This window comes from Punica granatum, chromosome 7 (assembly GCF_007655135.1).
Source record: "Punica granatum isolate Tunisia-2019 chromosome 7, ASM765513v2, whole genome shotgun sequence".
Lineage (NCBI taxonomy): Eukaryota > Viridiplantae > Streptophyta > Magnoliopsida > Myrtales > Lythraceae > Punica > Punica granatum.
Window position 1 is genome coordinate 2,573,106 of NC_045133.1, and position 66,366 is coordinate 2,639,471.

General features: G+C 39.6%; 12 protein-coding genes across 17 annotated transcripts; 7 read left to right on the forward strand and 5 right to left on the reverse strand.

Moving 5' to 3' along the window:
* Positions 1–319: 319 nt before the first annotated feature.
* LOC116213869 (putative phospholipid-transporting ATPase 9) lies at positions 320–5,861 on the reverse strand. 2 transcript variants are annotated; one of them, XM_031548979.1, is made up of 11 exons: positions 5,258–5,861; positions 3,509–4,848; positions 3,223–3,297; positions 2,858–3,134; positions 2,680–2,768; positions 2,479–2,587; positions 2,080–2,289; positions 1,807–1,932; positions 1,617–1,715; positions 1,344–1,535; positions 320–1,230 (listed from the first exon to the last, which is right to left on the reverse strand). In XM_031548979.1, the coding sequence occupies exons 1-11, from the start codon at positions 5,651–5,653 to the stop codon at positions 574–576; spliced, it is 3,570 nt and encodes a 1,189-aa protein (XP_031404839.1). In that variant the 5' UTR covers positions 5,654–5,861; the 3' UTR covers positions 320–573. The 2 variants fall into 2 exon arrangements, with proteins under 2 accessions (XP_031404839.1, XP_031404838.1); XM_031548978.1 differs by having other exon boundaries at positions 3,223–3,333; positions 5,258–5,859.
* Positions 5,862–8,043: 2,182 nt separating this feature from the next.
* LOC116214308 (protein Dr1 homolog) lies at positions 8,044–11,325 on the forward strand. Of its 2 annotated transcripts, none has more exons than XM_031549717.1 (6): positions 8,044–8,295; positions 8,415–8,477; positions 9,558–9,647; positions 10,280–10,374; positions 10,713–10,781; positions 10,928–11,325. In XM_031549717.1, exons 2-6 carry the CDS (start codon positions 8,423–8,425, stop codon positions 11,087–11,089), a joined length of 471 nt encoding a protein of 156 aa, XP_031405577.1. In that variant the 5' UTR covers positions 8,044–8,295; positions 8,415–8,422; the 3' UTR covers positions 11,090–11,325. The 2 variants fall into 2 exon arrangements, with proteins under 2 accessions (XP_031405577.1, XP_031405576.1); XM_031549716.1 differs by having other exon boundaries at positions 8,045–8,295; positions 10,925–11,325.
* Positions 11,326–11,476: 151 nt separating this feature from the next.
* LOC116214306 (kinesin-like protein KIN-8A) lies at positions 11,477–14,872 on the reverse strand. The gene is made up of 7 exons (XM_031549715.1): positions 13,844–14,872; positions 13,432–13,705; positions 13,286–13,336; positions 13,098–13,190; positions 12,645–13,010; positions 11,836–12,513; positions 11,477–11,722 (listed from the first exon to the last, which is right to left on the reverse strand). The coding sequence occupies exons 1-7, from the start codon at positions 14,665–14,667 to the stop codon at positions 11,696–11,698; spliced, it is 2,313 nt and encodes a 770-aa protein (XP_031405575.1). The 5' UTR covers positions 14,668–14,872; the 3' UTR covers positions 11,477–11,695.
* A 3,216-nt stretch (positions 14,873–18,088) lies between these two features.
* Positions 18,089–22,929, forward strand: LOC116214723 (DEAD-box ATP-dependent RNA helicase 51). Its single transcript, XM_031550159.1, has 13 exons — positions 18,089–18,247; positions 18,346–18,845; positions 19,177–19,362; positions 19,817–20,002; positions 20,243–20,326; positions 20,747–20,788; positions 20,990–21,061; positions 21,185–21,484; positions 21,681–21,719; positions 21,805–21,909; positions 22,060–22,128; positions 22,216–22,341; positions 22,521–22,929. Exons 2-13 carry the CDS (start codon positions 18,375–18,377, stop codon positions 22,701–22,703), a joined length of 1,863 nt encoding a protein of 620 aa, XP_031406019.1. The 5' UTR covers positions 18,089–18,247; positions 18,346–18,374; the 3' UTR covers positions 22,704–22,929.
* On the reverse strand, positions 22,772–25,082 carry LOC116214724 (piriformospora indica-insensitive protein 2-like). Its single transcript, XM_031550160.1, has 2 exons — positions 24,677–25,082; positions 22,772–24,205 (listed from the first exon to the last, which is right to left on the reverse strand). Exons 1-2 carry the CDS (start codon positions 24,947–24,949, stop codon positions 23,000–23,002), a joined length of 1,479 nt encoding a protein of 492 aa, XP_031406020.1. The 5' UTR covers positions 24,950–25,082; the 3' UTR covers positions 22,772–22,999.
* Positions 25,083–32,043: 6,961 nt separating this feature from the next.
* On the reverse strand, positions 32,044–34,036 carry LOC116212692 (single-stranded DNA-binding protein, mitochondrial). Its single transcript, XM_031547335.1, has 4 exons — positions 33,708–34,036; positions 33,181–33,407; positions 32,599–32,699; positions 32,044–32,435 (listed from the first exon to the last, which is right to left on the reverse strand). Exons 1-4 carry the CDS (start codon positions 33,945–33,947, stop codon positions 32,356–32,358), a joined length of 648 nt encoding a protein of 215 aa, XP_031403195.1. The 5' UTR covers positions 33,948–34,036; the 3' UTR covers positions 32,044–32,355.
* A 1,396-nt stretch (positions 34,037–35,432) lies between these two features.
* On the forward strand, positions 35,433–40,509 carry LOC116215351 (protein LSM14 homolog B-B-like). The gene is made up of 13 exons (XM_031551032.1): positions 35,433–36,077; positions 36,674–36,774; positions 36,861–36,932; positions 37,049–37,948; positions 38,367–38,423; positions 38,531–38,596; positions 38,691–38,756; positions 38,849–38,914; positions 39,003–39,086; positions 39,198–39,266; positions 39,490–39,678; positions 39,797–39,886; positions 40,041–40,509. Exons 1-13 carry the CDS (start codon positions 35,927–35,929, stop codon positions 40,191–40,193), a joined length of 2,064 nt encoding a protein of 687 aa, XP_031406892.1. The 5' UTR covers positions 35,433–35,926; the 3' UTR covers positions 40,194–40,509.
* Positions 40,510–46,164: 5,655 nt separating this feature from the next.
* LOC116215695 lies at positions 46,165–49,134 on the forward strand. The gene is made up of 4 exons (XM_031551516.1): positions 46,165–46,608; positions 46,699–46,820; positions 48,287–48,478; positions 48,672–49,134. The coding sequence occupies exons 1-4, from the start codon at positions 46,375–46,377 to the stop codon at positions 48,772–48,774; spliced, it is 651 nt and encodes a 216-aa protein (XP_031407376.1). The 5' UTR covers positions 46,165–46,374; the 3' UTR covers positions 48,775–49,134.
* Positions 49,135–50,960: 1,826 nt separating this feature from the next.
* LOC116213455 (zinc finger BED domain-containing protein DAYSLEEPER) lies at positions 50,961–54,978 on the forward strand. 2 transcript variants are annotated; one of them, XM_031548405.1, is made up of 6 exons: positions 50,961–51,272; positions 51,370–51,432; positions 51,566–51,680; positions 52,016–52,237; positions 52,661–53,553; positions 53,829–54,978. In XM_031548405.1, the coding sequence occupies exons 3-6, from the start codon at positions 51,641–51,643 to the stop codon at positions 54,741–54,743; spliced, it is 2,070 nt and encodes a 689-aa protein (XP_031404265.1). In that variant the 5' UTR covers positions 50,961–51,272; positions 51,370–51,432; positions 51,566–51,640; the 3' UTR covers positions 54,744–54,978. The 2 variants fall into 2 exon arrangements, with proteins under 2 accessions (XP_031404265.1, XP_031404266.1); XM_031548406.1 differs by lacking the exon at positions 51,370–51,432.
* Positions 54,979–55,261: 283 nt separating this feature from the next.
* Positions 55,262–59,026, reverse strand: LOC116213456 (translation initiation factor eIF-2B subunit delta-like). 3 transcript variants are annotated; one of them, XM_031548408.1, is made up of 7 exons: positions 58,354–59,026; positions 58,125–58,253; positions 57,324–57,667; positions 56,236–56,980; positions 56,048–56,144; positions 55,906–55,960; positions 55,262–55,574 (listed from the first exon to the last, which is right to left on the reverse strand). In XM_031548408.1, the coding sequence occupies exons 1-7, from the start codon at positions 58,868–58,870 to the stop codon at positions 55,512–55,514; spliced, it is 1,950 nt and encodes a 649-aa protein (XP_031404268.1). In that variant the 5' UTR covers positions 58,871–59,026; the 3' UTR covers positions 55,262–55,511. The 3 variants fall into 3 exon arrangements, with proteins under 3 accessions (XP_031404268.1, XP_031404267.1, XP_031404270.1); XM_031548407.1 differs by having other exon boundaries at positions 57,324–57,670; positions 58,354–59,025; XM_031548410.1 differs by lacking the exons at positions 58,125–58,253; positions 58,354–59,026 and adding an exon at positions 57,885–58,076 and having other exon boundaries at positions 57,324–57,670.
* A 2,009-nt stretch (positions 59,027–61,035) lies between these two features.
* LOC116212990 (protein CHUP1, chloroplastic-like) lies at positions 61,036–63,470 on the forward strand. Its single transcript, XM_031547776.1, has 4 exons — positions 61,036–61,347; positions 61,426–61,502; positions 61,607–62,164; positions 62,253–63,470. Exons 1-4 carry the CDS (start codon positions 61,242–61,244, stop codon positions 62,565–62,567), a joined length of 1,056 nt encoding a protein of 351 aa, XP_031403636.1. The 5' UTR covers positions 61,036–61,241; the 3' UTR covers positions 62,568–63,470.
* A 132-nt stretch (positions 63,471–63,602) lies between these two features.
* Positions 63,603–65,666, forward strand: LOC116212991 (oleosin 1). The gene is made up of 3 exons (XM_031547777.1): positions 63,603–63,739; positions 64,502–64,931; positions 65,204–65,666. The coding sequence occupies exons 2-3, from the start codon at positions 64,576–64,578 to the stop codon at positions 65,352–65,354; spliced, it is 507 nt and encodes a 168-aa protein (XP_031403637.1). The 5' UTR covers positions 63,603–63,739; positions 64,502–64,575; the 3' UTR covers positions 65,355–65,666.
* The last annotated feature ends 700 nt before the right edge of the window (positions 65,667–66,366 follow it).

Here is a 66,366-nt window from a genome sequence, read left to right on the forward strand (position 1 = left end):
AAACTGTTTATCTAGAGAGAAATTTCTTCCAAGTTGCCTGAGTTGAGTTGCTTTGTTAATCTGGAACGGACGAAAAGCAACGTAAGTATTTTTTTTTTTTTATCGGTGAAAAGCAACGTAAATATTGAAAACTGATTTAGCCAATTAATTTATTCAATTAGTTTAATTTAAGAATCTGCGACCGACTGAGGATGTAAATTATGACTTTGCCCAGCATATTAGATATGCGTGCTCATCTCCCTCTCTTTTAACCAATTCCAATTCGTTATCTCGGATACTATGGTTAGAATCAATAGGTAGAGGTAATCCTAAATCTTGCTTCCGCTATAAGTCCTGCGCTCTATATATTCAATGGGAATTTCGGGTTTACTCCCACAGAGCAAAGTTAAAGAATAACGATAAGATCTCTTCAAGCTTCCAAAACATGAAAAATTTGTATCTCAAGCTCATATAATGGCGACTCCTCCGATAAAAAAAAAAAGAAGCCCAATCTAAGCTTCATTAATTTCGCTCCTTCAACCTTAATTATTCTAATAGTGGATGATCTACATCGGAAATGGGGACAATGTTGTCTCATTGTGATCCGGGCCTCTCCTCAAACTGCTTAGAAGGCTTGGACTTCTCTTCAAACCGCCTTGAATGCACCAACCTTGCCGTGAAACCAACTGTGGTGGACTTGAGTGATCTCTGCCTGACCATCTGGCAGTATTCGGGGTCGTTCGAATGACCGTCACTCCTTATCCACTGTATCATCTGATGGTACATGGGGCAGAACCTCATCTGGAATGCGGAGTAGATGAAGTACGGGAGCAATGACGAGACCAGAACGAAGATGGTCACAAGCCAGAACGTGATTGAAGGAGCGCAGGCTTCGATGAAGACCATGTAGGCGGTGGTTGATACATCGGGGTCTACAGCCCCATAGGCTAACAAGAAAATATACCATAGAATTATACCTCCCCATATGAAGAGGTGTTGGATGTAGGTGAAGTAGTCGATCGAGAGGGCCATCTGGCAGTTTACGACCCAAACAACACAGGTGTACATGGTTGCCCCGAGGACCTGGAGACCAACTACCTCCCCACCTTTCCTGAATGCCTGAGTCTCCATTGCTCGTACGCAGAAGAAGAATACGCAGGTAGCTGCCACGACCCCATTAAAGGCCCACCCGAGGATCCGTTCCCAGCTGAATAGGACGTTTTGGACGCCTTCTTGGTACAAGAGAGGGAACTGTGTTGTATATCGAACATCAAACCAAATAGAATGCAGTGAGAATTTGCTCTTTCTGGTGAATTTTCCTACTTTGCAATGGAAAACGCAACACATGTAACATGCCTACATACCCTGAGACATAATTTGGCTGAGACGTCCTGATCAAACACTCCGAGGGCTATAACCGGAAGGGACGTGAAGATCACATTGTAGAAAGACAGATACCAGTCATTGTAGGCGGGTTGTCCCGAAAATGATGCATATGCCTCGAAGTAGAAGAGGGTGAAGCCAAAAGCTATGTTCTTATAGAAGAAATAGCAGATCTGTGGATTGTAAAAGAAGTTGGCATATATTCCCAAAAACGATCAAACTTAAGGCACCTCAAAGAAGCTCATAATCCATACCATTGATGAGATCCTTCTGTAACACCAGTGTCCATGCACAAGGAGCAATCGTTCGAGAAACCTGAACTGTGCAATTGCAATATCGCTTGACATAACTGCCTGAAATGTTCCAAGTCCAAAGAAGAATCATTTAGTCAGTATATAGAGATCACTGAATTTTATAAGTTTCGTTAAATGAACATCTAATTACCTGCATTCCCTCGTAGCCACTGATACCGATTCCGATATCTGCTTCTTGGAGCATCCCAACATCATTCGCCCCATCCCCGATTGCTAAAGTGGTCCCACCTGTTCGGACTTTGACCAACCTTGTGACCTTGGCAATTTAAGAAAACATTGTTTCATGACTGAAGTACTATGTAACAGTTTCAGCTTGTCTGTTGACAATTAAAGGAATCGACAGAGAAGAATAGAGGAGGTGAATAGAAGGAAAGTGACACAGCATGAAGAACCGGGAACTTACTAAGGCCTTCTGTTTGGGAGATGAACGGCAGCAGATCACCGAGGCGCATCCTATGGCAAGATCGAGGAACTTGTCTTTTGCATCTACATCGAGAGCATAAGCGAGAGACTTCCCATCGATGATGAGGGCCAAAGCCTCGGGAGTTTCGCTTGATTCATCGAGCAATGCCTTGCCTTCTGCTATCTGATGGAGGACACTTGCCTTGGTTGCCTGATAAGGAGCAAAGAGCACGATCAAGCTGCCTATCGAAAAAGTTTACTGCTAAACCAATCGATATATGGAATTCAGAACAAGACTGAACAGAAGATCGGAAAGAACAATAACTAAAAGTAACTAGAAGTTGCGGTTTCTAACAGCAACTGTGATTAGATACTATGTTAAAAACTGAAAAAAGGGTACCGCATCAATGGCTGACTGGTCCTCTGCCTTCTCCATTGCTTTAACTTCCGATGTCTCTGAGTTTATTATTATCTGCTTCATGCCTTGCCTGAGCAAGCTGCAGGCGAATCTGCAACAAGCAAATGGACATTTTGTTTCTTATTCTTATGGTCACATTCAGGTTTGTTGATGAGGTGCCAAAGTAGTTAGAGATAATTTTACCCGATATTTATTGCAGTCTCCATTTTATCTCCAGTCAAAACCCATATCTTGATTCCTGCTTGAGCAAGTTTGTCGATGCAATCTGGAACCTGCGCATTGTAAACAAAGTGAAGAGAGATTCAGTTATTAACAACACCGAGTCATTTCAAGCTCCGCTATCTCAATAGTCAATACTCACGCCATTTTGAAGTTTATCCTCGACAGCCGTGGCACCGAGAAGGATCAAATCTCTCTCAATCTTCTCCTCAGCTTCCTCAACCAGCTCATCCCTATCTGCAGTCACCATGTTCTTTGCTGCAGTAAATGCCTTATTGAACTCGTTGTACTCATCTTCAGCAAGCTCACGGTAAGCGAGCACCATCGTCCTCAAGCCCGCATCAGCATACTTAGTGACATGCTCCTTTGTCTGTTCCACATACTCGCTCCCTTTTCGTGAGAGTCTCTCAAACATGACACTGTCCAATCGAAACAGAGCAGAATACTACATTTGATCAGCAATGGCACGAAGAAATTTAATTTAGGATGATCTCCAAATTTACAAACCTGTCCGCCCCTTTAGTGAGTAGCAGAAGCTTCCCCTCCTCATTTGTCACGATCACCGACATCCGCTTTCTTGAGCTGCTGAACTCTAAGACGTTAAGTAGGCTATACGATCTGTAACATATAAATCAACTCTCTGTAACTGTACATTTCGATAGACTCCAAACTCTGCAGAGGATATCCATTAGAACTTCCAAGCATGACAAGAAGCTTTGCACTATATAAAAGTTCGAAAGATCATATTAAAAAGAAGCTTGTGTGAGTTGAAATTAGTTGAAATTAACTCTACCTTTCAACATTCTTTCCTGTTAGAGGGTCCAGTTCATGCAGAGAGATGCTCGTTTGAGTCCTCTCAAAGAATTCAAATCCTAGCTCTCTCGCTGCAATCACGAAGGCCGCCTCATCGGGTGACTCGGCCTCGTATGAAACTCGTCCAGTCTCCTCGTCAATTTCTGGTAATGCAGTGTGACAGATAGCAAGTAACCTTAAAAACTTCTGGATCAAATCCGGACGAGGCTCGTTCACCCAATTCCCATCCGTGACCCTCTCATCGCGAAAATTATACCCTTTAATCGAACTTTTTTCCTCTAAATCCTCAGCTTCTCCTCCTTGCTCCTCCTCTAAGGGAGACCCCTTTCGCCTTGCCATGGCTCGCTCAACCTCAGTAACTCCGCGGCCATAAGAGATCCCTGCCACAGAAAATTTGATGAACTCCATCGAGTTACATGTTAAAGTTCCTGTTTTGTCAGAGAGAATTGTATCGACCTGCCCCAGCTCTTCATTCAAGTTCGATGTTCGAGCTCGGGCTGGCTGGTCAGTTTCCTCATGGTACATATCCTGGTCTTGGTTGATGAACACGCTCTGAAGCACCTTAACGATCTCAATCGATACATACAATGAAATCGGAATAAAATAACTGTATAACATTACGGCTGTCAGGAAATGCAGAACAGCCGCAATCCCCGCTCTCTCTGGATCATAGTAAATCGCAGTGTCATCGGGTCTTAAGTACCACCTCGTCATCATTCCGTCCTCTATGTCATTGCTTGTCCAAATCCCAAAGAAAATGGAGCCTACGAAGGACAACAAAACTAATCCTGCGAATAATAGGTAAACAATCTTGTCCGTTCTCCTCTCGATTTTACTCCTTTTAGATGGAGGAGCGGTCGAGTTCTGAATCACCTTTGTGTCATGACCAGTGAAGATAACAACTCCATAAATATAGTCCGTGTTACGAAGCTTCGAGTCCCTTAACAGAAGCTGCTGAGGAGTTAGGGGATAGTGCTCATCCCCGAGATTTAAGCTCCCAACAAAGGAGTAAAGATTTGCATTCGGGTCCTCACATCTGATAATGGCCTTGAATTCCCTAAAGCTCGAATCCTCGACCAAGTTCGAGGTTGCCTCGAGGGCTTGCTTGAGCTTCAGGTTGGTCTCTCCATCGAGATTCGTGGTCTCCACATAGCAGATTGCTTCATCGTAGCTTGAAGAGAGCAAGATCAGATCAGCGGGGAAGAATTCATCCTTTTCGACCTTAATTACTGCTCCAACTTTCAAGTCCCTCCATTTGGTGTAATCGAAGACTCCATCACCTTTGTGTACTTTAACCTGCCTGTTGTTCACCTTAATGTCCTGATACAATAAGCAGAAATGCTCATAAAATCATCAAATATACACGTTTTCATGTGGAGGCCAAACCTAGAATAACACAGGGCATAAACAAACAGGGGATCGCAGAGAGCCGAAACTGGGCACAGCATATATATATATTCCAATTCCGTATCAAGTAACCGGTTTTCGTAAAGGTTCAAGCTTGTGCAAAGGTGCATTTATGACTAAATAGGATTGCGGCGGCGTAGAAACAGATATGGTAGACAAATAGAAACATGGGATTTATCAAAAAGGCAAAGTATGTCGAAAATGGTTTAACGAATCACTCCGTGAACATTATCCTATATTACTGTTACAATGTAATGGAGTTCCCCCCAATTGAATGAAGCATTAGCGTTGTTTCTAGTTAGGAAGATCAATCGGTATTTACCTGCCTTTTCCTTCTCCAGTCTTCGACAATCTCCTTGCCCATCGTGACCCCTATCACGACAACAAGAGGGAGCACAGTGCTAACGGCTGAGTATGGTGAGAGCGGGGAGAACGACAGCAACGCGCAGATGAGGAAGTACACGTTAGCGACCCTCCTGAACTGCTCGAACAGTGACTTGGGAAGGAACGTGGCTAGTGTGTACTTGGTGCTCCTCACATAGTTGCCTCCATACCCGAGGGTAGCTGCCTCGACGCACTCGGGATCGTTACAGAAGACGATCCTCGAGAACCCAGGCCCGCCAATGAGGAAATGCTCGTCTCGGAACGAGTCCTTCCCGGACGAGATGTCATGGATCCTGCTGAAATGGTGCCTCCTCCTCCTCTTCCCGCCAGCCATTGTTAGAGCCTTACTATCACATCACTGGAACTGCTGCTCCCAGCTCGAAAGATCGAAGCTTTTCATTGAATGCGGAATGCCCGTTGGCCTCTTATCATGACCCAAGTTACGGGATTGGAGAAATAGTGGGAAAATGGATTCCCAGGAATGCCCGAATCAGATATTTGGGCACTGAAGGGACTTTTTTCTGGTCTTCTTCCTCACTCTTCACTGCCATTCTTTACTTTGACTTGTAGATGGAAAGGAAGAAGGGGGAGGTTTGAAAGTGCATGCGAGGTGACAAACAGATATAATCCACATGACAAAAAAAAAAAACTCCAACTACTTCTTTCAAGCCCACCAAAAAAAAAAAACATGGAAAGCTAAAAGAGACAAAAGAGATGATTGTGAATGTATGATTTCTTTGTGCTGATAGATTGATTGGAAATGAAGTTGGAGTGGAGGACAAGTTCTCCATGAAGTTTGGAGTGGAGATCTAGATGGTTTCATGATTTGGGGATCTGTCTCTGCCCGATTTTTATCGGGGTCTATATGGTTCGGTGCGAAAATGGTCACGTCATTAGGACAACTTATTTATATTTGTATTGTATTTATTTTATGTGAATTCATTATGTATATTTTTTCTTTTTGATTTGTCTGGAACCTCATATGATCCGTTTTTTACTATTTTACCGTATTTTTTTTTTCGGTCACAAGAGATGCCCATAAATCAAGCACAATGAAATAAAAATCATAATAACTAGTAAAGGGACACAAGTAATCCCATCGTAAATATCAAATTCGAAACCTCTTTGATTACTAGGTGAAAATATGCATCATTACGCTATATTCGTAAACTCGTTTTTAAGTAAGGACAAATTAAAAAAAAATCCAAAAGGATTAGAAGAGGAATAAAGTAATGGGGAGATATCAAATTAAGTGGAAGGGGGAGCTGACTACATATATATATATATAAAAAGAAAAAAAAAAGAAATGGAATGTTCGGGCAGAGATGCTATGGGACAGAGGGAGAGTTTGTTAAGATGACAGTTAGGAAAGACAAATCTGGGAGAAAGACCAGAAAAAAAAAAAACAAAAACAAAAACAAAAAACAAAAAACAAAAAACAAAGACAGGCATGTAAATTGCCTGTCTTTGTTCCAGTGAAAACATATTTACCGTGTCCACACATATCATGGAAATTGCAGCACTCTAGTTTTACAGTATCGACATAAAATTCGCCAAAAGTCCATTAATGCCTTAGATTAGTGTTGATATTACAAGTAATCTCTCGAGTTGTCTATGTAGAACTAACTTTGCGTTCTATAGTCCGCCACGACAAGTGATTAATGGCCATGGAAATCAATAATTTGATCACTTGAATTGACTACCAAACGCTGCCTGTGAATTTGACTCTCTCTCTCTCTCTCTCTCTCTCGTTACAAGTTTGACGGTTAGATGGGCCCTTTTCCTTTGGGCCGGACTATCTCCTGCCCAATTTTTTCAATCTTAGTCCAGACCCATAAGAAATCATCCTTATTATTGCCATTAATCTCTCTAGTTTGTACATCCAAAGCAAATGTCGGAAGTTTTTTTTTTCTCTCTCTTTTTTTTATAGTTTAGAAGTTTTATTTCTTATTACACGTTGATATCATAGATATAGATTAACTATGATCAGATTTATTATGAGTTAATCTATATAACAACTGATACCGATATTTGCAAAAATTTTAAATAAGAAATTGTCATTTTTGATGCATTGCACGCCATAGATAGATTTATTTCGATCGAGTTTCAGCAATTCTTGCTGAGGCACATTTATAAGTATGACTCAATGGATAGCAAGAATTTTGGGAATTTAAGTTCATCTTTGATTAGTACCTTGCAATGCCATAGATAGATTGATTTCGATCAAATGAATTAGAAATAGATTGGGATAACTAATAGCATTATATGGACATTTCATTGATGTACTTTCATTAGTTAAACAAATTTGTGGTCGATCGCATACCATTTTAGTCTGAACTGGCGATCGATAAGATATTAATGATCAATCTACATTAAGAACCGCATCAACGTAGGGAAAATAAATAGTGTTAGAAGGATTTTGATGCACATTTTTTAGGAGTACATATACTTCTATAGTTCACATTATTGTTACTATTACTAGTTGTAATTTTTGTCCTTTTTTCCAGGAACTGGTCAAAATATTCTCATCCTCGTATGAAAATTAAATTATGATTAAAAATAATAATAAGCAGAAAATAATAATAATGCAAATAAAGCAAGCTCTATGTGGAAAGGCAAAGCCAGAGGATATAAAGCTTCCTCACGCTTCTCAGGGGCGCGTGGCCAAACCTCTTCGACACCGAACCAATCCCTACAGAGGGGAAAGTCAACCCACGCGCGATAGAGGCGCGTGATACGCGGAACGACCTGCTTACGCACTTCGGAGAGCGCTCTCTGCTCTGATTTCCTTGCCCTAATCGGCTGCAAGAGGGACTCGCGCGACCTTATCTTGAAGAGCCTCGCGATTTGAATCCTTAAATCCCTAGTATTGTTCTTCGATCTCTGCAGATCGTTGCCTCTTCGAGTCGGTAGGTTCGGTGGTCGTCGGAGTTTTCGCCGTCGTTTGTGTCGGTGCCCGTCCGGTTCGAGAATCAGGTACTGTTCGCGTCAATATTCGTGCTTTTTCTCGTAGTTTCGTTGCCGTGATCATTTTAGCTATCACAGTTGTTGTTTTGGGAGCAATTTGTGCTGATAAGTTGGGATTTTGATCGAAGGTTGAGCCATGGACCCGATGGATATAGTCGGGAAATCGAAGGAGGACGCTTCACTTCCGAAAGGTATGGCTTGCTTAAGTCTTATCAGCGTTTGGATCGATTTTGATTTATGTTTTTATTGGGTTGCAAGAAATCGTCTTTTGGCGTTGTCGCATAATTTCGAGGGTGAATTGTCAAATTTAGGGTTTTTTTTTTGCTTTTCCTGTTTGCCCCTTTGTCGAGGATGGAATTATCGAGACTGCTAAATTAAATTTTCTCGGATTGGGTTTTATGATTTTCTCTTGTGATGAGATTATTTGGATTTGTGGGGGATACTTTTGAAACTGAAGGCACTGATAAATCTTCTAATGCTTATATCAGGCTCATTAACTGTGAATGGGGAAACTGCACCGTGGAACATAGCCTGGATGACATTATAGAAAAACCTTTTTCGGACTCGGCATAATTAATTGGTTGTCAGTTGCAATCTCATACCTTGTTGACTTCACCAAAATCTGGGAATAATTTGTCCACCGACCAAAAATAATAATAACAATTCGGGATTATTTGCATTTATCAGCTTATGGAAATCTTCTTATGCTTACCTTTTATTGCTACCTGGCGAGGACCTTGTGATATTGTTTCAACCTACTGGTTTTTAGATTCGTGGAATCGGTCATTTTCATAGTATTAGGCTCTTTTGGGAAAACTCTATCTCGGCATATAGCCTAAGTGAGATCAGAGAAAAGTGGTTTTCGCACTTGGCATAATTGATTAATTGTTGGTTTTAACCTTGTACCTTGTTGGCTTAACCAAAATCTGGGATTAGTTGTTCACCGACAGAAAGAAATGCGGGATTGAATTTCCGTTAATCTGCTTATGGAAATTTGGTTGGCTTGCCTTTTATTCTTACGTGGCTAGGACCTCATGTTTTTTTCTTTTTTCTTTTTTTTTGGGTTGAAATTGGGCTGGAGCCCACTGTAATCTTGTTTCGACCTACTGGTTTTGGGATTCTCAGTCATGTCTATGGTATTGTTTGATAATAAATTTGTGCTGTTGATTAATGATATCTCTATCCTCTGCTATTTTAGTTTGTTCCTGAGCGTTATCTGGCTTCTCCAATTGGTTTTGTAATTGATGAAATCTGTAATACTTTTGTCGCAGCAACTATGACCAAAATTATCAAGGAAATGCTGCCCCCTGATGTACGTGTTGCGAGAGATGCCCAAGATCTTTTGATCGAGTGTTGTGTAGGTAAGGAAAATTACAAATTTATTTGTAAATGAAAAATGCACGAGAGTCTTAGGGTATGTTTGTTTTCGGAATAATATTCAACTCAACTCAACTCCACTTATCTTCAATTCAACATCACAATCATTACTTTTTTTTATTTTTTAAATACTTTTAACCATTCAATTCAATTTTTTATATTAAATTCTCTCAACTATTCATTACTTTTTCACAATTCAACAACACAATCATTACTTAATCATTATTTTCTCTCAATTATTTATTACTTTTTCACACTTTTTCTCATAATTCAACAATACAATCATTACAAACCAATTAAAACCAAAACTCAACTCAACTCAACTCTCAATCCAAACACACTCTTATTTACCCTTTTGTCCACTGGCTCAATTGATAAGCTTGATGCTGTTACTATAGTGTCATATGGCTTGTTATTATAACTGCAGTTGGTTCGGTAAGATGAAAATATGGACCTCTCTTATCTTGTCAAAAGTGTATACTGCTATTTGGATACATCATCAGTCCCTTGCGTATATTTGAACGATCAAATTCTTTTTACTTAACAATGTTACTTCTTTAGATTTTCAGTTTGCTTTATAGTTGACACTCTTTTGGTCTCAATGATGTAATGGCAGAGTTTATCAATCTTGTATCATCCGAATCCAATGAAGTCTGCAACAGAGAGGAAAAGAGAACTATAGCTCCTGAGCACGTTCTCAAAGCTTTGGAGGTTTGTTCATCTGTCTCCATATCTTAGAGTTGTTAGTAGTAATTTGAACTTGTGGAATGTGTAACCTTTTTCTTTGTGGGGCTGATTGTGCGGAGGAGTGCCATTCTTGTTTGATTTCTCCGTGGTGTTTCCATCTAATAGCATTACTTTTAACACTGGCTGGTCTGCTAGTGATTGAGAAGGGAAAATATGTCACAAGTCTAGCAGATCACTGCCAATTTTACTGGTTTCTGAATCCCAGGACATTTAAGATGCAGGAACCCTCTTCTTTGTAAATTCAAGATCTTGTAAGACTTGTTGATTTACCAGAGTATGTGCAATATTGATTTACCTTTCAGGTTCTCGGATTTGGGGAGTACATTGAAGAAGTTTATGCAGCATACGAGCAGCACAAGCTTGAGACCATGGTAATTTCCCTGGTGTCCCCAAATTCGTTAAGATCTCAAATAAGATAAAATTAAATGGAGCTTGTACATACTGTTCTTTAGTGCTGTCCTTGTAAAACACATCCAGAGTTATGGATTTTTATTTAAAATTTTTCCTTCTTCAGCAGGATTCATTGAAAGGCGGCAAATGGAGCAATGGGGCTGAGATGACTGAGGAAGAAGCTTTAGCGGAACAGCAGAGGATGTTTGCGGAAGCCCGTGCAAGAATGAATGGCGGGGCAGCACCCCCAAAGCAACCGGAAGCAGACCACCCCAATGTAGAGAGCTAAGCTGATTTTAGGAACCCTTTTAGTTCCCGATTTGTAGGAAGGATTCCTTGACTCTCTTGGTGTCTATCTATACTCGCTTCTGATTGCTTTTCTGTACAAAAAAGCTATCGGGAAGGTGGGCTACATAGCGTGGCCTGTGTCGATATCTCTACATGCACTCCAACTTCGTACTCATGTATGGATCCTTGTCCCAGTGTAATTAATGATAGCTTTATTTTGTGAGCTCCATTTGCTCTTCTGCTCAATCTTCCACTTTGTTTTGAACCAGATCTCACAGTTAGTTTGTTGCGGGTAATACTGCGGTCTAATTTATTGCGTGTAAAATCATGCCCGAGCCCATTCAGATTGTAAGTTGGGTTGACAGGACGAGAAGAAAGATTTGACATGTCGGAGAAAGAAAACTCGCGCAGAAGAATGGACTATGATTATGAGTTACATCGTTTCGAAGAACAATTAACATAGTAAACAAGTGATTTTGTTTACACGAGAAGGCTAAAATTGCCCAATAAATCTTTAGTCAAGTACAGATACAAATGCACTCTCCCATTGTAGTATCTGTTCCACTCTTCTAGTCCTTTTCTTCTCATCTCCAGTTGGTTTAGAAGTTCAAGCTTTTCGACGAGCAAAACCCGGCTGCATTAATCAAACAACATCAGGTTTGTTGAATTCTTGTAAGTTCGGATATGAGTTTGACAGATTCAAGTAGCAAAGGAATGGGAAAGGTACAAGATCCATTTTGCACGTACCTGGAGAAGCATAGAAGGAGCAGCAGCATGCTCCGAGACAACATGGCTTCTCGTCTTCCTCCCACTAATGGAAGGGCTGTTCCCAGTCGTGATGTCCCAGAAGCTCCGCTTCTTAGCTGTGGGAACTGGTGAACAGAACCGGTGGCTTGGACTTTTCAATTCGCCCGTGCTTGGTTCCTTTGGCCGCAAGCTAGCCCTTGCAATCACCCTCTTAACCCCTTCCGTTCCAACACTCATCTGCGGTTTTTCACTCTTCTTCATTAGCTCCTTTATGTAATCGTCCTTCTGCTTCAGCTTCAAAACGTGATCTCTCTTCATCTTCTCGATCTCTCCCTCCAAGGCCTTCACAGTCTGCTTCAGTTCCTTAACAACTGCTTCCTCTGCTCCCTTCTTCTTCAGCTCCGGTGTAAAACAGGCGCCCGATAAGAAAGATGGCCGGGCTCTTCTTTTCTCGTTGGGCCTGCCCGTTGTTGGAGGTGTCATCAGAGAGGTCACAGAGGATGGGGTTGGAGATGACTGTGCAGCCAAGGACTGAGCCTGAAGAGAGAGGAGCTTCTGTTGCTGCCGTGCAAGCTGTGCTCGTAATTCTCGGTTCTCTTTCTGCAGCTCCAACAAAAGCTTTGCCTGATCGGTCTCAGTTTCTGGTACTTCGAGTAATTCCTCATTTGCTTCACATGTCTGAAAAGGACCGTGAAATCACCAGGAAAGCTTGTTTAGAGAATAGAACAAGAGCCAAACTCCTACTGTTGTGAAAATGTGGCCGAATTGCCTCTGATGCAAGAAAGCATCAGAAACAACAGAGAACGAACCTTAGTGCGGATTTCTTTGGCCCGGTCCGCCCAGTGAAGTGTGTTCTGAGTCTCACCGAACGAGAGGTTGCTCGGGCTTATATTTGCTATCATCACAGTATTACAGGACCCTCCCAAGGAATCCTTGAGCAACTGCGTGAGCTTTGAGTTTCTGTAAGGAATGTGCTTCTTGCCCTCGACTAGAGCATTGATGCAGCTGCTCAATGCGAGAAGTGATCGGTTTATGTTAGCCCCTTCGATCGACCGGAGAGTTCTCTGGTCTGTGGCAAGGGCTCTCTCTGACCCCGCAAGATCGATCAGTGAGAGCTTCCCAACTCGATTTATAACATTCATGGCAGAATCTCTGACTCGGTATTCAACTACGACCTAGTTTGTCATTCAAGGACAAGAAGGAAATTAAGAAACACAGGTTTGAACCATAAACGACCTGTGGTGTGTTACAGTTAAAGTCACCTGCAAAATGGCATGGGATCGAGAAGAGGTTTCATTAGCCCGTGTAGGTTCGGTGGTTCGGTTCTGGTTCCCTTGCAGAAGCAATGCCATTACCTGTCTCAGACACAAAAGGAAAAATCTAAGGTTCTACAGTTAAGTTTTTGACATTTCTTGGATAATGAATATTCCGAATGCGAGTGAGGAATTACTTCGTCAGTAGAGTAAGCTCGGTATTGTGTAAGACCAGCTGCAACTATCCCCTATGAAACAAGAACCACAAAACAGTCGACAGTCAATCGGAGATCACTTGAAGTAAACTAAGCTTCGACTTTTCAATTCTCATTCTATCCAATACCTGTCTATCTTCTCTGAGAATGAGCGGCCTCCCAGGGGAGAGCAAGTCCCTCACGGTCTCGTTATAGACCTCAAGGTACGATAGGTGAACCACATGATTCCCGTCGCAGCTTCTTTGTCTGACCTTCGTGAAGAGATCCTTAATCGCCAGAACCATGACCCCCGGGTTCTCCATGGTGCCGAGCATTGTGTATGTTTTTCCTGCTCCTGTAGCTCCATAGCAGAACACAGAACCATTCTTCCCCTGCAAGACAGCCTCTACAAGATCTGCTGTTCTGCGAACATAAGTAAATGATGGAATTCTCTAATCAGATATAAACCATTAGAACAGCTCCAAAGCACATCAGAATCGAGTTTGAAGGAGTAATTCAGCAGTATAAGATTAAACGGCTCGGAGTCTTTTAAAATCTTACGTCGTGGAGTACACTTCTTGTTGCGTTGTGGAATCAGGAAATGATGCATCGAAGGTGAAATGCCGCCCCTTGAGCCTCTTCAGCCTCAGATAGTCGTTCTCGTTGGCAAACTCCGTCAAGTAAACATCCCTTCGGTTCACAATTCGGACACAGCACCTTGATCCCGCTTCCTTCTCCTTCTTGCCCATTGGCCTGAGCCGCACAAACACAAGAATCCCGCTCCCACCGGGCTGAGATTTCTCCCTTCCAGCCTCTAATTTCTCTGTCTCTTGAAGGTTCCTATTATGCCCTCCCCCTCCCAAGGAGAGCCTCCTCGCCACCGTTGCACCCATCTTTCGGGGAGGGCAGGTTGAGAACCCAATGATCTTCTCTGGACCTGCCGCCAAATTCTCCTTCGAGTCATCGGCTTTGTGTTGAACCCGAGGCTGGGGCAACACATATGTTCTTGTGACAGTTGAATGAGTCATTGTGTTCTCCCTCATCACTTGCCCTCTCGCATTCAAATCGGTGCCGTTTTCTTTAAGAGCCTTATCTTCCTTCTTGTTGGAGCCAAGAGGGTCCACGCTCGGGTGGGCCGAGAAGCGAGGCGGCTGGTCTTCGGGCCTGGAAGAGCAATAGTTGCCAAAATTGCCATTTCTAGCTTGCTTTTGCTGCTCATATAGGAGGGTTAGCTCCCTCATCTTCTCTTTCAACCCATGGTGAGGATTCCTCGTAGGAAGATTCACCTGCGCCCTTTCTTGACGGGTCTTGGCCCTGGTTCTTGGCTCCGGGCACGACTCATCCTGTTCTTGTCCAGTGATCTGAGACCGCGTCGAGACTGGCATCCTACAACTTCCTCACCATCCAAACATGCCAGGAGAATTTTCTCGCCGACCCGGGTCGTGAAACGGTCTACTCCACTGGAAAGATCGAAACTTTGCCCGCAAATCGATCCAAGCAACTGCTTCTTGGGATTGAAATGGAAGGGGAGAACGAGCAGAGAAGGGAGAAGCGGCAGCTGCTATGGCAACCGGTTAGAGGGGTAAGGGAGGTTTTGCGATCTTGGAATTAATTGCCGGAACATCTCAGCCGTCGGATGGAGGGAGATGGACGGCTGATGGTGAAGCGGGGAGATACACTTTTGAACGGGGCTGCTGTCGCCACCCCGATTTTTGCTTCTTCCAATACAATATGCGTTAGCATTTGATTGGAACAAGAAATAGTTGGAGTGCTCGTAGTGTATTTTTTGAATGGCAAGACTTTTGCTTCGTAACGGTCAAACGGTGTCAGATGCACTCAAAACTCAAACGGTCACTTTCGTTATAGCGCGGGTCCCACCGGGAATATTTTCTCCTTCTTTGTGAATAATTAAAGTGAAAATCTTTTCTCAAAAGTATAAGCAAAGTCTAGGCTTGAGAGCTATCATATATATCCATATGTGAATTTTAAGGATGCCTTTGATTATAAAAAAATGTACACGTGTCGTATTTCTGTGGCCCCTGATAGATATATAGGTAGGCGAATGATCATGAGAAATTTAAAGAATAATCTTTAGTAACTCATAATTCAATCGGTTCCGTATAATCTTTTTCGGATGAAAAATTAATTTGCTTTGATTGTTGAGAGAAATTTTACTTCTATTTTTGAAATATAGCTATTATCTCTTTTAAAATTTTTCGTTTCTTGCATTATATGTGATTTCAATTTTTTTGGGTAACATGTGATTTTAATTTTAAATATTTTTGCGATATTATCATTGTCGTACTGGGAAAAAAAAGCAATAGAAAATGATATATTACAATTTTCCACGAGTAACTTTCATCTTATTTTTGGTTGAGAATTTGTGAAAAATGAAAGTAACTGCTTGCATCTTGCTTTTTGATAAAATCATTATAGAAAAAATTGTAATACTTTTTATAAAATAAAAAATTGATCAAATAAGAAAAACCATACATTTGGTCCTCTAGATTTGATTATTTTTCTGTTTTAATCTATTTTCTATTTTTTTATTGTTTACATTTTATACTTTTAAACTATTTTCTATTTTAATGCTTTTCCTCTTTATTGGTTCAATTTCATCCAACACCTTTGACTACTTTTTTGTTTATATCCTTTTATCAAAATAATTATTAGGAAAATTTTAAATTTTGGTCCTTAACAATTTTTGCTATTTCTTTTTGCTTTTGTTAATTTTGCCTCGGTAAATTTCTTACTCATCATACTTCTATCAATCGGCTTATGAAAAGATTATTGACATGACATACTTGAAATTAAAATTATTTTTTAAAAAATATAAAAAAAAATTAATAACAACTAAAATAATAACGTAAAACTTGTGAACCTACTCAAAATTATAGTAAATTGAGAGGGAGAGAGGCAGCTGATAGGGATGACATTGGGCATTACCACAATATGAGAGGTCACCTTAGGCTTACACTTGCGGCCAAGGTTACACTCTGCAACATTATTCCATGCATCAAGGGCACCACGTCCTTATTTAGTATGTCACGACCAAACTCATAGGTGTGGTTAGTGGCTATCGAACCACAATCAACTTTATTTTTCTATATTTTTCCATTTCTTTGCTTGCAAATTCGAGTACTCATTCTCCCAACCAAACCACTATTGCCCTTTCTAGGATTGCATGCTACCTAAACGCTCGCCTCCCCTCATTCTCAAGTAGGTTCGCGAATTTTTCTTCCATTATTTTGATATATTTCGTTTCATTTTTGAAAATTAAAATAGTAAATGTTAAATTTTTTAAAAAAATGTCGTATTGACATTTTTATGGGAATTCGAGGAGTAAAAGTATAAGAAACAAAATATTTCATATTAAAAAAATAGATAAAAATAATTTTAAAAGGTTGAAAACTAAAGTTAAAATTTTCCTAATAAAAAAATGATAAAATGACAAAAACAAAAAAGTAATCAAATATATTAGATGTAAATGAACAAAGAAAAAGGAAAATGGTCGAAATAGAAAAGTATGCAAAGAATATGATGTAAATGATAAAAAAATAGAAAAAAAGTACTAAGATAAAATAAAATAAAATAAAATAAAATAGCCATACTTAGATGACTGAATGTATAGATTTTCCGATAAAATAAAACCAGAAAACAGGTGAACCTAACAATTAATCATGCATAATCATTACATGCTAGATAGCCGATTGATTATAATCAATTCATATTGGACGAATTATGACAAAGCATGTATTTGTCCTCTTTCTTGGGAAGAATAATGGCAGCCCAAACTAACAACTTTTATCCTTTTTATTTTTGTCTTAAATATGTTTGCCAAAACAAGCTTTATCTTGGTTTTTTTCCGTTTATTTATGTGATCCTATTGAGCTTGCCGATGTCTAAACTCTAAAGTCAAACAAAATTATAATAACTTAAAGCTCAATGAATGTAATATTTCTTTGGATGATTTCCGAAACAAACACAATACTTTATTGATTATAAAATTCTTCTATGTCTGAAATCTCAAATAAATCACAGAACTCTAGACAAAGGTATCTTCTATCAGTTTTATGTTATGCATGCCCCTTAAGCCACGCTCTAATAAGGATCAAAATCCAAAAATAATGCTTTTACACGGATTTGGAGCTCAAAATAGTAATGGCCCGTTTATTTTCACGGTTAAAATCACAAAAATTTTAACTTTAACTTTAACTCAACCCACTACACAATAAAAATACACATTTTTCAAGTTAAAAATTTTAGCTTTTACTTTAACTCAACACACTACATAACATCTGTTCCTTTTCACAATTAAAATCAAAGTTATTTTAACTCTGAAACCAAACGCACTATAATATTTTTCATTTCAGATCCTGTTTTCGTCTAACACAAACTCCTTCTGTTCTGCTACAATCATCGACATTGATCCACCACCTCCCTCCTGTAAGCCCCTCAGATGCAATCTCTCATGCTATTTTTCTTTTCTTTTTTATTATTAGTCCATCAATGTTCTTTTCCCTTTTTTTTCTTTCGGTTTTTGGAGATTTTTCCTCAGTTTGGAATCATCTGCCTAATGTCTATATTGAAACCGTGAGACAAAATTATGTGGTTATAATAAATTTTTTTCATTGCAGTAAGTTCATGAATCTACCTTATATATATATTTAAAAAAAAAGAAACCTAAATAAGACCTATTTCAAAAGCCCATATACGTTACCTCACGGGCCCCGATCGATTCTTCTCCCATTTCCGAAAGCCCATTGGGCCCATCTCCGTCTCCCTAAACCCCCTAAACCCTCAAACCTCGATTTCTTCTCGTCTCTGGGTCCGACCCTTCATTGTTTCCCCTGCCCCTCTCCTCTCTGCCCTCATTCTCAGCGACTGCAGCCTCTACCACCTCTGCAGCCGCTCGTACCGTCACTGCCCAGCTCTCTCTGTCACTGCCCAGCTGAAGTGAAGGAGGTGACGGGTCTTGATTTTATGGTTTCTGTGAAATTTGTCGATTTTTGTGGCCCTGCTAATTGGCAATTGATTGTTCCCCTGATGGTATGCAAGTGCAGGAAGAAAAGTCTTAATTTTGGCAGTAGCAATGGTGGAACCGGAGAACTCACCGGAGCGGGAGGTGAAGATGGAGAAGAGGAAGCGGAAGCGCCGAAATCCTTCGCAGGGGAACCCCAGCCAAGTCCCCCTGGAAGCTGAAGCTGAGGCTGAAGAGGTAATGAATGGCGGGGTGTCCGAACAGCAGAAGAAGCAGAAAAAGAAGAATAAGAAGAAGAAGAAGGTTCATGAGGCAAGCAACGAGGAGGAGGGCGAAGTAGAAGCTGATAAAGATGATGACGGTGGTGGGAATGATGAAAGAGATGACGGGGAGGAGGATAAGAATGAAGAAGAGAGGGAGGAGAGTGAGGAAGAGAAGCAGAAGAAGAAGAAGAAGAAGAAGAAGAAGAAAGGGAAGACGAGTGGTAGTGGGATAATGAGCACAGCTTCTTTTGATGAACTCGGGTTATCTGAGCATACTGCCTATGCAATCAAGGATATGGGCTTTCATTATATGACTCAGGTCTGTGTTCAATCATCTGTTCCTTCATATTGATTCTCGATTGAATTTATTGCGATAAAGGATGGAAATTTGCAGCTTTCAATGTGTTTACGAGAAATTTGCACCAGCTGGTGAACAGGTGAGGTTATTAGTAATGATGCTATATTGGGCTTCCGGGGCAGGGAAAGTTATGTTGCAAGGTCATTGCTGGGGATAGAGAACTCGCTGTTTTAATATTAGTGTACTACGGTCATATTAACAACATCCATCATACTTTTTTAGCATTCATTGTATGCTAAAAATCTTTTCTTGTAAAATATTTTATACCTGATGAAGTCAATGACAAATACAGATCCAAGCACGAGCAATTCCTCCACTTATGGAGGGCAAAGATGTGTTGGGAGCTGCTAGGACAGGATCTGGAAAAACGCTGGCCTTCCTAATCCCTGCTGTGGAGCTTTTACATAACATTTGCTTCAGTCCTCGTAATGGAACGGGTGTGATTGTCATTTGTCCTACAAGAGAGCTTGCCATCCAGGTAATTATTCTCGAAGCTGTTCCTTATTCCTACTACGAGGGCTTTTTCAGCTGATATATTGATTATTTTTTGGTGTGGAAATAATTATAGCAACTGCTTAGTTTAGATTTTGCTTTCTGTACTGGAATGCAATTGGTTTCTGTTGTTATACTACTTCATCTTAAAAAGTTCCAACAAAGAATTATCGAAAATGACTGAACAAGTGAATTGGGTGATAACGGTTGAAAAGTGAAAACAACTTTCAGAAATCAGTTGTAGAGAAAACAATGTCAAGAGATATATAATGCTACTGTCTCTGAGAATGTAGAACAGTTAAAAGAGTGTCTCCAGTTTCCACGTAAAATATGAATTATATTTTAGCTTCAGTTTGTTTTCCAATATTTCGTCTGTAAAATATGTTCTCGGACTTTTTGATCTTCTGCTGATACATTCGCGCACTCCTTGCACCAATTAGACACATGCAGTGGCGAAGGAGCTTCTCGAGAATCGCTCTCAAACCCTTGGATTGGTTATTGGAGGTGCAGCCAGGAGAGCTGAGGCTGAGCGCATTGTCAAAGGAGTAAATCTACTGGTGGCAACTCCTGGTCGACTTCTCGATCATCTCCAAAATACCAAGGGCTTCATATTTAAAAATTTGAAGGTAATAGTTGATAAACTATTAGAGTAGAAAGTTGATAAATTTGAAGGCCTTGTTTGCGTTGGCATTTATTTGTGTTTGGTTTTGTTAGTGGTATTGTCCTTTTCTGCTATCCATTGGTTTCCCTAGAAAAATAATTGGTTAGGAATCACTTGAAAAAGAATTTATTTTGGCTATGTGAAGGTACAGCAATATCGTTTTGTGTTTTAGTGGACTCTTAGCTCGTATTTTGATGCATTTCAGTGCCTAATAATCGATGAAGCTGATCGAATATTGGAAGACAACTTTGAGGAAGAGATGAAGCAGATTATCAAAATTTTGCCCAAGGTATTTTGTGTTTTGACTGTTATTGTACTTTTAGGGATCATTCATGAAATTGGATTCATTTTGGTAGTGGCCATTTACTAGATAGCTACTTATTGGATTTATGTCTTTACTGCACTTGAAGATTTGAATCCCAACTAATATGTATCTAGGCACTCAGTCTTTGTATATGTATCTAGCTACTTATTGGATTTATACTATTATTTGTTGCAGTCATTGCGTCTTAAAAAAGTTGTTACAACTGAGTGGGTACTTTGGACTTGCAGGTCCAGTTATAGTTGCAACTACGTCGAATTTATGAAAAATATTATTTAATATTGTTGCTGATTTTTCCAATACTGTCATCTAATTCTGTTGGTGATAATTTAAGTTTGCCAATGACTTAGTTTCATCAAGCTGATTAAGTTTCTATTACATGCGCAGCAAAGGCAGACAGCTTTATTTTCGGCCACCCAAACTAAGAAGGTATGTTCACTCTAATTAAGCACCACATTATTTGATGATATTTGTTAGCTTAGCATGTCTCTCTTCAATGATCATTTAATAAACTCCTCCATTGCTTGCACATAAAGCAGTGTTTTCAGCGATCTAGTTACCTGCTTGAATTATTTGATTAGATGATATGGAAGGACTAAATTGCTAATTGTCTTCTCGATTTTGCTGCAGGTTGAGGATCTTGCCCGCTTGTCATTTCAAACAACTCCAGTCTACATTGATGTGGATGATGGGAGGAGAAAGGTGAATACTATATCTGCCTGACTTGTATCTAATTCTGCTCTCTTCTGCAGCTTTGTACTCCGTATAAGTTGTGTATCTTTTGTATATGTTCAAATTAGTAGCAAGTTGACTTCATTGGTGTAGGTTACAAATGAGGGGCTGCAGCAAGGATACTGCATAATTCCAAGCGCAAAGAGATTTATACTTCTATATTCCTTCTTGAAGAGGAATCTGTCAAAGAAAATTATGGTCTTCTTCTCATCATGCAATTCAGTCAAGTTTCATTCAGAACTTCTCAGATACATCCACATTGATTGCCATGATATCCATGGAAAGCAAAAGCAGCAGAAACGAACGTCTACATTTTTTGACTTCTGCAAAGCAGAAAAGGGAATCTTGCTTTGCACTGATGTTGCTGCACGAGGACTGGATATTCCTGCTGTGGTATGTCGTATTTTCCTTGTAAAATTAAAATGCTGTACCCTAGTTAGAACCAGATCTGCTTATGTAGCAAACTTCTGATTAAAAGGGTCTGTAATTTACTTGGCAGTGTCTCAGTCATATTATTCTTACTTACTGCGGGTTTGAATATTTATATTTTTTTCCCTTACTCTGTCTTTGATATTCTGGACTTCTGCAGGACTGGATTGTTCAATATGACCCTCCTGATGAACCAAAGGTGCCCTTTCTTACGTTACTTGAAGTTTTCTAGTTTTAATCCTAGCTAGTTTTGCCTACTGATTGAATATGCGGTGTGCTTTCAGGAATATATTCATAGGGTGGGCCGAACAGCTCGTGGAGAAGGTAGCAAGGGGAATGCTTTGCTATTCCTGATTCCTGAAGAGTTGCAATTTCTTCACTACCTTAAGGTACTTTCATGTCACTGGAGCAAATAAATCTGTAAATCTCGTAGCCTCCATAATGGCTGCAAAGCAAACAGGGAATTCTTTCCTTTAAGCCACTATGAAGTGTCATGAAAGATTTGAATCATTTTCTATGTTTTTCGTTTTCCCTGGCAGGCAGCGAAAGTTCCAGTGAAAGAGTATGAATTCGATCAGAAAAAGCTAGCAAACGTTCAGTCTCATCTGGTACTTGTGTCTCTCGTCTGGTTGAGTTTATTCTACTTCTGAGTACTTATGAAGGAATTTGGACTGAATGTGATTGGAATGATGCAGGAGAAGATTGTGGGTAGTAACTATTATCTGAACAAATCAGCTAAAGATGCATATAGATCCTACATATTAGCATACAACTCACATTCGATGAAGGATATCTTCAATGTCCACCGCCTCGATTTGCAGGTAACTCACTCTCTTTCTTGTGGGATGTGATAGACAGCCTTGCATTCGAAGAGCTCTATACAGCAAATTCCTAATTTGCCAAAGTTTATGAAGAAATACATGTTTGTTGATGAATAATTTGATTGTAATTGTTTCTTTTTTCCCTAATCACATTTTCATGAAAACGAACATTTGAGCAGGCAGTTGCTGCTTCGTTCTGCTTCTCAAGCCCTCCGAAGGTGAGCCTCAACATAGACAGTAGTGCTTCAAAGTTCAGGAAGAAATCAAGAAAAGTGGAAGGGAGCCGACACGGGTTTAGTGAGAGCAATCCTTATGGTAAGCAGAGAGGGGAAGATGTTAAACGTCAGTTTGTGAGGTATTAGCCTCTCAAACCCAGTTGGTGCATCCTCTGCTTAACAATTTTGCTAGGCTGTTTAGTTTTGACGAACGATAGTGACAGAGTTCAACTGTATCCAGTGTCCCCGATGTGTAATTTTATTGATCAGTTATCAACAGACTGAAAGTCCATTCGTTTCGCCTTTGCTATTGTACGTTAATGGAGTGATAAACACTTCTTTATCGAATATCGATTTGAAGTTGTATTATTCTTCCCGCTCGACTTGCTACACCTCTAGTACCTCCCAGATGCCGGAGTATTTTGGGTTTTCTCTTACTTCCATTAGCAAATAATCAGAACCGTAGCCACTACTACTAGCACCTCCCTCGCGACGAGTCCCACATCAAAGTTTCTATACCCCGTTGAGACTTCGAGCTGCGGTTTCCTGTAAAAATCCTCTTCTTCTGATCTCATCTTCCCCACAACTTCTGTACGACCACTGAACTCCAGCAGGCACTGCTTTACTCCGAATGGAATGGCAACCTCTGCCTCGTGACACAGGCCCGGGTTGTCCTCCGCCCTGAACCGCCACCTTGTTCTCCTGTAAAAGGACTTGGGGAACATGAGCTTACCCGAGAGGTTGTTCCGGTTCAGGTAAAGGGAACTCAAGCGAGGCATAGAAGAGAGCTTCGCCGGAGGAGTTCCCGACAGAGAATTACACCCGAGGCCCAAATGTCTCAGACCGTTCAGGTCCGAGATGGACTCCGGTATAGGGCCTGTGAGCCCAGTGTTTGTCAGGTCCAGGACTTCGAGGCTCCGCAGGTTGGACCAATTCACGCCGGTCAGGTCGCCACCGAACTTCGGGTTGTTCGACAACATGAGCACCCTCAGAGAGCCCATTTCTTGAATTGGGCTTCTAAGCCCACCAGACAAGTTGTTTCTCCCAAGATCCATTAACGTTAGATTCTTCAAATTCCCGATCTCATCCGGCAGGAAGCCCTGAAGATTGTTACCGCTGAGGTCAAGCTTCAGAAGAGAAGTCAACCCACCAAAAGTCAACGGGATTGACCCCGACAGGCCGTTCCGACTGAAGTCAACTATCAGGAGGTTGGTCAACCCACCGAAGCCGCTGGGGATCCGACCCGTGAACCGGTTCCCCGATAGGACCAGCCGCTTCAGGCTCTTCAAGTTCCCTATCTCGGCCGGCAATTCGCCGGCGAACCCATTCTCGAGCACTATCAGCGACCTGAGCTGCCGTAGGTGGCTGAGGGATGCCGGGATAGCTCCGGTCAGGCCCTGGTTTAGCCTGAACTCCAAGGATTCCAAATTCCTCGAGAGCCTCTCCCAAGGCAGGTCCGAAATTGTGACCGCTCCATGGGGGGATGAGGAAAAGCATTTGTAGAAGGAGAGGGCTGTCAGGCGGCGGAGATCGAACAGGTGGGACGTGAAAGTTGGGTTTCGGGTGCATCGAAGCGAGTTCTCATAGATCGGCCCGACGCTCAACCGGCTAACGTACCATAATCCATCGTAGACTTCACAGGACACTCCCTACATTTTGGAAAAATGCACATTATAAGTCGAAACTAATATATATAGTCTTCGTGATGTGTATATATGCATATATCCTTAAAGTTTTGGTCAACATATTATTACGTATGAATGAGCTTAGGACACATGAAGGTGACCATATAAATATTGTAAACTGAAATGGGAATATTTCCATTTTGAGATTTCTTTTTAATCATAGCCATGAAAACAAAAAAAAATTTATCATAGAAAAGGAAGAAAAAAAGTCTGATCAAATCAATCTCGTGATCCAACGACCAAACTTAGCAAATAATAAAGCTTGATGAGCTTCACCTTGACGTTTTTACTTTTACTTTTTTTTTTTTGTCATATCACGAAATATCATTGACTTATTGGCTAGGAGTAATTCTTGTTTGAAAGTCGGTTTAGTCCTAACCCTGAAATTGAAAGGAAGAATATTCACAAAAATAAACTGTATGTTTTTTCTAGTACCTCGATCGGGGTCCACCCGCAAGGGTCCGGGTAAAGATCCGACCCGTTCCACCACTTCCCAACAAAGCCCTGTATTGCAGAGTAGAGAGCCTCTCTCTGTCTGCTGTCCATGGGAGCTGTAACCTCCATAGCTGAGCTGTTTGATTCATCTTCGGTATGTTGTCCTAGGCAAGAACCCGACAAGCTTCCGATGACAAAGAAGAAGAAGAAGAAGAAGAAGATGAAGGGAAGCATGGGTTGAGCTCCAATGGCAGGTATCTGAGCTCTCTCCATTAGCAAAGTCTAAGGAGAGGGGTGAGACAGAAAAGAGAGAGGATAAGAGAAGAAGACCAAGAAGAAAGGCAGCTTATGATGTTTGATTTGCCCTTTCTTTTGCCAGAAATAGACAAATAAATATGGGCATGAGATCAGCTGTTGCAATGGAGACATCCTGGTGTGTATTTATTAAGAAGGCCTTTATGTCGATGGTCTAATAATACTAGGAAAAAAATAAAGTGAAATAAAGAGATTAACATAAGTTCTACTATAAAATTGAATCAAGAATCTCTTGGTTATGAGTCGGTTACTACTACGCTAAGACCCCATTTCCTCATGAATATCTTGGTTATGAGTCGATTCCATGTACTACTACACTAAGACCCTTTTCCTCATACATGGATATATATATATATATATATATATATATATATATATATGCGTAGACATTCAAGAACAAGAAAATCTCTCTGGACTTGGCAACCAGTGGCTCATATTGGTCCGATGCATAAAATTTTTTTTAGATAGGATTGTAAGGAAAGACAGGGACGAAGCCAGGAATATTACTTGGGGGGCAATATACCAATAACACACTTCGTGGGCTAGGTCAAGCTGACATTCGAACAGAAATAGTCCCTGTAATTGTCCGAGAATAAGGATATAGAAGACGTTACATATAAATTGCAAGGATATCTTCTACTGTATTTGATTTAAGTTTTAAGTTGCTAATAATTTATTTAAGGGGATAATTTTATCTTATAAAAGGATAATTTAATATCAGTCTTTGATTTTCTTAAAACTCAAAATATTCTTTCCATCTCAATTGACGAGACAAGTTAAAAAAAAAAAACTTTATCTGGACTTCTATAAGATATTATTGGGGGCAAAGGCAATTAATAAGAATTTTAGAGGGGGGGCCATAATTTGAAATTTTAACAATTTTGTATGTATAATTAATTGAAGTTGCCAATGTCCGGGTTGGGGGGCCGGGGGGGCCTGGAACTGCCCCCCCTCGCTCTTTAGAAGATATAATAATTATCGAAGGGAGTGCGTCATAATATATTCTTACTCAATCTAGATTATAGAGGTTAATGTTAGGAAAAATTCATAGACCTACTTGGGACTCGGATCCATTCGCAATCCAAAAGTTTAAGCTAATAGATTGTTAGACCATTATCTCTTATAAACCTATGAATTTCCTCTCAATTTTTTCATATAAGATTACCTTCAACACCCGCCTTCACCATTCTCCATGTAGAAGAGAAATCGGCTCAACAATTCCCCCTTCTAGACTATATGGAGGACTTCGAGCCGAGCTTTCACTTCCGAACTTGGATATCAATTGTTAGGCCCTTCACTAGCCACGAGTTCCACACTTGGACCTTGGTGTGGTGTGGGTTTCCACGCATAGCGTGTGTACTTCCCCATGATCGTTATCTTGTGCTTTGATACCACTTATGAGGAAAAATCAACATGCCTACTTCGGATGTGGGTCCATTCACAACCAAAAAGTTTAAGTCAATAGGTTGCTAAACCATTATCTCTTATAAACCTATGGATTTCCTTTTAACTTTTTCATGTGAAATTACTTTACCCGTCCTCACCATTCTCCATGTAAAAGATAAATCAGCCCAACACTTGGTATGTCAATGGATGAGAGACGCTCGTACTTTTTCAATTACTAAATCGAAGTTACATCGAATAATTGAAGGAAGAAAAATAAGACGTTCTCGTTGAGTAATAATCATGCATGATAGGGTAGGGGTGGCGATCGAGGACGGCTCGGTTTTCTATGTCAAGACTGAACTACAATATACATTATAGTTCGATTAGATAGCTAAGGGTTTTACTGCATTTTGGCATTGCAATTATCCAAGCGGTGTTGCTCACGAATCCAAGTCAGTTCGGTTCTACTCTACACATATATAGCTAGCGAAGTCGGAACCGAAACCGATCATACTTGTAAACCCGAAATTTGAAAAGACTGTTTTGTTCGGGTTTTGTATATCTCTCATTCCTTCTGGATGATTAACTTAGGAGTCCATCCATTATATATACATAAATGAAAATGAAAGGGCCATATATACATATGCGAGAGATCACAAGGAGAAGAGGACAGAACTGGGAAAATGAAGTCTCTCTGATGGTTATTCCCGGAAAACACCGACAGAACAGCAATGGGCTGAGGCAAAACGGAAAGACCCGAAGGTCCATGAAGCGTGCTGTGTTAGCTCCCATAAGTCCTATGTTTTTCGATTTGTACTCCCAAAGAAGTGGAAAAGTGCAGCAGAAATTCTATAAGTTTGGACTTTTTTTGAGTTTTGTCTTATAAGTTTCAATTTGAATTTTTCAATTCTATATGTTTGTGCTGTAATGCGCTTTTAGTCCTATCCGTTTATAATCGTTAGAGATTTGCTGACGCAGATTTCTCGTCGTCAAATCTATTCTAAGTGATTGTTAATTGTCCACATGGTAATTTTCTATTGGCTAAAAATTAAAAAGAGAATTTTAGGAATTAACATAAGGAGTCCACGTGGTAACTTTCTATTTGTTGAAAACATTTTAAAAATTAAACTTTAATTAATTATTATTCTATGATCATAAAAATATTTTAGAAAATAATTTTTTATTTTTAAAAAGAAATTGGGGGGGGGGGGGGGGGGGGGGGGCGGGGCACAACATTGGGCGTCTCGATTCCGGTCATCATCCCTGATTGGAGTCGCCGGCGCCCTCCCCCTTTCGATTTTTTTTTTTCATTTTCTAAAATATTTTTATTGTTAAAAATAATAATGAATTATATTATAATTTTTAAAAAGGTTTTCAAAAAATAAAAAATTGCCATGTGGACTTCTTATGCTAATTTTAACATTTTAATTTTCAACAAATAGAAAATTACAGGTGGACAATTAACAGTCACCGATGACAAAGTTGATGTTATGAAAATCACATCAGCAAATCCTAAGAATTGTTAACGGATATGACTAAAAGTGTTATACGGAGCAAACTGAAAAATTCAAATTAAAACATATAGGATTGAACTCCAAAAAAGTCAAAACATATACAACTTCTACTGTACTCCTCAAAAAAGAAATAGTAAAAGTGTGTGATGACATCAGAAAATAATGAACAGTGAACGAGAAGGTTAAAATACAATAATGTATATAGCAATAACAATACAAACTCAGTCACGAAGAGAAAAGAGAAAGGATGCAATTAAATTCGAAATTAATTATCAAAAGAATGTATAATATAGTGGCGCACGTAATTAAGAGGTAATTAAGAGATTTCATATTTGATACTCCGTTGGACTATATGTGCCCCTTTAATTATTAGGCTTTTTTCTATAGAGTAATTATTAGGATTTTTGTTTCAGTGCACTAAGTCCACCCTTGTAACCGGAAAAAAAAAATCAAAATTAACTGTGAGAATTGATCTCGTGAAAAGGACGAGAATGTTAACAATTTCGTTAGGCCCCGGTAAAAGAATAAGTAACTGAATATATTATATAGTCACAGGTTTGGAGCTTGCTTGCTTGCGGTTGTAGGACTAGGCACCATATTCGTGGTTGAGGTTAAGTCGGGGCATTCCGGGGATAATATTATGCTCATAGGAACTATTTGTAACTCTTTATTTAGCTTTCAATTTCCTTATATTAAATTCATGAGTTTTTGTTGTCCCCAGAAAAATGTATTAATCCAGACATAGGGTAATATTACCTAGCATCCGTAACTTTGATATTCTTACGTGTGATTTAGACTTAAAGTTAAATTTGATGATACTTCTTTTTGTGTACAATCGTATCATAAAAATTTTCCACTTCATTTTCCACAACATATATATCAAAATTAATAAATGGGTATTGCCATATTGTAATTAACATTCTATATACTAAAGCGGTGTTTTAATTCATCCTAGATGGATGAAATGCTGATCAATTATTTGCATTGGGATTGATAGATAATAAATGATATGAATAGGTCAGATTTCAATTTTTTCTACCCAAAGTCATGCATAAAAGGGATAGGATCCAAGGTGAATATTGGGTGGTTGAGAAGGATATTTCTAGATGTGGTTAAAGATTCTAGGGCTTTGCAATGGCCATTACTGTGTTTAGGGTTAGGGCTAGCTAGCTAGGGGTCTATCGGTTACGTGGGGGACCGACTTATGATTATATATATATATATGAATCCCATGCATGCGTACGTGCAACATGCACATATGCTTTGTAGATATATTATATATAGCCCGCGGAGACAAAGCTATATATTTACTGTATTCTTACATTCGAACAGAACTTCCAAACTTGAATTTTTGGAATTGCCCTTCGACTTTTCCTTTAATATTTCCCCGGTTTTTCTTCACATGGACAGGGAGGAGGTTGGGATATAAATGGACATGGAAAATTCACTGATAATTGGAAACTTGTTGGCTCAAGATCAGAAACGAGTCACGCACGAGTGAACCAGGCTCTCTTTCTCGACTTCTCGTTTTTGTTGATATCGAAATCATTTCATTCATTGCAAGTTCGTTGTATACATATATGAAACTTCAAGGAACTATATATATATATGTACTCTCCCAACCATAGTAAGGAAACCCCATGCATGACAGCATTGCGGCACCCCCAATTGCTTTCATTGCAAACAGATCAGGTTGATAAATATATATATATACACACACACACGTATGAAGCTGCACGATGACTTATTGCATTGTGTCCTCAACATGCCAATAATGCGTTGTTCAAGAAATAATCGATCATCAAACTAAACACGGTTTACAGTGATATATACCAGTATCAATTTGATGTATAATTATCTCAGAGCAAAATAATCAACATATACATGCATGCAATACTGCCGACGACCGGTCAGTTGGTGTATCGATCTTTGAGGACATTAATTAATGTAATATTCTTGTTCTGTTGATATAAGAACTCTGCATATGGCACGGCCGCACGGGTAAGCAGTCAAGCTCTCATGCCTTGCCATCTCCTGTGCTCGGAATTGCGGTTTCGGTTCTCCCCGGTTTGCTCTTGCACGTGATTAATTAGATGCATGTAATCTAAACCTTATTGCAACTTTCCATCGTCTCCTCCAAACCAACCGACTTGTTAATGTACTCTCCAAGCATTATTATATATTTCATGGCATGCATCTCAATGACCAGAGGACATAAGAGCCATAAAATAAAGCTGATGACATTCAATTAAGAGAGAGAGAGAGAGAGAGAGAGGCTCTTTTCTTCCCCCTTCTTTTTCCTCTTTTACCTATGAAGCCTTGAAGTTTTTGGACCAGCCTACAACTCTAATATTTGTCCAAAGGGGAAAGACATAATCTTCATAAAGATATCAGAGACAGACACAGATGTACAGAGAGATAGAGAGAGAACAGAGAGGTACCAAAAATTTGCAGGGCTATTTAACTCTTTTTAAGTACCATACATAGCAGTTGGGTGGTCACTTTCCAACTCCTTATTAATTTCTTCTTCATAGTTCATACAATTGTCGACCGGTTGCCTTTTTTTTTTTTTCCCCTTCCTTAGTCTGGCACTTTTACATTTGAAATTCGGCGTACTTGGTGCAGTCGTGAATAAAGCGTTGTGCACAACAATTAGTACCTTGTAACGGGTTCTGATAAACGGGCAGTTACTGTCCATAATACACTACATGCGTGGGACTATTGTTGGATTATATCTGCAACTGCTTAATCACGAGGTGTGGTATGATTAACTTAACTGCACTCCATGTGAGTAACTACAATTTGGGAATTCGAAATTCATTGAGAGCAACTTATGTCCACAACCAACACGACTCTAGAGTGAGATTTAGCTTTTCATACTATAAGTTAAGAACACCTTATGGTTTCCGTGAAAAAAAAAAGGAAAAAAGACAAAAATCCCCCTTGTACTTTGGGGTTGGGATAAATCATACCATATTTTTTCGTTCAGGACAAATCGCACCATGTTCTTTGCTCCATCAAACATAAGGGGTTACGGTGTCAAATTATTTTTCATTTCTAGTCCTCAATCTTTAACATTTTAATAATTTTGGTTCTAAATCTTTTTCTTTTATCATTCCTATCCTAAACTTTCTATTTTGTTTCATTTTAGTCCTAAACGGAAATCGAAAGGGGAGGAGGGGTCGGGGCCACCAATCGGCAACCCCGACCCCTCCACCGAGGTCGCCGGCGCCCACAGAGGACGCCGATGACCTCGGTGGAGGAGTCGGGGTCTCCGATTGGCGGCCTCGAACCCCGAATCGATCGGGGACAAGTCGGAGGTCCTCGGTCGATTCGGGGTTCGGGACTGTCAATCGGAGACCCCGACCTCTCCATCGAGGTCGTCTGCGTCCTCTGTGGGTGCTGGCGACCTCGATGGAGGGGTCGAGGTGGCCAATTGGCAGCCCCGACCCGTCCTCCCCTTTCGATTTTCGTTTAGGACTAAAATGAAATAAAATAGAAAATTTAGAATATAAATGATAAAAGAAAAAGATTTAGAACCAAAATAATTAAAAGGTTAAAGATTGATGACTAAAAATGAAAAATAATTTGACGCCATAACCCCTATATCTGACGGAGCAAAAAACAAGGTGCGATTTGTCTCAAACGAAAGAATATGGTGCGATTTGTTCCAATCCCAAAGCACGAGGGGGGTTTTTGTCTTTTTCCCAAAAAAAAAGTTGCAACTTTTCTCTGCATCCATTGTTAGATTTGGATCTCTCTCTTGGGCTCATCTGACCCATGAAGCGCTGGGCTTTGACATGGTGGCCCAATTGGGGCATGGGCCTTATTAGCATCTCAAGGTCGACATATCAGTTCCAATTCCGCGTCCAATAGGTTCATTAAGTACGACTAACAGGAACATATAGATGCCCAAACGATACATCACATTTTTCGGGGCAGGTAATGATCCTCCAAATCAGAATAAGTCCATTCCGTGCTCTATCTATTTGCGTCGCTTACAAGTGTTCTAGTGGTCAACAGTAGTCTCGGTAATTCTCTTGACGAACACTCGTATTAATCATATGATGGCCACCACATGTTCCATATGGCATAACACACAAATGACTCTTCTATGAGACCTGACGCTCGAAAGCTTAAACATTGATCAAATGCTCGCACAAAATCAACTTGCCATTCATCAACCGAGCTCTGCGGTGAAATTCCAAAGACAATGGCATCAAGGAGGACCTGAAAATTCAGGTAGTCCCAATGTGAATCTGCAGATTCTACTGATGCCGAAAGAAATGGATGAATTTTCCCCTAAACAGTTACAGCTTCCGCATCTTAGAGAATTTACATTGAAGTCGCAAACAGATGTTAAAAACGGGAATTGAAGTCAACGATCTGCCTTCAGATTCGCATGACAGGTTAGGCTGTGAATGCCTCCATGCGAGAAGTATTCCGAGGTCTTTGTTTTCACGTCTAAAAATAGCCAATGCCTTTCATATCCCTTCGTGGTAGTGCTTCGGCATCGGTGGCTTTTCCAATAAACACGATACGGCCTGCATTAGTTAGACAAAGGATAAATGATGGATAACAACAATACAGAATAACTTGGAGGAGAAGTAATCCTGAAAGGGCAAAGATATCAATCTGACAGTCATAATATTTTGAAGAGTATCACGAGAGAGAACATTATAAAGATTGAATAAGAGGTTCAGGTACCGTTTCTGCGGATTGCAATCTCCCTTAAACGCCGAACAGTGCCAGATATGGGATCAGTGAATATTTTTGTCTCCAGAGTTCCCTCCAAGTATAAGATTGAGCTAGAGTAGGTCGATTATCAACATAAAAGGACATCAGATCAGACATCTCGTTAAATCGATATAGGGATACTCATTGTAGTCTGTCTCGAGCATGAGCTTGAGTCCAGAGACAGAAGTTTCATGGGAAACACAAAATGAGAAATGGCAATGACATACAGAGTATATAGAAGCTAAAGTTCATCGTCAAGAATCATTTCTATCATAACTCGCATTCTTCTTTGTTGATAATGGGAATGACTTCTTGAAGTCGTAGATTTTGTTTGCAAAAGATCGAACACGATAGCTGCAAATTACAATCATTTTCTCCTATATGTCGAACAATCAATAACAAGGCATTCAATTTCCCGGGTTAGTGATGAAAAAGGAGCGAACTTGCCACTGCGAGAAGGAATACTGAGGGCAGCAACAAATTTCAGACAAGTGATTAACTTTTTCAGAGAAGGCTAAGGCAATGAATTACGAGGAAAACTGAAATTCTCACCCGGGAATAGCATGCTTCATGACAATCTCCCCAACCTCTTTATTATAGACTGAGACCCGATGCCACTGCACAGAGCAGCGATTCGCATACTCTTTCGGATCCTCATTTTGCAGAGGCCTCCTGTTGTTACGAATGCCACCCGTGCCCACCGATAACAGAGCGACCTGTGTTCCACTCCTTAACTTCTTCAGTATTGGGGCTTGCCCGACCTGCCCCACTATTATCGCCTACAAGAGGATCGCAAAAGAAGATCCCACTAATCAGAAACAAAATGACAAGCTCCTAGCGCATCAATGAAAACGAAGATTCTCGCCATTAGCAGCTGAAATTTTGACCATCCACTCAGACAATTTCGTATAGAACAACTAAATAAGACTGAATTTCTGATTTTCAGTCACAAAGTTAAAGCTTTATGCAAGCATATGATCCTTTCTACATCCACCGCAGCTGAACCCAAGTTCCATTTTGGCCAAAATAATTTCAAATGACGGCTCGAAAGCACTCATGTTTTGTACGAGAGTGTGTACCTTGTAAATTCCAACGTCGAGGCCATTCTCGAGGGGCCGATCGTAGATAGTGCGCTGTCCGGCGGGAGCCTGCGACGAGGTCTGGGGCTCAGCGTCCGACTCGGGGCTAGCCTCGTCCGACTCGGGGGTCTCTAGGGACGAGCCCTTTGTGCAGAATGGGATGGTGAGGTTGAGGCCTTTGGTGGCCGGACGAAGAGAGAGGTGGAGCCTCCGGGCGAGGGCGGCCATTGAAGAAGCCATTGAAGCTATGAGAAATGGAGGTGAAAGGGTTTTGGGCTACGGTCTTAAACCCTAGTAGCAGCTCACAACCGAGTCATTTTTTGGTTAAGGAAACTAGGGGTGTAAATGGGTTGGTAAGGGTGAATTTTTGGTTTTTTCGAGGACAAAAAATAAAGAGAATATATGTTAAATTCAAAGAAACATAGGCCATTAATAGTCAATATAATGGTTCAAAACAACAATAATAAAGTAAATAACAAGTCTAAATACTGCACTAATAAGAACATAGTCCAATATAAGTCAATGCAATCCACACTAGTAATAGCTTAATAACTCCAAAACCGATCAACGAATTTAATATTTAGGGTTTGTGAGGAGATGAAAGGGAAAGGAAATCGAAATCGTGAGTGAGGATGCAAAAGAAAGGTGAGAAAGGAAATGGCGATTGTCGATTTTTAAGTTTCGAGTTAAAAATTTTAAAATATAAATATATGTACGTTTTTCTTTGTGAAGGAAATATACATTTTGAATATGTATATTTTATTCGGGTGGGTACGGATATTGTTGGTTTACGTCGGTCGGTCTCCGATATTTTTCGGGTGAATTCTTTTGCCCCTAATACTCACCCAAAAGCTCTCTCCAATTTTTCAATTTCGGATTTTTTGGTTCGATTAGGGTCGAATTTTTCGATTTTTCGGATTTCCAGACTTTTACTTACACTCCTAAAGGAAACGAGGGCCAAAGCCCGCATAACAAAGTCATTTTCATTTCATTGTCTTTTCACTTTGGTACTTTGAGTATTCAGTATTTTAATTCAAGTAGTTTTTAGTACTTTCGCTATTCGCAATAGATAATATAAAACACTAAACACTTCAATTGAAAGAAAAAATTACTACAAAACACTTCTACTAATCATGAATAACAAAAATATTAAACATTTAGATTGCAAGTATCAAGTGTGTTATCATGACTATTGTCAAATTAAATACACCATCTCTCATAAATTCATTTTCTTTCTTTATAAATGGACGGTAAATTATTAGTCTAAAATAAGAAATAAAACTGTCATATCGATTAAAGGCAGTTTTAGTTTAATTAGAATTTGGATTGCGTTTTGCATCAATTCTCGACAAAATCGGAATTCCCTAGTTTGTTTCTCATTCTAAAATTCTGAATTCGATGAGACACACATTCTCCATATCACCGTCCACTTTAGACACAACAATTTTGGAGCGTTTGATTTGCATAATGAAAACTTAGATGGATTAGAATTGACAGGATTTTGAATAATGGTGGATTACAATTGATATTTTGATTGAATTTTCATGCTTCGTCGGGCCTAGGATAGATAGAGATTTTGGGGAGAATCGAATATGAAAAGACCAAAGTGGATCAAAATATTGTTGATTTTAAAAAGAAATGAAATACTAATTCTAAGAAAACGAAAAAGGAAGCAGCTTAGGCATCAAAACACTACCACAAAAGTTGGTGCCTCCCGTCAACCTCCACCGGCCTCTAACCGATCCGTCTCATCACAGTGAGGCCGGATCTAATCTCCCCACGACCATAACTGGTGAGATTTGGTTGTCGTGCGCTCAGAGAGAACCTTAGGCCATGACGGTCCACGACGGGCCTCCCCTTGAGCCCACGAGGCTCACGGTGGGCTCACGAGCTTCACTTGGCTCGTCCCAAGATGGCAAGATCGCCAGAGCCAACAGCGATTCGCGCCGAGAAAATAAATATATTTTTCTTTCTTAGGATTTAATTCGATAATTATCCCTTTTTTTGTTTACTTTTTTTTTCCTTTTTAGTTTTTTATTAAGAAAATAAAGAAATACCCCCAAGAAACCGCCTCCCAAATTCCCCCGACTGCTATAAAGGACCCGCTAATTTAATTTTCCTCCTCTCTCCCTCCGATTTCGCGATCAGTTCTCTGCTCCTCAGTCGGCGAGCAGAGAGATAGAGATAGATAGAGAGAGAGAGAGAGAGAGTAACCAGTAATGGCGTCACCGGTGACCGCCGGTTCGGCAGCCAGCTCCGCCGACTCGTACATAGGCAGCCTCTTGAGCATCGTGTCCAAGTCCGAGATGCGATACGAAGGCGTTCTCTACTACATCAACCCTCAAGACGCGACATTTGGCCTCAAGAACGGTTCTTCTCCCGATTCCTGCTCTTAATTTGTTTCTTCTGCTGTTGAGTGTCAATGTTTGTGATTTTCGTTTCTGATTTGTTCGAGTTCTGCAGTGGAAAATGATGCGTCCTCCGTTCTTGGTTTAGTGCTTGATTATCTGTTAATGGGGTAGAGTTTGAGGAGTGCTATTAGAGATACAAAGATTATGTGTATTAGGAGTAAAAGGACTAGGAATATTGCTGTTGAAATCTCCGTCGGCTCCTGTGAAAGATCGATGGCAACAAAGCTAGAGCCGGGAATCAAGATAAGCCTGCGTAAAATTCTTGATGCAGGCTATAATTTTGGGCAGTTCGTCTGTCAGCATAAAAGCCGGCGACTTGTTATTTTGCCCTGAATTTAAGCACTCTATGATTAATCTATTGCTATAGAAAAATGTGGATTATTGTCATTCATGTCTTTCAAAGAGAAATCTTCTTATTTGTTGCCTTAAATGTGTAGATCGTGTTTCATGTGAATAAAATATTTCTTTCCTATTATCACAAGACATGAATTAGTCACTTGATTGTAGCCTTGTGTTCGTGTGGCTGTGGATTCTGACTAACTGGGCTGTATGCAGTGAGATCGTTTGGAACAGAGGGACGAAGAAAAGATGGTCCACAAGTCCTTCCTGATGAAAGGGTTTTTGAATACATTCAATTCAGAGGGAGTGATATTAAGGTAGACACCCTCCTTACCCCGATAGTTAAGTTCTGATATACCCCCATAGCCAATCCATACTGACTAGTGTGATTTCTTATTCCCAGGATTTAAAGGTTTTGCCATCACCAACTCCCCAAGATACATCATCTGTATTTGATGATCCTGCCATCATACAGGTATTTGACCATATGTATGTCGAACATTGAAAAGATTTTAGATAATACACCCACTGATCTAAAGAACCACAAAGCCTTTTGAGCTTATTTATTTATTTTGCTGCATGTTTTTGCAGTCTCATTACATCCCTCCTATGCCAAAATCTACAAGTGCTCCATATGCTGCTTCTGCGGGCATAGCAAATCTTACCTCCACTGGAGGACTTCAAACTTCAGTAGTTAAAGATAGCTTTCCTCTATTTCCGCCTGTGAACTTGGCATCAATCGGTACAATGCTGCCTCCACCAAGTGCACAAGTGAATGCAGGTGCTATGCTACCACATGCGCAAGGACTTGGGGGCCCCTCGGCAGGGATTACGTACTTACAACAGCAGTCGTTGGTTGGATCGCCACAAGGTTTGCCAGCTGTATATACCATGAAGCAGCAGTTGCAACATCCTGCCTTTAATTCGTCAATCCCCAGTAGCACATCAAACTTGAATGAATCCTCCCAGTCCTTCATGCTGCCTGTGACTCTTGGAGCACTGATCTCAACACCAAATTTGATCACTTCATCGGCTTTTCCATCGAATTCTGCCTCATTGAATTCTCTTGTAACTCGTAATGCAGTCTCAGATAGTAGGCCTGGCAGTCTTTCAACAGTCGCATTAAATCCCATGTTGCCATCTCTGTCTCCAATGACTGCTACTCTTTTGGAAAGAAGCCCCATTATACCTCAAATTATTGACAAATCAAACTTGGTTATAGCTTCAGGTTCGCAAAAGGAAAGTATTCCTGGAACTTTGCCTTCTGTTGATGGACCTTCGACCACAAGTAATACGGAGGAATTGAAACCATCTGTTGTAGTCCCAGGTCAGTTTTTGCAGACTGCGCCTACTAACTCATTGTCACGTTCTACTGAAAGTGTTCGTGAAGATGTGGAGGTGGTGAAAGTCTTGACCTCAGAATCACGTCAAACATCCTCAAAAAATGATAAGGCACCAATTTTGCAGCTGCAAACAGCATCTGCCACAGAGGTAGTTCAATATTGCCATCTACTTTCTTCACATATATGACAGTTCTTTAAAGTTAATACAATCGACATGGATTAACAAAAAGCATATGAATATTAAGTTGTTTTTAGTCTTGCATTTGCTGGCTCCTTTTTGTTGGTGAAACTGTTCATCTGCAGAGAAAGGGATTTTTCAGAAAGCACTTGTTCACCTTTTCTTCCTGTTTGTGAGTTACTTAGATTTGTTCACGCCACTTCCATCAGATTGCTACTACACTTTGCTGTAATCTGGAATAGAAGATAATCTTCAAAAGCTTTTAGAGATCTTTGTCACATTCTTTGATTTGCAAACATGGAGAAAATTGTTCGTGAAAATGGAAATTGATTGGATGAAATTTTATCCGTTACAGGACTAATACTCTCTCTTTTATTTCCTGCACAAGGATATTAACAAGTTCCGTGATAGTAAGAAACCTCACCAAAGGGGAAGAGGAGACACGGTAAAGATTGTTCCTTCTTCAGCTCTTTAACTTGCACTCCTCGTTTTGCGATGCCAATGGAATTTATTTTTCTGCTTCTTCTGATCTATTAATACATCTTGTTTCAGAAAAGTGGGGCTAATGCACCAATTCGTAAATATGTCAAAAGTGGTACGGGGCAGATAGAGAAGAAGGTAATGTGTGCATCTTTAAATATATGTTTTTCTTTATTTGAGTTTTTTTCCTCCGTTAGTAACCAATCATGTTACTTCATTTTGCATCTTTCAGATAGATGGGGCTTATACACGTGCGAGCCAAATTAGAATTGGCAGTTCTAAGGAAAGAGGACAGAAGGTACCATTTTGTTTTATCTCACAGTTTTCAAACTCTTACCATGATAAGACAAATTTTTTTTTTTTTGTCACACAAGTTTCACTTCATTTCAGAAGGATGCAACTGATCCAAAAACTCAAGAAAGTATGAGAGGCAGTCCAAGGGAAGGGGGAAAGAAGGTAATACTTTGTTGTTCTCCCTAGTTCTGCAGTTACATATAGCTGGTTTATTTTTTTAGTTCGTGACCTGAAATTTCTGTTGCTCTAGTATTCCTTTTCATATCGGAGTAACATAAGAAGTTCACAAAGTCATAAGAATGGAGAAAGCTGTGCACAGGAAAGCAGAAAGAAGGTAATATAAAGGATATCTTAAATATATTACAGATATGTTTTGGCTGGGATTTATTTAATCATTTTCTTTCGTATTTTGATTTCTTTTTTCCTCATTACTTTTTGCATGTAGTTGAGTGGAGCTGCTTCTCGCAGTGGCACTGGTGGTAGAGGAAGGGGTCGCGGGAGAGTAGCCACTGTGGTAAGACTGTTCTTTCATTCAGAGGGATGTTTAGACAATTTAGCTTCTTTGAGTTCGTACAAATAATAGTTGATTATAAATATTGAAAAATGGCTTTCTCTGATTAACAACAGTCAGATTTAAGCGGTCATTATAATGTTGATGTGAAATTTCTCCTCATTTGTCAGGTTTAATCAAAGGTAAAACGACATTATTATTGATCTCGTATGTCTATGTCAAACAGATTCCCCGTGCCACCAAATTTACTGAGGATTTTGATTTTGAGGCTATGAACGAAAAATTCAACAAGGATGAATTATGGGGTGATCTCGGTAAAAACAAGAAAGATCAATTGAAAGGCAAAGCCAATGCAGGAGAGCATGAAGCAGCCAAAAGTGAAGGTTCAGCAACAGCCATGAATTTGGACATAAAGGTGATATCAATGCTATTCTTCTGCACAGAATTTTATTGATCAAGTTATTCTCTTTGTTATTGCTGAAAATATATATATCTTCCTTGTTTACTAAATGCTATGTTTGTATCCCACACAGCCTGTGTATGTCAAGGACGACTTTTTTGATTCACTTTCAAGTGATCAACCCAATCGGAAGTTAATTGAACAGAGAAAAATAGACAAAGAGGTATCACTTTCAAATGAACTCTTGAATTATTATCCTGTTCAATGTGTTGGAATAGAATGGAGTTTCTATTCCATTCCATTATTTCATCGTTTGGTCATTCCAAAATGGTTAAATGATTGTGTTATTTCCTGTTGTGCTCTTCTTGCTGTCTCAGACTTTTGGTGACCTCAAGATAGTTCGAGGGAATCGCAGGACCCAGAGAGTGGCTGGAGGCTCCCAGTCCAGGGGTTCTAATGATGGAAGAGGACGACACTATGCAGGACAGGGAAGAGGAAAGGTGCAGGCTGTGTGGACTCAGGTCACCTAGGTGACTCTTCTTGGACTATTGTCTTTAGATTTTCTGGTAGTCAGTCGAGCGTCCGAGGCCTGTGTTCTTTCTAGCTCGGAGAAATGTGAGTAATATGCAGAAAGAATGCAAACTTTTGGTCTGGATTCACTGATGTCACCGATGGCTTCATCGCACAAGTTGTAAAGGGAAGTTGAATTCTAGATGGCTGAGAAATGAGTAGTTTCGCCGGAGAGCCTTGGACGGTTTGGCAAAATTCCGAGACCAATTCGAGTCTTTCTACGTGTTTGTGTCTTCGAGTTGAGATGCATCAAATCTTCTCCTGAATTCGCCTTAATCCACTCTGCACTCATCTTTTATAGCTGGTAAGACAGGGACCCACAGATATATATATATATATACATATAACTCGCACTATTTTATATGCATACATTATATTCGAAGTAAATGTTGGGTTAGGTGCTTAAATTGCCGAAAGTATATATTTGTGGGGTCAAAGAATAAATACTTTTGCAGTTTGGAAATTAACAAATATTATTATAAAATGAATAAATAAATGCTTTTTTTGTATGCATTTATTATACAAAGAAGAAAAAACTATACAATCGAATCTTTAAGTTTAAATGCTTTTCTATTTTAATCCTTTTTATTTTATATTTTTTTCTCGTTTAAATTTTATACCTTTAAATACTTTTTCGTTTCAGTCCTTTTCATTTTTCTTGGTTCGTTTTCACTCAATATCTTTGATTACCTTTCTATTTTCATCATTTTATCAATTTTTTTATTAGAAAATATTTTAATATTAATTTTCAATCTTTTAAAGTTATTATTTTATCTCAACTCTTTTTTGTTCAATTTTTCTTAATATTAAACGTTTTGTTTCTTATATTTCTACCTCACAAATTCCCATAAAAATGTCCATACGTCACTTTTGAAATTTAATAAGATTATTATTTTAATTTCAAAAAATAAATAAAATATATTAAAAATAATAAAAGAAAAATTGTGAATCTACTCGAGAGAATGAGCAGGAGCAAGCATTTATGACACGAGTAGTCTTGACAAAGGCAATAGCTGTTTGTATTGAGAGAATTGGTACTCAAAATTTGTGAGTAAAGAAATGGAAAAATATAGGAAAGATAAAGGCGGTTATGATTCGATAACTACCAATCATACCTGTGTAGTTAGTAGTGAGACACTAAGTAGGGACACAGTAAAACTTTATGCAAGAAATGATGTTGCAAAGTGTAATCGTGGATGAAGGTATATGCTTAAGGTGACCTCCCCTTGGGTGGTGGTATCCGGCATCGTCCCCTATCAGCTACCTCTACCTTTCCCTTACAATTTATCATCTTCCGTCTCAAAATATATTTTGATGGATTTTGTTTTATTTTTAAAATTAAAATAATGAAGTTTTTATAAATTTGAGTAAAGTACAAAAACCTATTATGGTTGAATTTGGGACAAATTGGACCCTGTAGTTTGTTGATGGACAACTAACACCATGTGTACTTACATCACTCGCCTCTTTTGTGATATATAAGAGACCTCACCGTTAATTTTTTCGTCACTTTCGGTGCTTAAACTTTTTTTTTGCCATTATTGCAATTTGCTCCTAAAATTCGAAAAAATTAAGGAAGGGGCTAGGGCTGCCGATCGACGATTTCGACCTCACCACTCAGGTCGTCGATACCCACACGAGGACATCAGAAAGCTCAAGGATGGGGTTGGGGCCGTTGATTGGTGGCCCCAACCTCAAATCGACCGGAATCTCAAACTTGAGATCCCGGTCGATTCGAAGGCTGAAGCTGCCAATGGACGACCTCGACCCCACCTCCATGGTCACTAGTATCCTCTACGGGTGCAAGCGACCTCGGTGGTGGGGTTGGGGTCGCCGATTCGTGGCCCCAACCCCTTCCCCTTTTTTATTTTTTTATTTTTAGGACCAAATTGAAAAAAGTTAAAAGTTTGAGGACTAAAAGTGACGAAAAAAGTAACGATGATGTCCCTTACTTCTCACAAAGTAAACCATAAGATGTTAGTTGTCGTTCGAAAAATCACAATGTTCAATATGTCCAAGTTCAAATCACAAGGAGGTTTTTTGCACTAAATTTCAACAATGCCACGTGGGCATTTTCATAGGAATTTGAGGGGTAGAATTATTAGAAATAAAATGTTTGATATTAAGAAAAAATTGAACAAAAAAAATTAGGACAAAAGAATAACATTAAAATATTGATGATCAAAATTAAAATCTTCTCTAATAAAATTTCTTGATAAAGCGATGAAAATAGAAAAATAATCAAAGGTATTGAATAAAAACAAATCAAGAAGGAAAATGATTGAAACATAAAAGTATTCAAAGGGTATATAGGATCTAAACGATAAAAAAAATTAAAAAATCAATTAAAATAATCAAATTTAGAGGACTAAATGTATAGTTTTCGGTAGAAAGAATTGAAAGATTTCCAAGACCTTTTCTTGATTTTATGTGTTCCATTTGTCATGTTAATGTCAATTCTGACCCTTATTGACAACCTTAAAATCATTAGGAAGGAGCACACGACATGTTATCTACCAGTCAAGAAATCTCGATGTTATCGTGGACACGATTAACAGTTTCTTTATAACATGTTGTAACTAAAGAGGAGTCCGATCCATTCATCTCATCGATGTAATGGAGCGGGAGGAGTCCGCCTTCCGACCCATTACGCCATCGATGTTGAGGAAGCAACGGACCTTCACGGAAGGTCTTACATGTCAGCTGCAGTGGGCCCCCATGATGATGTGTAGCATAAATTTTATTTGATATTAAAAAGTCTCCATTCATTTGTTTATTTATTTTTTCTATTTTATATATAATAATTAACGTGGGCAGTTATCATAATCATCATAATAATTAAAGAATGGCAGAAAGGACAGATATAAAAACACAACATTGGACGTCGACCGTCTTACGACACCGCCACTTTGCTCAGATCATTTTAAAATCTTAAAATTTTAAAAAGAAGTTATCGAAGAAAGGGAAAAAAAATTAAAATAATTTACAAGCTTACAATGATATTGTATTTTTCTATCATTGGATTGAACCAACAAGACACCCGCAGATTATCGATGTTTTAATTCGGGAGTACACGTTATCCCACCGTAAACGTGGAACATATTAATTGTCCACTAACCGCACTTTTTATATAAGGGAAAAAATTTCAAATTATTTGATTTTTTAACTTAAAAGATCTCTCTTTTTTTCCACATAACTTCCGTCCGTTACACATACGGAATTAACGCCCCGTCAATACCATTAAAGTTAAAATTAACGGATTGGTAAATGGGGGAAACGAAGGAAAACGTTTTGATTTTTTTAGTTCAAAACTTGAAAAGTTGGTAGATTGAAGAATTTAGAGAAATGATGTGAATTTTTAGATTATTTTTTTTATTTAATTCCGATTTTAAAATTTTTGTCTTGGTCCAATATGTCGCACGAGTCATGACAAATTTTTCTTTTTAAAATCAAATCCTAGTCAATTTCATGCCCAAACCATGTTCCTTCTTCGCGTCAATTACATGATTAGTTCATCTTGAAATTAAATAGGTAAAAAACTAAAACACATATCAAGCGCCAGCTTCTGGCCTAAATACGCCTCTGTATATTTGACTTGACAAAACCTCCATAACTTCATATTGTGCTCTCGAATCATATTATTTTGTCAGGTCAAAGATTAGTAACACTCAATGAATTTTGATCATATAATTGACTAGTTATATATATATATATATATATATATTGCCCTTTCGATATTATAATAATATTCATTCTAACATACTAAGCACGTCGAAATGAAAGAGTGGTTTCGGTATAAAAATCACAACACCTCATCGATCAATTAAATAAATGAATTGCTGTCCGAAAAGAATGCGCAATGTTGAGTGCAGTCGGTCTTCTTGAAGCCATTGATTAATTAGTAATTACTACATAAGAGAACAAAGTAGTTGACATTTGGCGGTCTCACTTTCACAGCATCGAGAAACGATGACAATATTAATATTTTGACTGAATTTTATTATTACTAGTCGTCTTTTTTTTTTCTGAAGCTAAAAGTTTATAATTAGAACTCATATTAATTAACTTTTTGTTTCAACGGAAAAAAGTTTTTTTAGTAGGTTTAATATAAATGAAAATAGTAAAATAATAATTCTTCTAGGATTTGTGGAGTTTCAAGAATCTTTGTCTCTCCGTTAGGACAAAAAGAATCTACACAATCGTCCAAGAGCAGTTTAAACTTTAATTTGTGTATTTGATTTAAATATTTTTTTTAATTGCTTCATCCGGGCACCTAAACAAAAACCATTAAAATTTAAAGAAAAAGAATGGTCAAATTCATGAATAAATCTATTTATTTGGTATTAAATTGCTCGCATAAAACTGACAGTCCCTAAACGGAAAGAAGAAATTTGCAGGTGGATAATTAATGGTAAAATTCACTAATAATTCTAATTTTTAGGTGTTAAATTGCTACAATAAAACAAAGAATAGTAGGTCAATAATGTCTTGACAAATAAGGGCCATTAATAGTTAATTTACCCAATAAGAAAACCTTGCGAGGTGTAAAAATTTAAATTCATTTGGTATTGCTAACCAAATTAAATAGCAAATACCATCACATTTATTTCTGTAACATTCGAGGACTTAATCGAGTAATAGGTTTCCATATTTAGATCTTTTTCAGTCCCTGTCTAGTACAACGGCCCAAATTTTTATGACATTTATTCCATTTTTCCAATTTCTTTTCTTTTCCTCATCAATCATTTTCAAAATCTCAACCCTTTTAATCCATTACATAAAGGAACCAAAAAATAAAAAATTGTATATCACTACCTTTGAAGTATGAACAAATATGAATTGTTGCGATTCTTGTGAAATTAAAATAAAATAATCGTTTAAGCTTATTTTGTTTACTTGAAATAGACGAAATGCGAATATTTATTACCTATTTATAAAAAAAAATTAATTTAATCGCACAAGAAGAAGAAGCATGATGAAGAGACTGGAGTTATCTATCTATATTGAAACTATATTCAAACTGAATATCATTATCTGACGCTCAACATATATATATATATGTATGGGTTTGCCTATTTTATGACCTACAACAATAGGATGAGCAAACTCAAATTATCAATTTTAAATTCCAAATAATTAATGTTAAAATTCTTTATTTTTTGTCTAATTTACCCTTATTCTATCTTACCTAGTTAATGTTAAAAATAGACATATAGGATTTTTCTATCCATATATGATTTCGCAAAGAGTTAAAATATATTTTAGGAATAGGAGATCATAAAACCCTAAAACTTTAAAACGCTAAAATCCTCTCTAAAACCTTAAAACCCTAAAAAAGCTATAGATTATATGGTAAAAGGAACTTAGAATTAATTAAATAACATAAAATAAGGGTAAATTAGGAAAAAAATCTCGATATTACACCCGTTTGGTTTTGCAATTTGATTTTAAAATTTTAACTTTAATTTTAACTATACTCACTACACGATAAAAATCAAATCTTTCAATTCAAAAAGGTGGAATCCATATATAAATTCACATACAATTCTATTATACTAAATTCAAATTTTAATATTAAATTTTATCAACTATTCGTTACTTTTTTAACAATACAATCATTACACAATCATCACTTTCTCTTAATTATTCATTAATTTTTTTTATATTTTTTCTCATAATTCAACAATACAATCATTACAACTCAATTAAAATCAAAATTTAACTCTACTTAACTCTAAAATCGAACGCACGATAATGATTTGAAATTTAAAATTCATCCTTTTGTATTTGCTTATGTTATGCCTTCAGCGCGTAGAATAGACAAACTCATAAATAAAATATACAAAGTACAATAAATAAAGGGTCACTGTCAGTGAAAGATCCAGAAAGCAAAATCTTTAATTGGGGACAAAAATAATTCCCACCTCCTCCATTTCCTCAATTTGGTCTCTCTCTCTTTCTGCTGCTGCTGCTTCCTCCTCCCCTGTCCATAGGCAGAGAGCGATTGAGAGAGAGAGAGAGTGGGCGTCCATGTCCGTGTCTGTGTGAGCTGTGGGACAAAGTCCAGCTCTCCATTAAATGCTCTCTCTCTCTCTCTAGAGAGAGAGGGAGGGAGTGGTGGTTTACTTTTATAGTTAGTTAATGGAGGTGATGGACGTGAGGAAGATAGTGGTGGTGGTGGAGGACGCGGAGGAGGCAAGGACAGCCCTCCAGTGGGCCCTCCACAACCTCCTCCGCTGCGGCGACCTCATCACTCTCCTCCACGTCTACCCTTCCCCCGCCACGTCCCGCAGCCGCAAGAAGCTCCGCCTCCTCCGCCTCAAAGGCTACCAGCTCGCCCTCTCCTTCCGCGACATCTGCAGCACCTTCACCAACGTCAGCGAGCAACCGATCTTCCTTCCCAAATTCTCGATCTTTTTTCCATCTTCGGGTTGATTTTTAATTCTGGGGTTCTTGTCATTGCAGGCGAATATTGAAATTATAGTGACGGAAGGGGACCAGGAGGGCGGGAAGATTGCTTCCATGGTGAGAGAGATTGGGGCCTCCACCCTCGTCGTCGGCCTCCATGAGCGGAGCTTCCTCTACAAGTAAGTCAAAATTCCGGAATCCGTCCTACCCCTGTTCTTGAAAATCGTGATAATCCATCCGCTGATGGTTGAAAATTGTGGGGTTCCTCGGGAATTTGATATCGATCGGTTTAGGTGGGATCAAAGGTCTCCTTGGTGGGTGAAAATTAAAGAATTTTTGAAGTTGATGAGGATATGGAAGGAAAAGGGTCAGCTTTTGTCGGACAGTCTTAGATCGGTTTTATCATTGTTTACCTAATCGAAAAGTAGGCCCCACCCTCGTGGTCCCAGCGGTGTTACCGATTGAAATTATCAGATGTATCCGACATTTAGCTGCAACGGAGTCTGATCAGGGAATGACTCGGAGAAAAGAAGCTGATCAGGGGGCACCGAATTTAATGCTTGAGGGCGTCCATACTCAATATAATATTTCATTGTTGTTTAGGAGGCAGTTTCTCGTACTCGACTGTGCCTATCAGTCGGGAATAGATTGGATTATGAGCCGTAGAGATCCTATTTTTAGTCCAACAATAGGATTAGTGAATTCACCTTTTTCCGAATTGTTGCCCTTCAAGAATCACTTTTATGTTAGTCTAGGATGAACCCCATTTAAGACTTTCAAACTTCACGTGAACTCTTCGATCCTGTCATGATTCCATGATGGTCGACCTGGTATCGGTTTCGGGCATTTTCGGGGATCTACAGTAAACTACTCTATAGTGTCGAAAGTCATTATGTTGGGGGTGAGACTGAGGAGCAATATGCCACTGAATGATTAGCATTTCATCAGGACAGAGTCGCTGAAGTAAAGGAAACTTCCTCTGTCAAAATGTAAGTGGCAGCATTATTTCATTAGATGTACCTTTGGTTATTATGATGGGAACTTTATACCATCTGGCTTTATCCATCCTTGATAGGACCCGTTCAATTATTGTGGAACTCGAGTCTAGATTCATCATCATTTCCGCTTGTCCCAGTGTCACGTGACCGTATTTCTCGAGGAATTATAGTGCATTATCATTATGTGAATATTATGAGATCCTGAGTCTCGGAATTTAACCATGAGTTTTATGAGATTTTTCGCCTAACTCATGACCTAAATGCTTGTCCTACCTAATTCCCATGACCTCTTCAACTCAAAAGTGGGTCATGCTATTTCTGTCTGTTGGAAATCTGCTTCACTTTTCCGTTTTCCTTTTCTCGGACAGCACTAGGAAAGAAAAAGTTCATGAGTTTTGGATCGATTTTTGGAAGCAAGAAATTTCAGTCTTTGTTCTCTAGAATCTGACTCGCATGGTATTGCACTTGCTGGTGTCAAAAAACATTGTAAACGCGGAAATCATTCACAGTGCGGAGAAATGTTTATTGGCAAATTGCACATCAAATGTTCATAGTGACTGGTAATTTATTTTGCTGGCCCATACTGCTGCAGCAGAATCGTACTCAACAGACAGTTTCTGGTTTTTTGTCAAATGTTTGTTCAACAGGTTGGCCATGGCCCACAATGACATAGCGAGCAACTTCAATTGCAGAGTGATGGCAATAAAACAACCGCCTCCAGATTCGACCTCACGTTCGACTTCACCATTGAGAAAGAACAGGTCCGATAACTTCAATGTAATTGCAGCGAATGGTTCACCCTACATGGACTTCTCGCAGATTGAGCTCGCTGCATTGCAGTAAGATCCCCTCCTCCTCTACCCAACCCTTTGAAAAATTTCACCTGCAGTGTCCTTTTACCTCACATATTACGGCTCTTGTTTTAGTTAGTACAGAAATCTATGAAGATTATCAAACTGTAGCAGATCTTTTTCTACATTTTTGAATGGTTTTAGTTTCTAATGAAGATATTGAGATTGGTTTATTTTGCAGGGTTCCCGACATTACTCCGGCGAAGATTCCGTATAGAATCTGCCCGAGCCCTTCGGCCATCATATGGAGATCAAGGAAATCAAGAAGAAAAGGCGCTTCTTAGAACAAGGAAACTTCAATTCTTTGTTTTGTTTTTCTTTTAGCTTTTTATCAATTTACATATAGAACAGAAGAAAAGAAATTAGATAGGTTCAATCGTATCTCACTCACTCAGGGAGCTCATCCACGCGCTGGACATTCTTTTTTTCCCGCTCTGTTTCTTCTTATTCTTACGTTCTTTTAGTCTTGCGAGCGGGAACTGACCTGAAACGCGACATCGGGAAATCGTGAATAGTGAAATCAACAATGTGGTTCAGTGGTTTTAATTTGAGACGGGTAGATGTTGTGTACGGGAATTTCAGAAAGAGGAAGATGATGGAATGATTAGAACTGAAAGCAATAATAAGAACATCAATTCAATGACCTTGAAGATTCTATACAATAATGTCTCCTTTTTTTTTTTTGGATCTGAGTTCACTTATTAGAATATTCACTAAATAATATATACTAAAGGTCGTGCCCGGGCACGCGCGGTATTACACGTACTTTCCGAATATTTCAACAGTGTGCTCTATGAAGGTAACTATATGACTACTACCAGAAAATAATAATATAATTAAAAAAGATTACATGGTATGTTAATTTTTCAGATGACATCATAAAATTTCTAAAATGTTAGAATTTTTTTATCCTTTCCCTCTACGTTGCGTATATGACGTACTTTAACGTGTGTTTGTTTAACCTTATTAAAAAGAATATGATAAATTAGTCTTTCAGCGTATATTGTCCTAATTTTAAATTAGTGAATACGTTCTTTTTGTTAGTCATTTCTTATATCGGTTAATTATTTTTATGATTGATCGATAAATAATTTTCCTTAAAATAAGAGATATTTTGATAATTTATTTGTTTATTTATATAATTAAGATTAAAAGTTATATGATTAATAAAATAAATTATTAGAATGACTAATAAAAAAAGGTTGCGAGAGTATGAAAAATTGTCGTGCTCTCCCTCGCAATGCTTTGACAAAAAAAAAAAAGGAGAGCTGTGGCTCAACAAAAAAAAAAAGAAAGAAAAAAAGGGAAGACCGTTTTTCTTTGCTTTTCTTTTTAATTTGTAAATTATACAAAGACTCCACAGCTCGCTCAAGTCAGCCGCTTCCAGTTTTCACCAGCTATCCTCCTCTCTCTAGAGTTCCGTTTAACCCATGAAGTTTTCCCTTCTTTTCAGTTTGCCCCATTTTTTTCTTTCGCCAGAGCCCCGTTTTATTTAAGTCTCCAAATTTACAGTACAAGTTGGTAATATTCTCGCGTTTTTTTTCTCTACTATCAATGCAATACGCTTTCGGGATGGAATGGAATTATAATCATATAAAGAATGGGAGATTCGACCTATTGACATTGTCTTATTATTAAAATTAAGTCAAGAAATTCCCCATAAATTACCTAATTGGGAATAGCCGATTCTCAAGTATAAGCTAAAAAATAATGTATAAGAGAGATTGTTTTTGTTGATATGTATAAGAGAGTTTTAGATACTATCATTAACAGCTAGGTCAAGGTTGTGGTACATTTTTATCCTGTCTTATTCAATAAATTACCCCTAGTCAATACTCAATAGTGAGAAATTCCTTTTGCATTTCTAGTATTTATTAAACTAAGACCTTCAAGACCATAATAATTAACTCAATTGGTTGGAAAAATTCCTTATAATTCTTGGAGTTATGAGTTAATTTATTTTGAATTTCCTAAATCTTATACAAAGTTTATCTTTTATCTACGCCTATAAATCCGAAAGGTGCAGGCTTAAATCATCACTAGCTCTAGTCAGAGAGTTTTGTCAATTAATGGTCAACCAAGGCACATCTAGAGATTGACTAGCCGCATGAAATGGATGCAACGGCATGAAATAATGAGATGCCGACATCCTTATTTTGGGTTGGGTTGATAAATCTTTTCAAATGTCAATGATCGAAATTAAAGATACGAACCGAGTGTCATTTGATGAGTAACTGAGAACAAGAGGGAGGTGACAAACCGCCACTAGTGACGGCATTAGTCGTTATATCTAGTAGGTTGGTTTACGCAAAAGATTTCCCCCGGCAAGCTGACGAGGAGCATAGAAAGGGCAAAAGCCGAACGGTGGGGAAGGGAGGCAAAATTGGCCATAGAAGGTAAAGTTTCAGGGGGCAAAATGCAATTAAGTCTTCTTCTTCCGTCCACAGCAGCCGCTGAAAAAGCCGACCTCTCTCTCTCTCTCTCTCTCCGCTCCGCTTTTTTTTTCTCTGTCTGTCTCTGAGTCACTGAGTCGAAGAACTCGCTCCGCTCGGCGGCGGCGCTCGGCTAAGCTCCGGCTGGAGAACTGAGATCTCTCAGCTTCAGCTCATCTCTCCCTTCTCAGCTTCTTCCATTCCAATCTCCCGCCATTTTCTTCCCCTCCCTCTCCCTCTGCAACTCTCAGCAGCACCCATCTCTCTCTCTCTCTCTCTCTGCCTGCTTGCTTCTTCTGAATTTTGGTGCCGGAGTTTAAGCTACCGGAGCAGAAGCTCTCCCGGTTGAGGTAATTTTCCCATTTGCGCATGATCTCGAACAAAGCCCTAATGTTGCATTTTCCCCCGACATCATTCCTTGATCTCTGCTAATTCATCCTGCCGCAGACCATGAGTTGCCCTTTGACCGGCTGGTGGCTGCAACCATTTCGATTTCGCATGAATTTCCCGGTAAGGGTGCCCTGGAATGATCGAGCTGGTGTACTGTGCTGATGGGACAAACAATCACGCAGTAGTTTCCGTGGATATATTATGATCATGTCGATTTGATTAAATTTTTAAGCTTTTTTTTGCCTCTTTACAGGCTTATATGCATTGGAGTTGCTGGGTTTATCTCTGCTAAGATCACTGGGGGAACCAACCAGCGGCCACTGATCAAATGGACTGGAACGTGAATAATGCATTCAAAACCTACAAAGGTATGATAGTTCTTGTATCATTCTATAGCAGTTTCGACTATAGTTTATTTCCCGGAAGTGGCAGTTGAAGCTCGGTTTCAAAATGAGTTAGAATTAGATTATTTGGATTGAGTGGTTAGACATAGCACCTGTGGAAAAAATGGCTAATCGAGTGGACCGTTTTTATAATTGGACATTCTTGTTTTGATTAATGAGTAATTTAGCATAGAAAAGGAATCTCCTGCACTCTTCGATCATCGTATAGGATTAATTGGGTTTCCAGTTCTTCTAAAGTAGATATATTTAGGCCTCTTTCTTCTTAGCACTAAAGGGAATAACTTCTACCTTGGACACAGATATGGAAACAAAATCCGTTATGGATATGACGCTTATTCCAAGCATTGATCCAATGGAAATTGGGTTGGGCTCCTCCGAAAAGGGAATTAGTGTTCCTCTCGCAAAACCAAGGAAGAAGACAATGACATCAGTCTATCTCAAATATTTTGAGATAGCTCCTGATGGAAAAAGTCGAAGTTGCAAATTTTGCGGGCAGAATTATGCTAGTACAACTGCCACTGGTAATTTCTCGCATCTTGGTTCTGCAGTTCATCTAGTTCTTCAATAGATGAAAATTTAAGTTCATGCACAACTGGTTCATAAGGATGTTAAAAGGGTTTGAATGTATTCATGTTGGACGACTTTACAAAGGATGAAGAGAACTTGAATTCACAGCCTTTAATGAATGCTCAGAAATGTTTATAGGTAAATATTTTTATGATCCATTAAGATGTTAAGGACTCTGTACGAATTCATTTATTCATGTAGACTCCTCCAATGGCTTTAAGACCTTTCACTCTTCTTGTCTTTCCTCAACACACATAATCCTTTGAAGATCCATAGGTATATTTTTTGCTAAGTTGAAGATCCATAGCTATAATGGTGGCACCGTGGCATCAATTATTTACTGTCATTTGATGCATCGTTCCTTTTAACTGGTGAAGGAAATCTTGGAAGACACCTGAGTAATCGCCACCCAGGATATGATAAGTCGGGGGACAACTCCGTGACTTCTGTCAGTACAGCTGTTTCAGCCCATCAACCCGTTGTCACTGTAAAGAGAGGTCAATCTCAAGGAAAATCATCCACTCAGGTGGATTATGATCACTTGAACTGGTTTATTATTAGGTGGCTCGTTTTATCTTCTCTTCCTCCCTCAACTTTGGATGAAAAATGGATAGTAAATTCGTACAAATTTCTGAATCCCTCGGTAGATCTCTGGTCGAGCGACAGATACAAAGCAGTATTTCGGGAAGTCTTCAGGAGTATGCAGGAAGATGTGAAGGCATCTTTGGAACAAATTCTTTCTAAGGTTTCGATCACGCTTGATTTCTGGACTTCATACGAAAAGATTCTTTACATGAGTGTGACTTGCCAATGGATTGATGACAACTGGTCCTTTCAAAGGATGCTTCTTGATATTTGCCATATACCTCATCCTTGCGGGGGTACTGAGATCTATCATTCCCTTGTAAAGGTTCTTAAATCCTTCAATCTTGAAGGTAGGGTCCTGTCCTGCACCCATGATAACAGCCAATATGGGATGCATGCTTGCCATGGTCTGAAAGAGGACTTCGATGGTCGGAAAGTGGGGCCCTTCTGTTACATGCCCTGTGCTGCTCGTACTCTAAACATGATTATTGATGATGGACTTAAGACAACAAAGCCTGTAATATCCAAGGTCCGAGAGTTTGCCCTCGAGCTAAATGCGTCTTCTGAGATCTCAGAGGACTTCATTCAGCTGGCAACTGCATATCAAGAGGGGAGCTGGAAATTACCGCTTGATACATCAACACGGTGGAGCGGCAGTTACCTGACGCTTGACATTGTTCGCAAGGTACTTTTCTTTAGAATTACCAGTTGTTAATGTCTATCAGATAAAGTTTTTCTTTTCTAAGATCAAGAAATTTCAATTTGTTTGTTTCATGTTAAGAACGAATTACAGGGAAGGGAATTGCCCCTTAAAAAGGTGATATTCTCAGGTGTGTCCGAGACACTGATTTTTTGAGAGCACTTGGAAGGACCGCTACTCTTTTGTTCCACCGACTAGAGAGCACGAAATCCTATTTCTACGTCCTTCTTTGTAATGGACTCAGTTTCTTTACTTCTCAGGCTAGCAAGTCTATGGATGGCGTGATCAGAAAGCACGAGGGAGTGCTAGGCAGTAGGTTGATGCTAAGTTCCGCAGAGAAGAATGCAGTCAGTATTGTGCACTCATACTTAGAGCCCTTCTACAAGACCACCAACAACATCTGCGCGAACAAGTTCCCGACAGTCGGGCTGGTCCTCTTCTTCATGGACCACATCGCTGAGATGATCTCTGCCTGTAGAGACTCCCGCCACAGTCCTGATTGGCTCAAGAATGCTGCAGAAGACATGTCCAAGAAGGTTAGGGTTTACAACAACCAAGTCTGCAACATATTCACATACATGACTGCAGTTCTGGACCCTCGAATCAAGAGTGAGCTCATCCCCGAGAGTCTCAACTTGGACAACTATCTTGAAGAAGCCAGAGCTCATTTTGTTAGAAATTATGCTTCTAACCATTTCCCATCAGTGAATAGTGGGTTTGGTCCTCAGGAGATCGCGGACTGTGGGAGTGTTTCGTTCGCGGAGGAAATAGCCCGAAAGAAACGCAGAGGGAACATGAGCAGTGCCACTGATGAGCTGACTCAGTATCTCTCAGAACCCCCAGCACCAATGCCGAGTGATGTGCTCGAATGGTGGAAGATCAATAGCACTCGGTACCCTCGGCTTTCTCTAATGGCCCGGGATTTCTTGCCTGTTCAAGCAACCTCAGTTGCACCTGAAGAGCTTTTCTGCAGTAAAGGCGATGAGGTCGATAAGCGGAGGTTTTCTATGCCACACGATAGCACACAAGCTCTCTTGTGTGTAAAATCCTGGACTGAATGCGGTATGAGGTTGAAGTACAAATCAACCGAGATAGACTATGACAGGCTAATGGAGATGGCAGCCACTGCTGCGGCAGGTAACAGCAGCTCAGGTTTAGACAAGAAAGGCAAATGATGATTAGGAAATGGCATATTTTGCTGGGGCAAAGATCAATCTTAGGTTGTATGCTGTAATTATTCTAAACTATGCGACGTGTCTTGTCATGTTCAGCGGTGATTGCCGCGATGTATGTATGGGAAGAAAATCGTGTAGGGGAACTTGGGGATCGAGTTATCTCTTGTACAGATTTCTTACCAGAAAAGAGGAGAAAATCGACAGCAAACATGGGCCCAACCTTTTAGTGGGTGCAGCTTGCGATCGCCGACTTGTCGATAATGACATACTATCTATTCCGCAACATCGATCACGCAACATTTTTCAGTCACTGGCTAGACCGTCCAGGGACCCCATACCATTAGATGGGTGATGACACCCCTTCGGCCCCTACAAGGGAACTCCTATCCAACTGTTCCCATGGCCTCCCGTCCTAAACGGTCCGGCCTCGGGACCGTAACTCTTCTCACGGATATCAAAACCACTAGTAAACCAAAAGATTTTTTGATCCCATTAGCAAGGCCCGACACGACAGCAACTTCATAATTGTCACCAGATAACTATATTTTCCAAATGTTCAACACAGTCGATGATTGATAAATCATTTGATATTACATGGAAAAATAATGTCCCAAAACTTCACTAAGAATTGCTTAAAATTCAGAGACCTAATTTTATTGTTTCGTGCATAAAATCAATCCCAACAGCTATATGCGTATATATCCACAAAGAGCTATTCATCTGAAAGTGTTTCTGGTTCACTGAATACGATCGACCATCTAAATCTTTCTATATCCATAACTGGTCCCGGCAATACTCACGTACAATTACAGGCACACTTGTTGGAGGGATCTGTGTCCAAGAAAAAACCATAGTGATCAGGAAGGCAATAGCAAGCACATCGAACACAACCGAAGATAAATGTAGCGATCAAATATTTCTACTTCTGCTATATCAGAACCCGAGTCAAGTCGCTTCTGCCATGTTAATATGAAAGGAATGGAAACATATGGAATAGTAGTAGAAAACCAGACCATTTTGTATGGCATTTCACTGGATCCCATCAAACCCCAACATTGATCGATTAATGTTTTGTGTAAAATAACAAATAAATACCCTTGACACCGGGCTGGGGGGGGGGGGGGGGAGTAAAGGTAACAGTGAAACAGCCATTACTACTTACCATGCCATAATCAGTGACGATCATAGAGATATATTCCGATGGAGTGGCGTCGTACCTAGCGCAGTTTGCAAAGGATAATGTCAGCTAACAGAGAACAACATCAATTAGCCTCTTATGGATTAGAAATTAAAGAAAAACTTACATCAAATTCAGCAATTGAAGATTGTCCTTATTTCCCAGACTACCTAGATAATTTACATCTCCTCTTCCGGAAACCTTGGCAACAGCTTGTGGATCACCTGGATGTTGTGTCAAGCAGTTACAGTGGTGCCTTCAGACGAAAACGAAGAATTACTTATTGCTAGAAAGGGAAAGATATCATGACCATACCTAGTTCGTTAAAGCAAATGGAGTCCAGTTGCACTCTTTCGTGGAATTTATACGCTTCACAGCAAATTAAGACTGGGACACTGAAGGCATTAGCGACCATTGCTACAGCAGCAGTCCCAACTCTTGAGTAGACAGTCCCATTTGACAATATCGAGGAAGCCCCGAGAAAAACTCGTGTGACCTCATGCATTATATAAGAAACAGCATTCAAATGTGTATATGTACAGTTCAGTCCATTAGCTACCAGCCTTCTTAGTAATGACTGGCCTTCAAGCTTTGGGCGTGAATCTACTATCACAACATGGAATTTTTTCCCAAGCTCAAGGGCATGTGAGAGGAGCATCTCGACGACACAGGAAGAACCGTATGTAAGGAGCACATCTCCATCTCTAATTTTGGTCGAGGCATGACGAACAATGACCCTGTCCGCAAGAATTATTTTCTCATTGATAAAGCGGTCGATATCTAAACAGAGCGATGTTTTTGCTTCCGACTCAGAAAGAGTCAAAGGCAACTTTGCGATTCTGTTCTTCAGAAACCTAATTGCATTTCCCATACTGATGGAAAGAGGTCTGCACTCAATCAAAAAGGAGACATAGCTGCCTATTTTTGCAGTCAAATCTCGGGTAAGAGTTTTCTCGGCCGGAGTGGTGTAGTCTCTGATGGCTTCACTAAATGCCTGTAACATGGCAATACAACGGGCATTGCCCCCAGTAATATCTCCGGCCAAATATTGCAATCCCACCTACAGGAACATAAAGCCCAAATGAGCAAGAGTTTGAGAAGAACATCCCGATTCTTCTGAACCTAGGGGATAGCAATTTAAAAGGGCGTATGGACCAAATGGAATACATATTGCAGAGAAACAGCAAAGCTAACAGGAAACGTGATTAGAAAATCAATGTCATTGGACCGTAAAGAGGAAAACAAGCATCCCAACAATGCAAGTAGCTTCGATCTCTCTGCAAAGTCTAACTTGCATTGAATTCCTTTTCCCTTTTTCACAAACTGCGACTTATGCATTAGTCAAAGGTTCACTAAGACAAGAAGTTCAGAAAAGAAGGGAGAAAATATTACTCCCCAAGTACCTTGTAAACAGCCCGATGCATGGGATCATTTCGAAAGAACTTCGACTCGAGGTCAGGAAGCTGCGTGCCATGTTCATATTGAGGCAAATGCCTAAACAATTCGACTCTGTTTCTCACTTCTGTCTGATTGACCACCGCTCGCTTTTTAGCCTTTTCCACTCTACTCTTATCGTCAAACTGCATCCTTGGAGCAGGGACATCCTTTTTCCTCTCTTTTTCCGGTGGACGATCAGTTCCTTTCTTCTCAGAAGCAGCCACAGAAGGTGGTGCTGGTGCAGCATCTTTCTTCTGTTGAGGTTGCTTTGCAGCTCTACTTGAAGAAGCACCAGCAGATTTATTGCCCCCTGCTGTAAAAGATTTATAGGAATATGTAAGTATTATGTTCTCCTATTTCAATCTCGCCAAAAAAGCAATATTATGAGTTTCCAGAAAAAATTAAAATTTAGGCATGGCTCGTTTCCATTGTTTTTGCTAATTTTCCATCTTAGCTTAAAAGGAAAATTAAGAAAACAATAGCTAATTGAATCAAACTCTATTATCCAGTAACTAAGATAATAATACCATCGAGCAAAAGGAGTGGCAGCTCCTTATGATAGACATTTGCTCCACGCCAGCAATTATGGTTAAACTATGAAGTGCTTTCATCTGAATGATTGCAGATGAATTGCAGATTAAGTTCGTCGCAGATGAATGATTGCCCGAAAAAGGGTACGTGAAAATCGGGTCCAATTACTTCAAATAGAACAGAATCATACGGGCAGCATGTTCCTGTAATCTTCAAAATATAGCCTATAATGTAACCTTTTGCAGCTCGTTGGGACTCCTGCAGAGATCGTCTTTCAGATTTCGTCATTTTCACCTTCGATGTCTTCGAACCTGATCCCGAGGGCAGTTCATTCTTCGATTCTGCACCGCTGGCTTTGCTCTTCTCTGCAGAAACCATCCTTTGATCGTCACAGAAATCCCACTAAATATACTCAATGCAGATAATGAGATTTAAGTGATTCCGCAGTCGAACGGCAATGCTTACCATTCCCTGAAACTGCTGCAGGCTTCTTGGCCGCCACAGCAGCTGCAACACCGACGTTCTTCACGGTTGTCAGATCGAACCCGCCGCCAGGAAAGCTCGAGGCAAATTTGGCTGAGTCGCTCTTCTTGAACCACGACTCCTCCGAGAACTCTCCATCAACGACCAAGCGACTGCTCGCCAGTGGGGACGGCGCAGGGGACGACGTGCCGAAGAGCGACTCGGAAGGGTCGTAGCTGCACGCCACCGCCGCAGGCTCCGCGCGCCTGCGAGAAGACTCGGGTACCGGGACGGCGGGGGTCCGATAGGCGGTGAGGTTGTCGGAGAGGTGGCGCGGCGGGGGGATCATGACGGGGGAGAGGGAGTTGCTGGCAGGGGATTCGGAGAGCGGAGGGGAGTTCGACTCGGGCGGGTAGGACTGAGTCCGCACCGGCTGCTGCGGCGGCGCGTTGGGGGTGATGAAACCGACCTGTCGGACCTTAGGGTCGATGACGGCGCGTGAGGGTCGACGAGGCTCCATGGGGCAGCTATGGGGGATCCAGGTTAGGGTAGCATGCCGGGAAATGGATCGAAGGGGCTCGAGGTTTCGCAAAGAGCAGCAGCAGCACAGATAACCGAGGAAGAAGCCGACGACGGAGCAGAATTAATCAAAATGACGGTCGGATTTTGTTAACTGCTGCAATAATAATACGATTATATTTATTTCCATAAAAATAGAAATAAACTGAAATAAAAAATAAAGTTCTATATATATATATATATATTATGTTTTTTTGGTCTCTAATTTTTTTTCTGCACCATAAAATAATTCATTTGATTCGATTCGGTCTCAAAGGTGAATTTGTGTAGTCAAAGAACAAAAATAAAAGTTGATCGTTCCTTTGTCCCCCGTTATCTTGCCATGGTTCACGATGGTGAATATGATCCGATAATATGACTAACGTATTTATGTTGTGAATAACAATTCTCTATCACATACAATTTACGTATGAAAATCCATTTCAATAATCGAATTCTTATTTAAAATTATATTTCAAGCGTAACAATTACAAATTTAAAAAGCAAACTCAATGTCAATAATTCCTTTGTAAAAATAGGGATGCATTGAATGGAAATCTGCATGAGTTATAAATTACATAATAGTAATAAATAGATTAACTGTATAATTATTTTTCCCCCTTGGTTTTACTCTTTATTTTTTAATTATTTATTTCTTGATAAATATATATGTTTTTTTTTTCTTTTGGTCTGAATATATGTGTATTTTGTTTTTGTCCAACGTGGGGGTTGTGCTGCGGCGCGGCTAGGCTCTAAAGTACAAAGTGCAAAGTTAAAATATGAGAAGCCCAGCCCATCATCGGGCCCATTTCTCAGTATAACCCATGGGCTTTTGCAGATAACATGCTCAAGGTCCAAATGATAATGCCCATAACCGAAGCCATCACCGATCTAATAAACCACACTTCTCTAGATAACTGGCTACTCACCATCAGCGTTATCCTGTAACCTTCAATTGATCCGTCGTACAATGCCGATAGGCGATCCCGATCTATTGTCATGTCACCAATCTGCAAGACGCATTTCGTCATGAAGAGGAGTGTACTGTTCGTTGAAGTTTCATAGGTTTATTAATACACGAGATAACTGTCCCCGAACTCGGAGAAGCCAATATCTAGTGAGTGGAACATGGCTCAAGGATACTTTCCTCCATGAAAATCTCCTGAATCTAGATTCTTCCCTTCTTCTGCTATTAGAAAGAATTACATAAGAGAGAAAAAAAAAATCTCCCCATTCAATGGGAGGAGCATCAAGCATATGGCTAGTTAGTATATGTGCCAAAATATCTGGAAATTCCGATTTAATGATTAGGACCACTCATGCAAACAAATCAAGGACCACTTACAACTGCCATAAAAAAACTTAATAGAGTAACCAAAAAAAGAAAAAAAAGGAAAAGACAATAATGAGTTTGACATCAAACTGAATTTCCAGTGAGTGCACTTTATATAAGACTAAAATTTCAATAGAAGCACTTTGTGGTTATGGCTAAACCAATATCGGAATAAGATATTAGTTAGTTTCAGTAATACGCAAACTTCTCTTTGTCTTTTTTTCCTTTACATTACGTTTGGTACACCAGAGTCAAAATGAATGAAATGGAATGAATATTTTATTATTTCATTCATTTCTTTTAGTAGTGTCTCTTTTATGAATTGAAAAGAGTATTCTATTAGAATGATATTTTTTCTCTAACTTGATGGAATGATGTTTCCTTCAAAAAAAAATTAAGTAGTGCTCATTCCATCATTTTAACTAGCTCTATTTAAATATGATATATTTTCTTTGATATTTATATAGCTAGATATATGTATGAATCGACATCTTGATAAATAATTTTATCATTTATAATTACAATCTTCGGGCTCAATTAGAAAGAGATCAATTTTTCTATCAATAAAAAAATCATATTTCATATTATATAACCTATTTTATTACTTTCCGTTCCATTTCGGCTTACCAAACATTATCTTAGACATCATTTGGAAAAGAGACGGTAAAAAATTTCATATATATATATATATATATATATACACGTGTATATGTGTTTGAACAGTATCTATATTTGTTTCTGTCATGTCTTTATATTGTGCTTCAACCAAATTCTTCCAAAGGCAGCATTAAATACTGCACCAGTCCTCAGTACACAGAAACTACCAAAAAAAAAAAAAAAACACATTCCAACCATTGATTGGTGATGAGATTCATGATGGCTTGATAAGATGATTGTGAGTGAACATTGTGAACTGAAACATCAGAAGAAGGAAAGGAAACGGCAGCTCTCCAATGGCTATACAATGTATACAACAGCACTTCATGAAGTGTAGTGTTTCATGATCATCCGGGCTAGCTTCTTTGTTGTTGCTTCCGTCGCAGCTCTTGCACTCTCGAGCATAAGCATTCGATCTCCAAGAAGACCAAAATCAATGGTCGATGGAGGTGAAATAGAGTACATTCTGTCTGACGTTTTTGTCGGGTTTGTTCCTGAGCTGACCGGTGGTACCTTAATAATCTCAGGCAATGGAAGTTCGAGCCATTGTGAGGAAGGAAGCGAAGAGAAGGAGAAACAGAAGGCAGAGAATCGTAAACCTCTGGTACACCGATCTTTTAACGCATGAAAAAGTCAATTTATTTCGTCAAAAAGATGTTTGATCGAAAATCTTTTTCTTTTTTCTTTTAATGTGATGAACATCTGTAGGATGAAGAAATCCAAGAAGAGAAACAAGTCAAGATCCTGAGTTTAACTAAGGAACTGAAGCGGAGGAAGATAGAACTTGAGTGCAGATTGTTTGAGCTGTATGGCCTGAAAGAAGAGTATTCCTACATTGCCCACCTGAGGAAAGAGCTGACAGTCAAAACAGCTGAGACCGATGGGCTTAATCTCGCCATTGATTCCATTCAGGCCGAAAACGAGAGACTCAAGGACGACATCAGAGAGGTTTTCTTGGCGGAGAAGCAACTCGAGGCTGCGCAGAAGAGAGCCAATGAATTGGAAGAAAAGTTGGTTTTCAATGCGAATCGATTGAAAGGTCAATTGGAGAAGCTTGAAGGGCAAGTCTCTCGTTTCCAGAAGAGTTCGAAGAGATGTGCTGATGATCCTGCAATTGAGAAGAAGCTCAGCAATTTTAGTCGGTTGGAGCTAGAGGTCTTGGAGATGAGAAGGAAGAACAAGGAATTAGAACTCGAAAAGCGGGAGCTTATGATAATGTTAAACGCTACTCACTCCCGAACTTCGAATCTTTCAAAAACTGCTGAGGTAGTTAAAACTTTAGCATCTTTTGAAACTAAGTACATTTTTTTTATTTCGGGCATAAAATAAAATGCCGTTCCTCGTGTTGCTGCAGAGTGAAGTTATGAGCAGGGTCGCAGCAGAGGCGAGCGCCTTAAGAAACTCGAACAAAGAATTATTGAAACAGGTTGAGAGGTTGCAGAAGCAAAGGTTCGGGATGGTGGAAGAGCTCGTTTACCAGCGGTGGCTCAACTGTTGCCTGAGGTTTGAGGTTCACCAAAAAAACCTGAAAAGAGACTTCAAGATGTACTGCCTTGGCGAGAACAACTCAAGCCTGCAATTGGGAGACGGCTCTACTTCTTCTCAGACGTCAGGCTCGGATAATACTTTCATTCCGAATTCTTCGGGGCAGCCAGAGCAGCATTTCTGAGAGGGCTAGTCTGGCTCACAAAGCAAAGAAATGGGGTAGAAGCAAGATCGATTCAAACAAGAGCAGTAGACTCATTCGGAGGTTTTCCACCTCGAAATTGCCATCGAAGATAATCACGCCGAAGAAGGGAGGAGACGCTGTGAATGCAAAAAAGGTTGGTTCAGTTTTTACTGATTCTCCAGAGAAGCCGAGGTTCCCGCGCCCGAGGAGAGTTTCATTCAATGCCATTGTCAGGAAACTCGAACCGGAATTTCAAGAAACAGTGAGCGAAGAAGAAATGGAATACGAGGAACCGGATTTGGATCAGACCGAGCAAGCTTCACTAACATACCCTACTGAAATCTTCTCAAGCGTTTTAATTAACGGAAAACGGGATGTAGTAGTACACCCTGCCATCCCGAGTTATCTGACCGAGAGTGTGATCACCGAGAAAGAGGCCGAAACTAGCAGTGAAGCCGAGGACCTGGATGCAAGAACTTCCAATGGCTTCTCTGATCAGAGCCAGAGGAGATCCGAAGTCCACATTGTCAAGTTGATAGCAGCCTTCTCTGCTCTCGTCTTCGTATTACTACTACTCTGTCTTCGACTCGTCGATTTTCGGGGTTCGAGAGCTTAGCTTATGTTCCCTCGAAAACAAATTTCTCGTGAAGAATGGTTTAAGTACTGACCAAGTATCATTACAATGTCATGTCTGGTTCGGACATTTCGTCTACCTTATTTAGTAAAAACATGTAATAACCTCTGTGCAAGAATCTAGGCCCCGCCTCGATTTCTCACCATTCCAAGTGTTTGATTTCGGACTCAAGCCATTTATTCTAATTCGAGACCGATCCGATCCTCGGGGCCTCAGAATGTCCATTCAATTGCTGGTGTTCGCTGAATAACTGACTGATCATTAGCCTATTTGATTGGGAGGGGAATTCGGACAAAGATCCGATCTAATTTGTCAAAATTCAATCACTGAAAATATATATTTAGCCCATAAAAACGTTAAAAAAAGAAAAAGAAAAAGAAAAAAGAAAGCCTACAAATGAAGAAATACTGAGAGTTTCACCATCGAAAAAGGTTACTGTCGCCACTGCCCACTGAGCAGAATCCTCTGTTCTTGTCTGAGGACACAAACTTCTTCTGTTCTGCTACAATCATTGACATTGATCCCCCGCCTCCCTCCTGTAAGATCCTCAGATGCAATCTCTTATGCTATTTTTCTTTTCTTTTTTATTATTAGTCCATTTAAGTTTTTTTTTTTTTGAGATTTTTCCTGAGTTTGGAATCATCTGCCTAATGTCTATTACAATTGAACCTGGGAGACAAAATCCTGGAGTTATAATAAAAAAATTTCATTGTAGTAAGTTCATGAATCTCCCTTCCAAAAAAAAAAAATCTACTTTTTTAGTAGGCACATTTTGATATTTAAGAATAGAATGTTCGAGTCGATGACAAGCTGGGATTACTATCAGCCAACAAGCTGAGCTCATACTAACACGAATCAATTGTTCGATTGATCATCATTTAATCTTTATATTCTTATACCTTCAAAGATCGCATAGTTTTTTCTTTTTTCATGAAATTACGAACTACCTTCTACCGATAAAATGAGATTAATTCTCTTTTCCAAACATCGTCAGCCTGATCCAACCTAAAATTCATCGATTGAGAACTCAATTTGGATTAACCCACATTGTTGTTATGCCCGAGCTAATTAACCAAAAAGAAAACCCTTTTAACAGTTTAATTAATCTTACAGATCCAAATTAATTATTTTTCTTGGGAATCGCTAAATTTTGTTAAGTTGCTTACATTGTTCCCACGCGTTGATATGCATGTCGCCTGATTCGGTATCTTCGACACGTCTGTCCCTAGAAACGTCTCATGTAATCTTTTGCTCATTGCTTCATTTTCACTCTATTTGTCTTTAAAACATCATTGCTTAGGTCGATCCTTTGTCCGTATACTCCTCTTCGTTCAGCAGCTAGGCAGCTCAGTCCAATATTGCTTCAAGTTTCCAATGGCCGAACGCCACTCCAGCCCTGGCCAGCAGCCAGGAGTTGGCCAGAAAGCACCGCAGTCTCGACCTGCCCAGGGCGGCGGTCCCGTCCTGCGCAAGTTCCACGAGCACGCCTCAAGCCCCACGCAGCTCATCGGCTTTCTCGCCCTCATCGTCTCCGGGGGCATCCTCCTCCTCCTCACTGGTCTCACTGCTACGGGGCTCGTGATGAGCCTCATCTTCTTCACCCCGCTGCTCATCATCTCGAGCCCGATCTGGTTCCCAGTTTGCACTGTCATCTTCATAGGAATCACCTGGACGTTGTCCATGTGCGGCTTCGGGGTTGCAGTCTTAGCTGGCGTGTCGTGGCTCTATAGGTATTGCAAGATTACGCCGTGGGCTTCCTTTAATTGTACAAATCAATATGTTCATGTTAGGCTTTACTCAAATCGTATGTGTTAGTGTTAATTTGACTACACCATTACTAGCATTTTTGGATCCTTTGCAATTGGCCATGACATGCAAATAATCCGGGCCGACCGGCATAGATTTAGTCTGGACTACACTTTCAGCTAGATTGATCCAAATCCTATTACAGTATCGTCTCCGAAGAAACCAACATATGCCATTGTTATGACTATTAATGTAGGTACTTCAAGGGTTTCAACCCGCCGGGCTCGGGCCAGGTTGACTATGCGAGGAACCGGATCTACGACACCGCGAGCCACATGAAGGACTATGCTAGAGAGTATGGTGGATACTTGCAAAGTAAGGCAAAGGACGCCGCTCCTGGCGCATGATGAGGTTCGACGCTGGGACGGTTTCTTCCGAGTCTGGCTGGTTTGTATCGAACTGAGCCAAAGGCATTTCGGGTTACTTTCCTCTCTCTAGAGCTATAAATTTTCTTTCCCTCACTTGTTGCTGTTATCTTGCCTCAAAAGTTTCCAGGTTTTCGAGATTTAATTAGCCCTTTTATTACTCATTATATGGAAAATCCACGTGCTGAACTTACGAGTTCATGCACACTGAAGAAGCACTACTGAACATCGTGTCATAAAGACAATAATCAGAGAAATGCGATAAAAAGATCGAATGACGTCTTTTTCCATCCAGTAATTCTGTGTTTACTGCATTTTCTAATGAGTTGGATGCGGAGTGTTTTTTTTTTTTTTTATTGGGTACGCTCTATGATACGGGAAAGCTCAATTAATTCCGATTAATTCAGTTCTAGATCAATTCATTTAATGGAAAGCTCTCTCTCAGCATGAATTTTCTTTATTTGACACAAAATTAGAACTTGAGATCTTATTAAAGGAAAAAGAGCGCCGAATCGCTCGAATGAATCCATGAACTCACATGGTTGGATGTCAAAGTTTTAAATTGAGGCTCCCTCGAATGTAGGGATGAGATCCGATGTATCTGAAGTTAATTAGGAAGCTAAATACAAAGCTGAATCGAAGTAGATGGATAAGACAAGGAAACCGTTGTTTAAAAAAATTACTATGCCAAACTTGGGCCTGGAATCAGTTCCGGGCCGGACCAGTGGGCATATATGGTCTGAATCGATCAATATGCTTAAAAGTCCGTGCACCTGGTCTGAATCGATCAACGCCTACGATGCCGTACACGAAGTTTTTCAATGATTTTATTTCATTATGTGACGTGAGAAATCATATTAATATGATGTGAAAATATGAACATAATCTGGTCTGAATCGATCAACGCCTACAAGGCCGTACACGAAGTTTTTCAATGATTTTATTAATAAAATCATTATGTGACATGAGAAATCATATTAATATAATGTGAAAA

Coding starts and splice junctions, on each gene's coding strand:
- LOC116212692 (XM_031547335.1), bottom strand. CDS start 33,947: ATGGCTTCTTCAATGGCCGCCCTCGCCCGGAGGCTCCACCTCTCTCTT. Junction 33,408..33,707: donor TCGACGTTGGAATTTACAAG/GTACACACTCTC, acceptor ATCCTCTTGTAG/GCGATAATAGTGGGGCAGGT. Junction 32,436..32,598: donor GATTGCAATCCGCAGAAACG/GTACCTGAACCT, acceptor TAACTAATGCAG/GCCGTATCGTGTTTATTGGA.
- LOC116214724 (XM_031550160.1), bottom strand. CDS start 24,949: ATGGAGAGAGCTCAGATACCTGCCATTGGAGCTCAACCCATGCTTCCC. Junction 24,206..24,676: donor GCGGGTGGACCCCGATCGAG/GTACTAGAAAAA, acceptor TCCAAAATGTAG/GGAGTGTCCTGTGAAGTCTA.
- LOC116214308 (XM_031549716.1), top strand. CDS start 8,423: ATGGACCCGATGGATATAGTCGGGAAATCGAAGGAGGACGCTTCACTT. Junction 10,375..10,712: donor ACGTTCTCAAAGCTTTGGAG/GTTTGTTCATCT, acceptor TTTACCTTTCAG/GTTCTCGGATTTGGGGAGTA. Junction 10,782..10,924: donor AGCACAAGCTTGAGACCATG/GTAATTTCCCTG, acceptor TTCCTTCTTCAG/CAGGATTCATTGAAAGGCGG.
- LOC116212991 (XM_031547777.1), top strand. CDS start 64,576: ATGGCCGAACGCCACTCCAGCCCTGGCCAGCAGCCAGGAGTTGGCCAG. Junction 64,932..65,203: donor GGCGTGTCGTGGCTCTATAG/GTATTGCAAGAT, acceptor CTATTAATGTAG/GTACTTCAAGGGTTTCAACC.
- LOC116214306 (XM_031549715.1), bottom strand. CDS start 14,667: ATGCCAGTCTCGACGCGGTCTCAGATCACTGGACAAGAACAGGATGAG. Junction 13,337..13,431: donor TTCTCAGAGAAGATAGACAG/GTATTGGATAGA, acceptor CTTGTTTCATAG/GGGATAGTTGCAGCTGGTCT. Junction 13,011..13,097: donor GATCCCATGCCATTTTGCAG/GTGACTTTAACT, acceptor ATGACAAACTAG/GTCGTAGTTGAATACCGAGT.
- LOC116213456 (XM_031548407.1), bottom strand. CDS start 58,870: ATGGAGCCTCGTCGACCCTCACGCGCCGTCATCGACCCTAAGGTCCGA. Junction 58,254..58,353: donor TGCAGCAGTTTCAGGGAATG/GTAAGCATTGCC, acceptor TGGTTTCTGCAG/AGAAGAGCAAAGCCAGCGGT. Junction 56,145..56,235: donor CATTTGCTTTAACGAACTAG/GTATGGTCATGA, acceptor CACAACATCCAG/GTGATCCACAAGCTGTTGCC.
- LOC116213869 (XM_031548978.1), bottom strand. CDS start 5,653: ATGGCTGGCGGGAAGAGGAGGAGGAGGCACCATTTCAGCAGGATCCAT. Junction 4,849..5,257: donor ACTGGAGAAGGAAAAGGCAG/GTAAATACCGAT, acceptor TTATTGTATCAG/GACATTAAGGTGAACAACAG. Junction 1,933..2,079: donor CTCCCAAACAGAAGGCCTTA/GTAAGTTCCCGG, acceptor TAAATTGCCAAG/GTCACAAGGTTGGTCAAAGT.
- LOC116213455 (XM_031548405.1), top strand. CDS start 51,641: ATGGACTGGAACGTGAATAATGCATTCAAAACCTACAAAG. Junction 51,681..52,015: donor TGCATTCAAAACCTACAAAG/GTATGATAGTTC, acceptor CCTTGGACACAG/ATATGGAAACAAAATCCGTT. Junction 52,238..52,660: donor TGCTAGTACAACTGCCACTG/GTAATTTCTCGC, acceptor TAACTGGTGAAG/GAAATCTTGGAAGACACCTG.
- LOC116212990 (XM_031547776.1), top strand. CDS start 61,242: ATGATCATCCGGGCTAGCTTCTTTGTTGTTGCTTCCGTCGCAGCTCTT. Junction 61,348..61,425: donor AAAATCAATGGTCGATGGAG/GTGAAATAGAGT, acceptor TAATAATCTCAG/GCAATGGAAGTTCGAGCCAT. Junction 62,165..62,252: donor ATCTTTCAAAAACTGCTGAG/GTAGTTAAAACT, acceptor GTGTTGCTGCAG/AGTGAAGTTATGAGCAGGGT.
- LOC116215695 (XM_031551516.1), top strand. CDS start 46,375: ATGGAGGTGATGGACGTGAGGAAGATAGTGGTGGTGGTGGAGGACGCG. Junction 46,609..46,698: donor TCTGCAGCACCTTCACCAAC/GTCAGCGAGCAA, acceptor TTGTCATTGCAG/GCGAATATTGAAATTATAGT. Junction 46,821..48,286: donor GAGCGGAGCTTCCTCTACAA/GTAAGTCAAAAT, acceptor TTTGTTCAACAG/GTTGGCCATGGCCCACAATG.
- LOC116215351 (XM_031551032.1), top strand. CDS start 35,927: ATGGCGTCACCGGTGACCGCCGGTTCGGCAGCCAGCTCCGCCGACTCG. Junction 38,757..38,848: donor CTAAGGAAAGAGGACAGAAG/GTACCATTTTGT, acceptor ACTTCATTTCAG/AAGGATGCAACTGATCCAAA. Junction 39,679..39,796: donor CCATGAATTTGGACATAAAG/GTGATATCAATG, acceptor TATCCCACACAG/CCTGTGTATGTCAAGGACGA.
- LOC116214723 (XM_031550159.1), top strand. CDS start 18,375: ATGGTGGAACCGGAGAACTCACCGGAGCGGGAGGTGAAGATGGAGAAG. Junction 20,327..20,746: donor TTATCAAAATTTTGCCCAAG/GTATTTTGTGTT, acceptor TTACATGCGCAG/CAAAGGCAGACAGCTTTATT. Junction 21,720..21,804: donor ACCCTCCTGATGAACCAAAG/GTGCCCTTTCTT, acceptor GTGTGCTTTCAG/GAATATATTCATAGGGTGGG.